Here is a 62,189-nt window from a genome sequence, read left to right on the forward strand (position 1 = left end):
TAATGCAAAATTTGCAATTGCGTTTGGATTATGTCACAATGCATGCATCCATATATGGAAAACGCAATACAAATACAATTTGCAATTTCTTTTGAATATTGTCCAGAATATCCTTCTATATTTAATGTTAATTCTATTAAAATTAAAGCTGATGTTTAGGTAAATGTATAATAGTCCACCTGATAGTAAAAGGAAATGTATAAAACTGCACATAATAAATTTGGATTTTAATTACAAAATATATGTTTGTTATGATGCATAAATCTTTTTGAAAGATTTGAAAATATGCAGACAATTATGCACGTACAACAACAAAATAGTTCTAATTGTCTTAACATATTATAACTTGCATAAAATTGGTTTCTATAAATATCAGTGGCTATGTTTGACTCATTTTGTATCAGGGGTCCCTGGCCCATGTGTCTATCACCTAGGGGTCCTTGACCTGAAAAGCATTGAAGACCTCTGAAGTAGGTAATTTAACAGTATGAAAATGTATTTTGACCAAACAAATATACAAATGTACAGATGTTAATCTTAATTTCCGTTGGAAAAACTCCTTTAGCAGCTTTACACACTCTTGGCATACAGAGAGTTCAGCTGAAATACATTGCAATGTCTCTTGTGAAACTTGCCAAAGATGTTCTTTGCTGGTTGGATATTTCTTCATAATCTCATGGTCCTATTTATCCAGTTCTTGTTTTAGGTCTGTAGAATGAGCAGTCCATTCAATGATAGATAACACAACTGACTGCTTTTTAAACAATGCTTACAGGGTTTGGACATATGCTTTGGGCCATCTTATTGTATGGTGAAATTGCTTTCAATTAGCTGTAGTCAAGTTGGAATTGCCTGGTGCTGAAGTTTGGAATGTTAGCATGTTGTTTTATTATTCCTTTCACATGCAACATGTAGAGTACCCTCTCTGATCCAAAGCAACCCCAAAACATTAAGTTTTTAACCTCCATGTTTGACTATGGGTTAGAGGCAGTCTCTCCAATTCTCTGTCTCTGTCTATCTTTCCACACATTTTTTCAGTCATTCTCCAATTCTAATTTAATGAATATAAACAAAAGTTAACATGCATGTGTCTCAAAAATGACAGGCACTGTATATTTACATAATTACACAGCAACTAAAAAGCAAATCTGACAAATTAATACATAGGATGAAACATGATGTACCTCATAAGACAATATTGCATTGTATATCTGCTTCAAGTGGTCATTCGGTGCAACCCAGATGAGGATGGGTTCCCTCTTGAGTCTGGTTCCTCTCAAGGTTTCTTCCTAATGCTATTTCGGGGAGTTTTTCCTTGCCACAGTTGCTCATCAGGGACAAACGTACTTACAAAGAACATATTTACTTTTAATCACCACATTATCTGTGTAAAGCTGCTTTGAGACAATGTTCATTGTTAAAAGCGCTATACAAATAAAAATTAATTGAATTGAATTGAATTGAAATGTAGAAATTGTGTTAAGGCTGTGCATGGCTCTAGTGGCAATAGTGGCATCTAGTGGCAATCGAACTACTGTTGTTTTTGCTATACAATGAAAAGATTTAGATAGGAGATCAAAAGTTGAATGAAACAATAGTTTTAAAAAAATGTTTAATTAAAAATAATCATATAAAAACAATTTCTTTATTTTTATTGATCAGAAATATTGGAATATGTGCATTCGAATCTACCTAGAACCTAGATCTTGGTTTTAACTGTAAAGTTAAACTGTAAAGTAGAAGCCAAACTAAGATACAACACAACGGTATATGGGGGTCAACAGAGTTATGTACCGTATCTACTATGATTGTTTGACTAATGACACGTTGTCCCCTTGCTATGTTAATGTGAGAGAAGTTCACTGTATGCAAAATGGATTTGTGCATGTCTTTTTTGTTTATTTCCAACTGAACAAGGGGGATTTCTTCATTCCCTGAGGGCTAGTCTTTGCTGCATTTTTTTCCTGAAGCATTGCTAGTTTTTTGGGGAGGAGCTTACTTATAGTTTGATGAACACTTGTTCCCAGTTACCTGGCTGTGAAAAAAAAAATCAACTTCCTGTTTGTCACTGAGGTAGTGTAGATAGAACATGCAGGTGCTGGTGGTGGAATAGGAACATAGAAAAAAAATAGATAAATGGATGCATAAAGGTTTTATATTGTTTATTATCTCTATCCAGCATGAAAAAAATACATGCATTGACTTTTTGTTGAAATCAAATTTATTGTGATTTAATCAAATGGTTCAGACTTTTCTCTGATTATTAGGATTCCTAAAAAAATGCTTCACTTCCTTTGTATCCCAGAAAGAGGATGTATAACCATGTTTATTGTAGCTTGACTTCCTGTTTTCAGATTCCTTCTGATACCATTTGCCTGAAGTCCATTCCTGTCCAAAAATGGTAGAATATTTATATTCCCATCACATTCACATGAATATGAAGTGATTTTAGAATCGCTAATGAAGCCTTATACACATATGTGTCATGTGGGAAAATCTTTTAATTTTCTTTTTACCTCAACTGAAATAACTTTCCTTTGGTTCATTTTACAACATTTAACAAGTAACAAGTTTTCCCAAAAAGTAAAAAAGGAGAACATTTCAATTAAAAAAATTGTTGGTTCTTGAGTCCTTTACTCCAAATGATTATTAGATTATTCCCGTTAGAAAGGCTTTACAAAGTAAATGTCCTACATATGTAACCTAATCTATTTTATGGAACAATATATTAGTTACACTGAATGAAATCATTGTATGTTTTTAATTGTTGTACAGTTTATGTACAGTGAGGGTAAATGAGTATTTGAACACCTGAACAATCATGTGTGTACATATAAAATTCCAGATTTATTTTTCCCTTTGCTGCTCTAAAAGCCTCCTCGCTTCTGGGAAGTCTTTCTATTTTATTTTGGAATGCCTCTATTTACAAGAGCATTCAGACACTGATGGTGGGTAAGAAGGCATGGTGGGTAGTCTGCTCTGTATATATTGCATATATGGTGTCTCATTTATGGTGTATTACTGCCTTGTATCTAGTGATCCAGGGATAGACTCTAGATCCTCAGTCACTGTGACCAGGTTAAAATGGTTACTGAAGATAACTAAATTGATGATTGATTGTAATATGCTAGGGTTAGGGTTAGTAGTGTAGAAGTGGTTGTAGTTTTCACATATTGCTTCAAGCATATTGACTGTATTTACCACCTAATTTGTTGAATTAAATTGGATGCAAATTGCAAGGGAAAACAGAAAAAATACATCAATAAGTACCAATGACAATAAATAACTAAAACAAAAACAAAACCCAAGTATGGAGGATGAAACTATAATAAAATTCCAAATTGTATTTCATATATAGAAAAATGTCATTTAGTGTTAGTGCTGAAGTTGTACTATTACATATTGCATAAAAAGTGGATTGATCTCGGAGCAGAAATTATTTGAGAGATACTTTAAAAAACTGGTGGAAATCTTTTATAATAATGGATGCTGGAGTCTGCACTAAGGAATGTAAAAGAGTATGAGAAGTCTGAACTCATTCTGAGAGAATGGTTAGAATGTTAGTGACATTTAGACCCTATACATTGTCACCAGCTTTAACATGAATGTCTTTTACATTTAGATATACAAATTCCATTTTTTGTGAGCTGATTGTTTGTTGCAACCAACTTTTGCTTAATCCAAACCATACTTTGTGAAACTGCAACAGGAAGTCAGCCGGACAATGAGTAAGACTGCAGAGTAAACACCATGATTTTATCTCAACTAATTTGTGCCTCTCAGACCACATTTCCACACATATATTTGATATAGGTTGTATTATATAGCATTCATAGAGCTACTTTCTGTTTGTGGTCTTTCTTCAGAATTATTAGTAAAACAACTACAGTAATGTTTATACTGAGCTTGTTGTTTTCCCCCCAGGCCTGCTATTGAAGCACACAGCATGGGCCACGTCATCGGAAACAGAGGAAGGCGGCAATTGTTCCAAAATGAAACAAAAAAAGAATGATGACTTCATTTTCGAAGAGGTGTGTTCAACATTATTTTAAAATTAGGACACATTGCAAATTGGAACTAAGAAGAGGTATGTTTGGTCATAAAATAAATAAAAGTTGAGTGTGTGTCCTGTAATCTATACCTGTTTCTTTCTTTCTTTCTTTCTTTCTTTCTTTCTTTCTTTCTTTCTTTCTTTCTTTCTTTCTTTTTTACTAAAATACAATTATTATTCTGTTTTTTCTTTTCACATATTTTCATCATACATTATCGCATGGGCAGTACTTTTCTTTGCTGCATTTTGAAATAAATGTGTTTTGTTAATTATGAAGAAAGGAAATAGGCTGAAAATCAGGACAGTTAAGCTGTCCATGATGTGCATTGTGTAGACAGCAGGAAAGCGGCTTTAGGAAGTGGGCTGAATACAATATGCTTGGGAAGTGGGCCTCCATGTTCTAGACATATATCAAGATGAGAGGACATTTAAACACTTATTACACATTTTATGTATTGACTGCATACACTTTTATTAGGTCATATGTTTTATTCTGCCATCTCTTGTATGTCATTGTAATCACGTCCTACTAATCTCACCAACCACATTGATATATTATTTGTAACTCGATGTGCTATGTAAATTGTGTTTGGTGTCATGTAACATTGGCTATTGTGTCTAATGTGATGATAAGTGTACGTAGGTAGACAGACAGAAACACAATTGCTGTTTTAGTCACACACAGACAGAGCGGGAAGCATGTATGGCAGAGATATTTACATACAGTCAGCCAGGCTTCCTGCCTTTGTCAAGCAGAGTACATTTTTTAGACCCATTGATGTAAGATCCACTCTTTCCTGTGTATAAGATAGGGGGAGGTGAAGCGTGCGTGAGCGTATGTGTGTGCGCGTGTGTGTTTAATAGAACCGAGACGGGAGAAAATATTTAAAATATATCAAATATATGGTACATTTATTTAGCCCAAGTGCTTTATAGTTTGTAGAGTGTGACGATAGAGACAATCCTGGCAAAATGATTCAAATAAATTGAGTTTTGTTTAAAGGTTATTTATAATTAAAAAAAAAACGTTCACATCTTAATATATTATTTTTTTAAGTTTTACGAAATCAAAGAAACGCCAATGATGCTAAAAGAGATCAACAACATGAAGCAACTGATCTGAGAATAAATCTCTGTCTGAGCTGTGCGTGTGTGTGTGTGTGTGTGTGCGCGTGCGTGCGTGTGAGCCCGCGCGCGCGCTTACCGCATATCTCAGTGTCGGTGTTTGTTCATTGTCTTAAGGGCGAGAGTTCAGAAATTTTACTGCTGACTATTTTTCGGAAAAGCGGATATTTGAAGGACTCCAGCCTCAAAGGGGAACGTAAAGATTTAGCCAACCTAGACGCTATATATTGTAAACACAGATAAACACTAAATATGGGCCTTAAGTGCTGCTGACAAAGTTGATCATCTTTCTGCTACTTCTACTAATTCGCAGGTATGATTGACTTCACACATTTGACATCACAATCTAAGGTAAATATTTTCATATATTAGTTTTACTTGGAACTATTACGAGACTCTACTAATTAAATGTACAATAGCTACATGCATAATTTCTTTTGAGACCATAAAATATTACACAGATAAATGGCAACCATGGAGTACGATGAGTGTAATTTGTGTGCGTAAAGTTTAGAGAGGCACAAGCCCAAGCCACTATAGTTCACTGGGCACCGTGGCAATTAAACAATATAAATGTTCATGTAAAAGAATAAGAATGAAAGAAGACCTGTGAAGACAAACTGTGCTAAAGTATTAGTATTTTAATTTTGATAAGTATTTTTAAATTTACATTTCACTGTCATCACAGCGAGCACATGTAAATTGAATGAAAAGAAAAGCTTTAGAAATATAAAAAGCTACAGTGTGTTAATTATATATAAAGCATGCATATGCATACTTATTAACATTCATAAAGAAAACGTTCGAATGTAGAATATGACAACAATAAGCCTCCTTGATACCTCCGTGAGAGTGTGTTATTAGCATGGCTAGAAGTTGTGAGGGGGCTGTATTTTTATTTTTATTTTTTTATTTTTAATCATGATAACCTCCTTCATTTGAATCTATACCTATTTGGACCAATGTAAGTTCAACACTTGGAATAAACTTCAGACCTCAAATCTTCTTATTTCTTGTGAAAAAAAAAAAAAAAAAAGGAAAAAAAAAACAGCAATAGACTAAGCACCAGAGCAATAGACTGCTTTTCAGTCAAGTGTCTAATAATTTTTAAATGTGTAAAAAAGGAGGTTCTATATAAAAATAGCTGTAATTACTGAATGATTATTGCAATTTATTTGTTGAAACCATTTTAGTGGTATACAAAAGCAAAATTCTGACACTGACCAAATATTTGTGAAATCTTTTTTTTCATACTGCTGAAAAACTGTTGATTTATTGATATGATATGATATTATTTAATTTGATAAACTAACTAAAACAAGCTTTTTGCAATGATTAGGTGTTAAAGTTTCAGTAATGTTTATTAATGTCTTTTACTCAGATGTATTCTCTAATATCTAATCTTATCTTATATCTTATCTCTTAGATAATCAGGTGGACCAAAGATGACTTGTCTTACAATTGAAAGCTGACATTACACCTTGCAATGTGAGAGGATGGATGACATAGAAAGCTCTGTGCCTGACAGTAATGTTTCCAATGGATATGTCAACAAAGTCTTCACTGTGTCTCTGGACATGGAGAGTGAAACAGGGATTGTGCAAATTCGCAAATCCAAGGATCTTAAGGAGTCATTGGATCTGGCTTCCTTTCAGAATCCAGTCCGAGAGAAACAGGAACTGAACCGGGCATCAAAAACCACAGGCATTTGGAGGATTCTCCACCACCGGAGAACGACATCTGACCATGAGGGACGACCTCACTCTATGATACTTCCAGGGGAAGCATCTCCCTCCAAGCTGCCATTTACTGACAAAGTAAGGGGTTTCAAAAAGTTGAAATCCCCTTCTGTCTTTAGGGGCAAATCTGGCAAGCTTGCCAGTAGCAAGTTACACAGTGCACGCAAGACTGAGACAAATGAAGACACCAGAAATGCTTCTGCTTTGTTAACCTGCCAAAGAAACCTACTCAGGAATAAAGGCAAGAGGCACTCATATGCAGGTTACACTACTGAGTTTGATTGCTCTTTTGAGGATATAGACTTTACTACTACATTTGAGAATGAGCATCACTTACCCAAAAACACATGCACAAAGAAAGCTCAGTCAAACTGCAACTTATTTGTGACAGTCCATGAAGAACACTCTGTGAAAGATAGCCCCAAGGTACCTCTCGGAGGAAGACGGTCAAAAGGAGGTGATGTTTGGAATTACTTGAAAAGAATTTCCTTCATAGGAAAGGGAGGTTCAACTTTGCTGGAGAAGAGCTTTGACTCCATGCAGACTCTGGACAAAACAATTGACTCAGACTATGGATCTGTTGATGTAGAGTGCATTAAAGACTCAATGCCTGTACCTAAACAGACAGGTCCCGATGTCAAAAGTAGCCACTTTAGGGGGCTGTTTAGATTCTTTAATAGCATGGCTGAGACTGCTCGAAAATGGAGGAACTCATCCAGACCCTACTCACCTCCTGATGGTGAATGTCCCAGCAATGGTTCCACAAGAACACAGCAGAATCAAGAATTTCTTTACACTAAGGCTAATGCACTAAAGAGAGAGGATGAGGCTTTAACTAAGCCTGCTATTACCCTCGATGAATGTGAGGTGATCTCACCTACTGAAGATTTAAACAGGTCCCCACATGTGGTTCTGAAATCCTGGAAAGCATGGGCGGATTCATCAAGCATAAATGGATTCTCTGATGGGACAGAATCGCAACACACCTCTGCTCACACCTCTTTAGCCACTATTGAGAACCACCAGAGAAGCGATGGACCAGATGGAAGTTCTCTTTCTGAGCCTGAGCTTCAGTTTGATCTTCATGAACAAAGTGAATCTGAGTCTTCTGGCATTTCAGATAAAACTAAAGTTGAAAAAAGTGATATTTGCAATGATATCATTCCACACTGTCCAGATGAAATATTTAAGGTAAGACGTATAATGTAATGTTAATTTTGGCTTATGTTTTTCTGTTTCTGCTTTGTTTTCCTGCTTTACATGTTTGTTAGACTGTTGTGTTCTATTAAAATAGTTTCCACGATTAATCATTCAATCTGTCATGTTATAACTGTGTGCTTTTCATCCCATGACTAACCAGTTTCAAGTTGCATAACATTTTTTTTTCCCTTTAAAATAACATATTTTATAAAGAAAAAATTATAGTTATTGCCCATCACATGAAGCAGTTTAGTGGAACACAAAAACAGCAGTCAAGAAGCACCCTTTAATCTCCCTGGTACATCAAGTTATCCATCAGGGAAATATGCTATTTGCTTATTAAATAGCATACAAAGTTTATTTACGTTGTATGATCTTAACGTGTGTGCAAAGTTGCCTGAATTATACCTTTGGATCTCAATTTTTTTCTCATAAACTCATATCCTTGAAACTAGGTTTTAGCAGGTGACTGTTGTGTGAGTGAGGGAAGTCCAAGAAGCTTCCAAACCTGTAGAACAATGAGATTGACCCTTATGAAAAAGCCTTGGCACTGGCCTGCTTCAGGCTCTGTGATCAGGCCAAGCTTTCAATGTCCCATCATAAAGGAGGAGGTTGTCAACTCTGGATCGGAGGAGCACTGTGCAACAGTGCTTCGGCCACCAGTTCCATGGATGCCTAATCCTCTCAGGAGATTCTGCTCTGTCATAAATGGATATGCACCCATCCAGTTTGACAGAGTGCCAACGCAGCGAGTAAGCCATAGATTTATTCAGATAGTGATTGATTATTTTATAAAAAGCTAATGTTGGCTGGTTAATAAACCATTTACTGCTAGGTAGAATGTCTTAACTAATGTGTAAAAATTTTTTCTGTTAAAGAAATACCATATCTAAAAAACAAAAACAAAAAAACATCTGATTTCTGTGGAATACTTCAGTTGTTGGTAAAGTAATTAATCTTTAAATTATATAGCTGATTGAAGATAATGAACCTTTTCTATACAATAAATAGGGTAATACAGTAATATATAGTTTGTAATACTGGTGAACAAAAAAATGCACATAGAGCACATTAAAACATAGAATTTTATTAAAATATAACACTGCTTTTTATTTGTGTGCTCTTGCTGGACATTTTACTAATTCTCATTTAAGTCATTCTCTCATTTTTCACTTTACTACTTTACCTGAAAATGCATAAGAATCACAGGGTGCTTTCCCATATTTTAGTCTGTTGGTTTATTCTGCACCAGAGTGCATACAACTATAAAAAATATAAAAATACATGTAGCCATCCATCATACATTGTATGGAATCAGAGGTGCAGATCATGAAAGTAGAACAGTGTCAAACTGGCTGTTTAGATTTATACTTGCCTAAGTATGCTGTATCAAATGTTTTAACACAAGTATGTGAAAGCACCCATAATAGATTCTCCAGGTTGACATAGTTAGCCATGCTAAGTAGCTTGATATTCCTGTCTCCAGGTTAGTGTCTAATTAGATTTAGTGAATTTCAGGCTCTTTCTCGCCCTCCTGGCATTTCACCTCAAGACCCTCCTTTTAAAGTGGTCCTGCAGAGGTGCCATTCATTTCCTCTTCCACAGAATGGCACATCTGGATCAAGGGTAGCCAGCTTGCCACTTGACCGATCAGGTACAGTGTTACACTTAATACCAATTGTGCAACAAATGTTTTAACAGACACACAATATACAGGTAATACCCAACTTACAATGGAGATTGCAAGCCTACCAGGTAGCCTAGCCTACCCAGGAGTCATGGTGGTCAGTGTGGGGTAATATAATGTTATTTGTTAATGACTGAACAAGTTACAGTGCATAATTTAGCAAAACATTGTCATCGTAAGATCGGAAAACCATCGTAACTCGGGGACTACCTGTATAATTATATATATAGTGTTATGTTTTATATTTTTTATTCTTCAAAATAGCCACCTTCTTTTTTGATGACAGCTTTGCACACTCTTGTCATTCTCCCAGTCAGCCTCACGAGCTGGTCACCTGAAATCGTCTTCCAACAATGTGGTCCAACTTATCCTAAACCAGCTAAGTTGGATTTAGATTGGTGATTGTGTAGGCCAAGTCATCTGATGCATCACTCAGCTTCTTGGACAAATAACTCTTTCTTAATCTAGAGATGTGTTTCATTATTGTCCTGTTGAAAAACAAATGATGGTACCACTAAGTACAAACCAGATGGAATGGCATCTCGCTACAAAAAGCTGTGGTAGCCATGCTGGTTAAGCGTTTCCTCACTTTTAACTTAGTGACCAACAGTGGTACCAGAAATGTACCACCACACCAACACATTTTATCCTCCATGCTTCACAGGATCCCAAAGTTCACCCTCTCTACGGTTAACAAAGACACAACAGTTAGAACCAAAAATTTCAAATTTGGACTTAGACCACAGGACAGTTTTACAATAATCTGATGTCAGTACCTTGTGTTTCTTGGCCCAAGTAATTCTCTTCTGCTTGTTATTCTTTTGAACAAATGGTTTCTATGCCATAATTCTACAATGAAGCCCGGACCTCTGCCACCTGAACTCAGAGAAGCATTATGTGGGCTCTAATCTGAGGTTCTGCAAATTAATGGTTTCTCAGACTGGTTTGAAAAAACTTTCATCGCAGTGTTTGATGATTTTCAAAACTGCACTTGGGATACATTTAAAGTTCTTGAGATTGACTGTTATTCATTTACAATTAATTGTCTTTTCTCTTTACTTAACTGACTGTTTCTTGCCATCATATTGGTTTGTACAGTACAGTAGTTGTAGTAGCTATTAACTCTGAACTCACCCTTTCCTCTGCACAAGAAACTGACAGTCTAAAACACATTAAGAGGTAAGAAAATGTCACAAATTAACTCTTCACAAGGTCCACCTGTGAATTGAAGCCGGTGAGAGAATGTCATGAGTTTGCCAATCTGTCATCAAATCTAAATGTAACTAGTTTTGACAATCTAAAATATAAAACATATACTGGGTGGTTGTTTAAAAGTTTTTGTTTACTACATAATTTCATGCATTTTCTATATTTTAAGAAAAAAAAACACACTGAAGGAGAAGGGTTGTCCAAACTTTTGACTTGTACTGTATGTATTGTTTTTATTATATGTATTATCTATATTCATGTATTACAGCAGCACTGAAAGTAAAAAATATACTAAAAGCAATTTAGATTATGGATAAAAGACAACTTATAACTATATATATATATATATATATATATATATATATATATATATATATATATATATACATACACATACATACATACAGTGGTGTGAAAAAGTGTTTGCCCCTTCCTGATTTCTTATTTTTTTGCATGTTTGTCACACTTTAATGTTTTAGATCATCAAACTAATTTAAATATTAGTAAAAGATAACACAAGTGAACACAACATGCAGTTTTTAAATAAAGGTTTTTATTATTGAGGGAAAACAAAATCCAAAATTTTTCTAGCCACACCCAGGCCTGATTACTGCCACACCTGTTCACAATAAAAAAAAAATCTTAAATAGGACCTGCCTGACAAAGTGAAGTAGACCAAAAGATCCTCAACAGCTAGACATGCTGAGATCCAAAGAAATTCAGAAACAAATGAGAAAGAAAGTAATTGAGATCTATCAGTCTGGAAAAGGTTATAAAGCCATTTCTAAATATTTGGGACTCCAGAGAACCACAGTGAGAGCCATTATTCACAAATGGCAAAAACATGGAACTGTTAAGAACCTTCCAGGAGTGGCCGACCGACCAAAATTATCCCAGGAGCACAGCGAGAGGTCACAAAAGACCCCACAACATCAATGATACAAACACACCAGCAAGTTCACCTCTGAATGGCTAAAAAAACAAAATGAAGACTTCAGAGTGGCCTAGTCAAAGTCCTGACCCGAATCTTATTGAGATGCTGTGGCATAACCTTAAAAAGGTGGTTCATGCTCGAAAACCCTCAAATTTGGCTGAATTACAACAAGCCTCTCCTCATGATGTCTAGCTTTTCTTGAAAATGTATTGTTAAGAATGTCTGAGACCAAATAAATTTATCTTCCTCCATAGGCATAAAAAAGTCTAACTTAGATGTATTAATGTATGCAGAGCGCTACACACTTGTGTTGTGCCAGTCGAACTTGGCTGTAACAGTTTCCCTCTGACCAACCAATCAGAGGACGGAAAAATGCTAATGCTATTCTGGGCCAGCTAATTTTTAAGGACACTATGGTCAATACGCCAGCAGTACTGACTTTGCAGGCCCTGGGCAGATTAGATTGACATGGCAGCACTTAGAGGCTGAAATCTGATTGGACAGAAAAAATCTAACATCCACATACACGTAATGGAAGCAGTGCAGCCAAGAGAAACGTTACGAAATAAGGAGAATAGACTGTTAGAAATAAATTAATACAATTTCATGGAACAAATACTAGAATTTAGGTTGTATATGTAGGTTAGTGCTTCTGATAGTGTTTAGGCCAGCAGAGAAGGCTTTGCTGGCCCTGACCACCCGCCACCGATATATACATACATACATACATACACATACACATACATACATACATACAGTGGTGTGAAAAGTGTTTGCCCTTCCTGATTTCTTATTTTTTGCATGTTTGTCACACTTTAATGTTTTAGATCATCAAACTAATTTAAATATTAGTAAAAGATAACACAAGTGAACACAACATGCAGTTTTTAAATAAAGGTTTTTATTATTGAGGGAAAACAAAATCCAAAATTTTTCTAGCCACACCCAGGCCTGATTACTGCCACACCTGTTCACAATAAAAAAAAAATCTTAAATAGGACCTGCCTGACAAAGTGAAGTAGACCAAAAGATCCTCAACAGCTAGACATGCTGAGATCCAAAGAAATTCAGAAACAAATGAGAAAGAAAGTAATTGAGATCTATCAGTCTGGAAAAGGTTATAAAGCCATTTCTAAATATTTGGGACTCCAGAGAACCACAGTGAGAGCCATTATTCACAAATGGCAAAAACATGGAACTGTTAAGAACCTTCCCAGGAGTGGCCGACCGACCAAAATTATCCCAGGAGCACAGCGAGAGGTCACAAAAGACCCCACAACATCAATGATACAAACACACCAGCAAGTTCACCTCTGAATGGCTAAAAAAACAAAATGAAGACTTCAGAGTGGCCTAGTCAAAGTCCTGACCCGAATCTTATTGAGATGCTGTGGCATAACCTTAAAAAGGTGGTTCATGCTCGAAAACCCTCAAATTTGGCTGAATTACAACAAGCCTCTCCTCATGATGTCTAGCTTTTCTTGAAAATGTATTGTTAAGAATGTCTGAGACCAAATAAATTTATCTTCCTCCATAGGCATAAAAAAGTCTAACTTAGATGTATTAATGTATGCAGCGCTACACACTTGTGTTGTGCCAGTCGAACTTGGCTGTAACAGTTTCCCTCTGACCAACCAATCAGAGGACGGAAAAATGCTAATGCTATTCTGGGCCAGCTAATTTTTAAGGACACTATGGTCAATACGCCAGCAGTACTGACTTTGCAGGCCCTGGGCAGATTAGATTGACATGGCAGCACTTAGAGGCTGAAATCTGATTGGACAGAAAAAATCTAACATCCACATACACGTAATGGAAGCAGTGCAGCCAAGAGAAACGTTACGAAATAAGGAGAATAGACTGTTAGAAATAAATTAATACAATTTCATGGAACAAATACTAGAATTTAGGTTGTATATGTAGGTTAGTGCTTCTGATAGTGTTTAGGCCAGCAGAGAAGGCTTTGCTGGCCCTGACCACCCGCCACCGATATATACATACATACATACATACGCACACATAGACACACACACACACACACACACACATTATACCCCTCACATTTCAGCAACCATTTTATTATATCTTTTCAAGGGACAATACTATAGGAAAGATACTTGGATATACTTAAGAGTAGTCAGTTGTCAGTGTGCAGCTTGAATAGCAGTATTGATTTACTATCATCTAAAAATAACAATTCACCATGTTGGTGCTTAGAGTACAATTCTAACAGTATTAGTACATTCACTACAATGTATAGTAATGAACAAGTCTGTTCCACAGCTGAGTCTGAAAGACAGTCAACTACTGTACAGAGCAGCAATGAAAACACAGGCCGGAGAAAATTGCTCAGACCTGGTTCTGGACCTCTGCAAGTAAATGTGGTAAGTAATGCATTATAGGAAATCAGAAACTGGATTGTGAAGTTGATTTTATCTTATTCTCAGTTCCCTAAATCAAATATTCAGTTCTCAGTCACACTAGCTCTATCTCACAATCTCACACTATTTCATCTGTCTAATACACTTTAAATTATTTTTAATAGGAATGGAAAAGACAAGTATTGGTGAGGCAGACATAATCCTCAAACTTTTCATAGATGACATCTGTTTTTCTATTGTATTATTTAAACTGAACTGAGGGATCTAGTGTGAAGTCTGGCGAATAAATGCAAAATCTGTGCTGTTAACACAAATTAGACTTTCCAAGAAGCTAAAACTCCTAGAATAGTTTCAATTACAATGATTATGCAGTTTACTGTACATGGCATGTCATTTGCATTTCATTCTGCACTCCTATTGATTAAACTTAATAATCACTTTTATTTTTTATAGTTATTTTTGTGAATCTATTACTTTTTAATGTGCTGATGTAAGGTGTGTGTGTGTGTGTGTGTGTGTGTGTGTGTGTGTGTGTGTGTGTGTGTGAGTGTGTGTCATTACATACATTTTTACACTAGCAAACAGCATGTGTTCTCAGTTTTGGGACATTTTAGCTTAAGATGCAAAATACTGAGTAGCATTAATATAAATGGTTAAATTTGGCATCAACGCATCAGTACAGCATCAGTGTGCATGCTGTTGGTTCATGGTTATGAGTCAGTGAAAGTGGCTGTGTAACTTATGTGAATGCTCAGGTGTGGTAGGTTCTGTTCCCTATTTTGGTGGAGGACATTTGCTATGCCGTTGTTTGTGGATGCTCTTCAATGTTACCCTGCTGGCGTGTTTGTGTCAAGTGGGTGACAGGGGTAAAAAGTTTATCTTAATTTAGAAAAGTGATAAATTGATAAGATCTTCTAGCAATTACTGATAGTATGAAATCTAATGAAATTGCTTTGTTTATTCCCTAGAAATGTGAAAGTTTGAGTACATTACAGTCTATATTATAACTTTATGATAACGTTTTTACCCCAGAGACTGTATTTGTGCATTTTCCTTTTTTTCCCATTCCTAAATGCAAATTTTTCCATCTTTTCCAGTTGATGAAAATCATTTAAAGACAGCAATTTTCAAGTCATGTGACAAATCTTTACTTTGATTTACATTTGGGCTTTGACTTATTTTTTTAAACCATTCAGTTTTATGTTTTGCTTTGTGTTTGGGATCATTGTCCTATTGGGGCATATTCTGGCTGACTGGAACTGGGTCTTCCCAGTTTTGCTTTGGTTTTGTTTTGCTCTATCCTTGTTGTGCTGGAAGGTAACAAGAGTTTCAGTTCACCAGTACTTTCTGTGCTGGGAGGAGTGTTGGGCTATATTTGGTCTATGCCAAAAACAATGTGTTGCTAGATTAAATGGTTTGAAATTATTTTTAGACTGTCTCTCACCTTATAGCACAGGTGTCCAAAGTCTGGACCCAGGGCCAACATTCAAGACCCTTATTGCCATTTTGTATACACAAAAAAAAGATCTTACTTTTATTTATTTTTATTTTTACTGCTCATTTGAATGGTCGCATCAATTATTATTTCATGTCACACATGTAAGGGGAATTTCCAGTGCAGCTTAAAAGGCTAATTTAAAAGACATATATTATAAGGATATAGATGTTGCAGGAATCTTATGGCTACAGTTAGCTAAGAAGATCTATTAATTTAGGTTCTGAGAGTTTGATAAATTGTGCACAATGACATGTATTTAATTGTGCAATAAATGCATTTGGGTTGATATTTATACATGAAAGTGAGCTCTCAGAAATGTTTCCAAATTTGTGGACTGCTCTGTAAATATTTCTTACTCATCCAGTGATGGTAGCTGAAGCAGAGAGGAGCTTTTCAAAGCTTTAACTAATCGATGGCGGAGACGTTGGGTCATGGAGTTTTTCACCCAGGGCATCATTCAAGCTAGAAGCGCAATAGCCGTTCAACATTAGTTCAACAGCAAGCAGGAGATTTTGAGAGTAATAAATGATAGAAGGAACTCCTGAATCTAACTCTGTTGTTAAACCCGTTGAATTATTTGTGCAGTTGTTGAAAATGTTTTGGGGTCATGATAATTAATTGGATATCAATCAGTGTTTAAATTATTAATATAATTGTATTAATAGTTTTATATAAACTGAGTTAATTAGGCAAAGAGTCTTGTGATAATGATAATAGGACATTATACTAATAATAAATCATAGTACTTGGATACTTAAGTATATTTGAAGGCAAATACTTTTGTACTTTTGCTCAAGTGAAAGTTTAAAGGGAGCACATTTACTGGAGTAATATTTTACTTGCTATATCTCTACTTTTACTCAAGTACATGCTTTGTGTACTTTGTCCACCACTGCTATTCATGTGTAAAATGATAGTAGTTTTTGTGCTACAAAGGGCTCCATTTTGCATTCCAGAACGAAAATACGTAATTAAAATTGCAGCTATAATAAGAAGTGCAATGCACACTCATTTGTAATAATTTTAGTTCTTTCCAGCTTGGTGGCTGACTCCTTTTAGCAGGAAGCAGGAAGTGAGTGTGGCTCACGAAAGGACAGAGGCTGAACAAAAGAAGCGGTTTCTACAGAGGGGAAGTGGGTGAGGTGGTGGTTCTTAGCCATTAGCAAATTATGTAGTACAAATAGTGATTTGCTAATAGAGAGCAGAACTTTTATAATCAGCTCATATGAGAGACCTCAAGAGTAATTAATGGTTGATAAAGAAAGCTTAATGAGTAAAATAAAATAAAAAAATTCATGAAAAAAAATAAGTCAAAGGTATGAAGTGATACTTCAGTGATACCTAGTATCACTAGGTTTGTTCTATTTTGCCTGGTAGATATAAAGATATACCTTAACCGAGAAAGGACTAGTCACTGTTGGATTTCTGTGGTCTGATCCTTAATAGAGACAAATCAGTGCATAACTTCGGTAATTACTGGCCCTGTGGAAGATGCTTCAAAATGCCCAGGTAACCACACAGACTTTTTTTTAACAGTACATCTTGAAGTTTGGCTCAAAAGAGGATCTACTGTAAGTTGTGGGAGCTACCTTTTCAGTCATGCCTCTTGCCAATACAGAATATATGTACTTGTACTTGAGGATGTTATAAAGAGGCTTATATCTCTTTATGTCTAGTTAGTGATATTGCTATATTTTTTCTATAGTGGCTATTTTCTACATTATCTTGTATTCTCACTGAGTTATTTTTGGACATGCTTTGCTATGTGATATTATGGCCCACAGTCAGGAGCAAGATCACAGGCAGCTGCCTGTAGGTAAAATAGGCTGCTGTAGAATTTTGATTCTTCCAGCACTTTTTTTCCAGCATATTGCCAATACGTTCCACACATTATGCAAGTACTCACTAGATAGTAAATCTTTTAGATTTAGAGCTAATTTGGGGGTAATACCTTATTTGTTGAGATTAATAATCGGCATCCATCAAATGCTTACAGTCTGGTCTGTCATATTAACTGAAATGTGAGACTAACTGAAATGCGAGCCCAATTTGGTTATGGTTCCCTGAGGGTGACGGGTGATGTCACAAGTAGGAAGCTATAAAAGCACATGCTGTGGAAACGGTGCTAGCTTCAAAAGTGAAGGAACCTAGGATGTCTATGGCCAGTAAGGTTCATCATGTGATTGATTGTGCGGAGGGGGTTGCCCTTTCGGGAGAACCCTCTGTCCCTGAGCCACCACTGTAGGGGTCGCATGTATAGAAGGCCAAATGGCACCACATTGGATGCAGCTGCCATCAGACGCAGCAGTCTTTAAAACTGCTTCACAGTGAGTAGCTGGCCCTCCCTCACGCTCTTGACAGCGGTGAGGATAGACTCGACTCATGCAGGAGACAGCTGCACCCGCATAATGGTCGAATCCTACGTCTAGATAGGTGGTTCTCTGTACCAGAAAAAGTACACTTTTTTGGCGTTCAGTCTTAACCCCAATTCCTTCATATGGGTTAGAATGACATTTTGATGCCAGGATGCCAAGTGCTCTGATAGAGCCAATATCAACCAATCATCAATAGAGTTCATTATGCGGATGCCCCAGAGTCTCAGCAGAGCCACACCCTTTGTGAAGTTTGTTGAGAGTGCAAGGCTGAATGGAAGGACCCGATATTGGTAAGCTTCAGCCCCAAAAGCAAACTTTAGGAACTTTCTGTGTGAAGGAAGGATGAATACGTGAAAATACGCGTCCTTCAGATCTATTGTCACAAACTGGTCCTTGGACCTGATTTGGAACACAACCTGTTTAAGGGTGAGCATCTTGAACCTGAGTCTCATTAGAGAGCAGTTCAGCTGATGTAGTTCTAAAATGGGACACAGCCCTCATGCTTCTTGCCCCACCGCGGTGGAGACCCCAAAAACTCCTGGCCTGTTAGGATCTCTTGGTCGAAGCCCTCTTATTAAAGATGATGGTCTTCAGAATTGTCAGTACCTCGGGCCTCGTCCTGGAGTGCAGAGGGTCCCTAGTTTCTGGGGAGTGCAATTGGTGACACTCAATCTCTGAATTTCACTATGGAGCTGGGGTTGGGGCTCCGCCCGCCGAGCAGCCCCATGAGAGCGGCGAGAGAGGAACCGCTGAAACGCCGTCGACTGTTTCTTGGCCTTTTTTAGACTTTTTAGACAACTGTATTCATGGCTTTACAGGGCACCACTGGGGCGTCCAGCAGAAAGGCTCTATCCAGAGGCAAACAAACTTAGCATGTTAGTTGAATATGAAACACTGCAACATTTCAGTGTTTTCAACATATGCCCTTCATAATGTTATTCTTCATTCATTTTAGGTCATCAATATATTAAAACATACCTTAGATTGTACCCATCAACTTTAAATGGGTACATGTTAAATGTAAATTTTTTAATGTGTTTTTTATTTTACAAGAGACATTGTGCAGAAGTTGAAAGCATTTCAGTCCATGCCAGGTGGTGTCCCTCTGTCTCTGTCACCTAGCCCACCAGATTTAAGGTAGTCCTCAGAGGCTTGCTGGGTAGGAGCCTTAAGGGACTCACCTGGGAGAGATAGCCAGCCAGCATCTTTTCAACCCAGGGCATCGTTCCATAACTGCACTCTTTCAGCCCTACTTCATTATCAAATAAAAAAATGTTGTTCCTGAAGAGGTGGGCCAAATAAGGGCTGTTCCATGACCTGGTCACCTCAGTGTGCAGGGGACGTAACTCAGGGGACGTAATTTCTCCTTATCAGTTGGACAAGCAATATCCAGCTTCGCAACAGCATGAGTCACTACCTCCAGCAGCTCCTTGAACTGAACTGTCTGTGGGGGCATGTCCTCTATGAGATCACTAGTGTCCATCCCCTCCCCTTCATCTGAGGAAGAGAGGTGGAGTGGATTGCTCTCCTTACGGGGGAAGAAACGGCCGAGAGGTGTGCTTCTGAACCTTGAGAGAAAATGCTGGATCTGGCAGGTCTCCTGTCTCCAAACTCTCTGCCAGATCCAAATACGACCCCATGACCTCAGTTGCTGCTTCACCTTTCTCGAAGAGCACGCTCCTGGAACAGCGCGTCCTCTTGGACACACAGTCGCAATATGGGCAGCCAGCTACCTCGCGAGCCATCCGACCAAGCTCCACTTCCAGACAAGCCACACATAAAGAGTCTGAAAGACTGCTTGCCTTTATAATTAATTATTTTCATTTATTCCATACGAAACCGTTCCCAAAGCGTAGTTGATGCAGCTTGAGTTCCTGAAAGGGAAGCACATTTAAGTATAGCACTTTACAATTCCACCCTCTCTTCCATGTTAAAGAGTGATTGTCTTGGCTAGTGTCTGTTAGTGTTGAAAAACACAATCCAGGCCTGCTATTTAGACATTAATTACACTAGAATTGAGCATGTATTTTCAAGTATGCTATTCATTTCAGTTTTTTCAATTCAGTTCAAGTCAATTTTATTTTTATAGTAATTTTAACAATATTGTCATCTTTACATAAACAACTAAATAAAAACATATAAACATTTTATATTTATAAACGAGGCCCTGCAGCTTTTAACAGGGGTTAAGGCTCTGGGATACTCATTAGAAGTTTGGGGATTCAAATGCTGCTTTTGTTCTGAGATTTACATACACAAGGGAAAATAAAATCTAAAGGAGAATTACTATTATTTTGACCTAACAAGATGTTTATAGCAGCTCAAATAAACACTTTTTACAAGCAGGAAATTATTACAGAAGTCATGACACATCAAAATGAAGGTTTCACAAGCCAGTACACGGATAAATGGGGAGGGTTGAGTTAGGAAGGGCATTCACCATAAAATGTGCCAAATCAATTATGCGGATCACAGACCAGATATCCATAATGGATTGGTCAAGGCCCGGGTCACCAAACGATTGTTAGCCAACAGAGTACCAGTGGAAATCGGGCTATTGTTGGCCAGAGACAGCAGGGAAAGAAGAAATGTAGGACAGTGGAGGTTAGGGTGGGCAATTTAAATGTTGCCACTATTCAATTAAACTAATTTTCATTTGTATAGAGCTCAGAGCTTTTGACAATATGCATTGTCTCAAAGCAGCTTTACAGAGATATTGTGGTAAGAAAGAATTAATAAGATTGTTTTTTATAAGTGTAAGTTCGTCACTAATGACCAAGCCGGTGACCACTGTGGCAGGGAAAAACTGAGAGATGGCATAAAGAAGAAACCTTGAGAGGAACCAGACTCAAGAGGGAACCCATCTTCATCTGGGTGGCACCGAATATCTATTTATTACAGCTAAATGAGGTGTGCAGTAATGGTGATCAAAATGAGCAAACTGTACTCCTGAGTGTAGCAGACTGTTGACATTAAATACAGTCCAAATCCATCCTCAAAGCTCCTGTGTAACTTTGTAATTTCATAGATCCCCAAACAAAATTTTAGAAGGTGAAAGGATGCCTGAGGAATGGAGAAGGAGTGTTCTGGTACCGACTTTTAAAAATAAGGGAGATGTACAGACCTGCAGTAGCTACAGGGGAATACATTTGATCAGTCACACCATGAAGTTATTAGAAAGAGTAGTGGAAGCTAAGCTGAGAGGAGAGTTGACCGTCTGTGAGCTACAGTTTCATGCTGAGGAGGAGCAATATGAAATGCAATATTTGCTTTGATAATGTTGATGAAGAAGTATAGAGAAGGTCAGAAGTTGCATTTTGTTTTTGTGGATCTAGAGAAAGCATACGACAGGGTGCCAAAAGAGGAGTTGTGATATTGCATGAAAAAGTCAGGTGTGTCAGAGAAGTATTTGAGGGTGGTGCAGGACATGTATGAGGACTGTGTGACAGCAATGACGTGTGCAGTAGGAACGACAGACTGGTTCAAAGTGGAGGTGGGATTGCATGAAGGATCGGTTTTGAGCCCTTTCCTGTTTGCAGTGGAGATGAACAGGTTTACGGACAAGACCAGACAGGAGTCTCCATGGACTATGATGTTTGCAGATGATATTGAGGTTTATGGCAAAAGTAGGGAGCAGGTTAAGATGAGCCTGGAGAGGTGGAGGTATGTGCTGGAAAGAAGGGGAATGAAAGTCAGTAGGAATAAGACAGAGTACATGTGTGAATGAGAGGGAGGACAGTGGAGTTTGAAACAGGCAGATGTTAAGGACAGGGTGGTATGGAGATGGATGATCCGCTGTGTTGATCCCTAACGGGGGAAACCATAAGAAGAAGAAGATGGCTACAGCCAAACAGCACATCAGAATCCACCCCATTTATCCAAGAAAAAGATTCTGGGCGTATCATGGGAAAAAATTCTAGACAGTTAAATGATAGAAAAAGACCAGGAAATCTAGTTTTGGTTATAGCTTTAGATTCATATTCTTGAATCATGGAAGTGGAACTTTTCTTATTTTTCTTATTTTCTTATTTTCTGCTATTGTAGCACATCAACATCAACGTGCTATGGCCAGCAGCCATATCACCCTGTAGCCCAAGACAGCTTGCCCACTGAAGCTAAGCAGGGTTGAGCCTGGCCAGTACTTGGATGGGAGACCACCTGGGAAAAACCAGGTTGCTGCTGGTAGAGGTGTTAGTGAGACCAGCAGGGGGTGCTCACCCTGTGGTCTCTGTGGGTCCTAACACCCCAGTATAGTGACGGGGACACTATACTGTAAAAAAAAATAAATAAAAAAAAGCACCGTCCTTCGGATGAGACGTTAAACCGAGGTCCTGACTCTCTGTGGTCATTAAAAAATCCCAGGATGTCTTTCGAAAACGAGTAGGGGTGTGCCCCGGCATCCTGGCCAAACTTGCCCGCTGGCCTACTAATCATCCCCTCATATTAATTGGCTATATCACTCTATCTCCTCTCCACTAATATGCTGGTGTGTGGTGGGCGTTCTGGCGCAATATGGCTGCCATCGCATCATCCAGGTGGATGCTGCACATTGGTGGTGGTTGAGGAGAATCCCCCCTTTCATATGTAAAGCGCTTTGAGTGCTGCAGAAAAGCGCTATATAAATGTAACGAATTATTATTATTATTACATGTATACTGAGATACTTTGGTTGTAAAGAGTAATATTTTTAGTGGAATCCAGTTCTGCCAAATTTTTTCCAATCTTTCTTATCAAGAAGCCATTTCCACCAACTAAACGCTATGTTGTTGTTGTTGTTGTTGTTGTTGTTTAGCACCAGTCTGTACATTAACAAGTCATAGAGGTATTTTTTCTTCAATCTAATGTTTCCTGAATTACCTGAAGATTATTTGCCTGTATGTGACTTGATATGCTGATTAGATAATTTAATATGCAAAGTGCATGTATTTATATATGCATGTATGCACATGTACTGTAGTTATTTATAAATGTATGTGTTACAAAAAATGGTTTATGCTGCAATTAGGTGATAATTGCTGAAGTAGGGAAATTATTCACTTATTTATTTATGTTTGTATTGTTTATATTTATTTTAAAAATAACTTCATACACTAGTTAATTAATTAAATTCCGTGACATCAAAATTGCAAACCTCACATGCCTCCCATCATTGCACATAGGGCATAAACAAACTGTGTTAATGATCAGCTGCCTTATCACTATGGGCGTGCTGAAGAAATCAGCTTTTCAATGCTGAACCTGTTCGTCTCTCACTTGCGTGTTTATAATTTTATCATGCAGAGTGAAGCCACTCTCTCGGTTTCTCCTCGCTGTGCATTCACACCGATGAAGCGCGGCGGTTTTGGGTCTCGTTCAATTTAATGCCATTCTTTTCTAAAGGAGTCAGCGCTCGCCAGAACGACACACACGAACAAGGATGATGACGGTGAGAATGTCTCTTATGCTCGTCCGCCTTTGAGCTAAGGCCGCCGGGGCGGCTTTTTTCTAACGCATTTTTACTGCTCTGTGAGCGCAATGATGTATGCATGGACTGTCAGTCGGTCTCTTTGGGGATAATATACCCTCGTGCGTTCCACCGTGACCTTGGAGATGTCTTCTTAATGTTTCTGCCGAGTTCATAATAACGACGTCGTTCCTTTCCTTTTGCTAGACGTTTACCACAAGAGCTTCATCGCAAGAAAAATGTGAAGGGCGCTGGTACATCTATGATGCACCCATTTGGGCCGTTGCTTGGTGTTTTGTCGCTAATGTCGTTTGATCAAAGCATTACAAATGTGTTTATAATATATTGTTTCTGTTTTCCCGTACTTGCTCTCGTGTCGCGGGCATGTGCGCTTTAATTACTTCTGTGATTATATCGTTTCCACTTACTGCAAATAAACAACGTTTTAACGTTTATGCTATTGTGTAAAATCAGACCAGAGCTGTAAATAGACTGGGAAATTAATTTTAAGCAGATGCTCTAGAAAACATTTGCAGTATTTGCCAAATACGCGGATAATATTTTTTTAGACATCAGTTTTGTCAGAGGAGGTTGTTTGACTATTCAGAATCATGTAAAAATGGTTTAAAGGTTTAAGTGCAAAAAGAAAAAATCCACAAAATTACATTCAGAAGATACTATCAATTTCCAAAACGTTTCATATATATTTTTGAATATTGCATTTGTATAGTTAACAGAACATATTTAAATAACCTGTTACAGACAGATCAGACTTGTGATCCATAGGTTTTATAAATAAGATGTTAAGCCTTTTCCTCAACATTAATAGCAATTTGTTGAAAAGACATTATGGTATCCAATAGAATGAGTGCTAACTACAACATATGCAACATATTTGGGAAAACTATGGTATTACATTTAATCTTGTGGTGACATTTAAACATTAAGGAATTTTTGAATGTCAAATATTTATTTAACTTGGACAAACACAAGAAAATGTTATAACCCTGGTGAAGCAATGTATGATCCACAGGGAGGAGGATTTTTTTTGTTTTAAATGTAGTGTTTTACTAAAGCTGTGCTTAGAGTATGTTGTGTTGCAAAGTACATAGGCTGCTAAATAAAACAAATGTCTTTTTATTCAGGAAAAACGATGAATGCATCATAAATGTCTGAATCTGGAAACTAATACATACTTTTCTGAACATTTCTATATATCAACTATCAACATGCTACGATATTAAATTCTGTTTTTTCTTGTAATATAAAACCTTTATACAGTCAATCAAAAATAAAAGTATGATTTGTGTATAAAAGTTTAATTTACATGGTCTTATAAATATATAAATGGTAACACAAACTTAGGCATGGATTGCCCTGCTTATACAATAGATAAATGCCATCACTGACAAGTTAAATATGTGATTAATCTTTGCAGTGCAAAACTGACTGATTAAACATTTTGCTTTAGATTGTTTTTTTAATATAAGGATCTAGAATTATTTCTGTTGTAAACCATACACAGAAATAAAGTACTGCTATAAAAATGACATTTAAATTTGTTTTAATAAATAATTATCAGAATTACACAGAGTGGATATGTATTAATATCAGTCATCTCCAGTTTATAAGATTCATTTGGTGTTTTTGCCAGGATATCAGAGTTTGTTTTATTTACCATATAAGTTACATGACACTCAAAAATCAGCCATTTATTCTAGTAAAGCTATAAGGAAATGTTTCCAGCAGCTGCCTCACTCTTTAATTCAATGTATGTATATATATATGTATGTATTGGTGAATGTATTTTAACATTGTTACAGTTGTTTCTAAAGCAGCATATTAGTTTGGCGTGACAGTAAAACTGACGTGAACTACCTGTATTTTACACAGTGGTTTTCAGCATAATGGGGAGGAGTTGCATGCACGCACACACACACACACACACACACACACACACACACACACACACACACACACACAAACATACATATATATATATATATATATATATATATATATATATATATATATATATATATATATATATATACAGTGCCCTCCACAATTATTGGCACCCCTGTTTAAGATGTGGTCGTGGACTTCTAAAAATTCTCCTTTTTTTTAAAACAACATAGAACCCAAATGCAAAAAAAAGAGAAAAATCCAACCTTTCATTTAAGTACATAACTTTGGTGGTAAAAAATTATACATTTAGAAAAAAAAAAACTTGAAATCATGTGTCCCACAATTATTGGCACCTAACAATTCCTCTGAAAATTTAATTGTTTTTTTTTTATATATTTTTCTGTAGTTGCTAAGGTTGGTCAGGGTATCTAGGGACTTTTAATTAGTAATTCATGATTTCCTGTTTCCTGGGGTATAAATATGACGTGACACAGAGGCCTAATTCTCTTACCCATTTGTCAACATGGCAAAGACAAGAGAACACACCATTCAAGTAAGGCAGATGTGTGTCGACCTTCATAAGTCAGGCAATGGCTACAAGAAAATAGCCACTCGCCTTAACTTGCCGGTATCTACAGTCAGAGGAATCATTAAGAAGTTTAAAACAACTGGAACAGTGACAAACAAGGCTGGAAGAGGTCCCAAGTTTATCTTGCCACAACGCACAGTGAGGAGGATGGTAAGAGAAGTAAAAAAATTTCCCAAGCTCACCGTCACAGAATTGCATCAAAGAGTGGCATCTTGGGGTCACAGAGTCTCCAAAACAACCATCAGACGCTCTCTACATGCCAACAAGCTGTTTGGGAGGCATGCAAGGAAAAAGCCTTTTCTCACTAACACTCACAAACGTAAACGTCTGGAGTTTGCTAAGCGGTACTGGGACTTCAACTGGGATCGTGTGCTTTGGTCAGATGAGACTAAGATTGAGCTTTTTGGCAACAAACACTCTAAGTGGGTCTGGCGTAAAACAAAAGATGAGTATGCCGAAAAGCACCTCATGCCCACCGTGAAGTATGGTGGAGGATCTGTGATGCTGTGGGCCTGTTTCTCTTCCAAAGGCCCTGGGAACCTTGTTAGGGTGCATGGCATTATGAACGCTTTGAAGTACCAGGATATTTTAAATAAAAACCTGATGGCCTCTGCCAGAAAGCTGAAGATGGGTCGTCATTGGGTCTTTCAGCAGGATAATGATCCAAAACATGTGGCAAAATCTACACAAAAGTGGTTCAGCAGTCACAAACTCAAGGTCCTCCCATGGCCATCTCAGTCCCCAGACCTCAACCCAATCGAAAACCTGTGGGGCGAGCTAAAGAGAAGAGTGCATAAGAGAGGACCCAGGACACTAGATGATCTAGAAAGATTGTGCAAAGAAGAATGGTCAAAATCCTCTCTCTGTGTTCTCCAATCTTGTGAAATGTTATAGGAGGAGATTAAGTGCTGTCTTGTTGGCAAAAGGAGGTTGTACAAAGTATTAACATCAGGGTGCCAATAATTGTGGCACACATGATTTCAAGTTTTTTTTTTTCTAAATGTGTGATTTTTTACCACCAAAGTAATGTACTTAAATAAAGGTTGGATTTTCTCTTTTTGCATTTGGGTTCTATGTTGTTTTAAAAAAAAGGAGAAATTTTTTGAAGTCCACGACCACATCTTAAACAGGGGTGCCAATAATTGTGGAGGTCACTGTATATGTATATATATATATATATATATATATATATATATATATATATATATATATATATATATATACACAGGAAAATAAGTATTTGAACACCCTGCTATTTTGCAAGTTCTCCCACTTAGAAATCATTGGGTCTGAAATTGTCATCGTAGGTGCATGTCCACTGTGAGAGACATAATCTAAAAAAAAAAAAATCCAGAAATCACAATATATGATTTTTAAACTATTTATTTGTATGATACAGCTGCAAATAAGTATTTGAACACCTGAGAAGTGGGGTGGGGGTGGTAGCATCATGCTTTGGGGGTGGTTTTCTGCACATGGGACAGGGCGACTTCACTGTATTAAGGAGAGGATGACCAGGGCCATGTATTGCGAGATTTTGGGGAACAACCTCCTTCCCTCAGAGCATTGAAGATAGGTCGAGCCTGGGTCTTCCAACATGACAATGACCCGAAGCACACAGCCAGGATAACCAAGGAGTGGCTCTGTAAGAAGCATATCGAGGTTCTGGCATGGCCTAGCCAGTCTCCAGACCTAAACCCAATAGAGAATCTTTGGAGGGAGCTCAAACTCCGTGTTTCTCAGCGACAGGCCATAAACCTGACTGATCTAGAGAAGATCTGTGTGGAGGAGTGGGCCAAAATCCCTCCTGCAGTGTGTGCAAACCTACAGGAAAAACTACAGGAAACGTTTGACCTCTGTAATTGCAAACAAAGGCTACTGTACCAAATATTAACATTGACTTTCTCAGGTGTTAAAATACTTATTTGCAGCTGTATCATACAAATAAATAGTTAAAAAATCATACATTGTGATTTCTGGATTTTTTTCTGGATTTTTTTTTGGACATGCACCTACGATGACAATTTCAGACCCCTCCATGATTTCTAAGTGGGAGAACTTGCAAAGTAGCAGGGTGTTCAAATACTTATTTTCCTCACTGTATGTATATATATATATATATATATATAATATATATATATATATACATACATACATACATACAGTGAGGAAAATAAGTATTTGAGATACATATATATATATATATATATATATATATATATATATATATATATATATATATATATAATATATATATATATATGTGTGTGTGTGTGTGTGTGTGTGTGTGTGTGTGTGTGTGTGTGTGTGTGTGTGCCTCATCCCTTTATGCTGAAAACCACTGCGTAAAATACAAGTAGTTTATACAATCAATTAAATGAGTGAGGCAGCTGCTGGAAATGTTTCCTTATAGCTTTACTAGACTAAATGGCTGATTTTTGAGTGTCATGTAACTTATATATATAAAACAGTGACTCACAAAAATAGTGCACCCCTCTTGTTTCAGCAATGATTTTAGTTTCTCTTCTCAAAGGACAATACTATGGAAATGAAAAATATATATTTTAGAGTAGTCAATGTGAAGCTTACATTGCAGAACAGATTACCCGTCCTCTGAAAAAGACTCAACATACAGCCATTATGAACACCCTAAGGTAACATGTCAAAACTGTCCAAAGTGTCAATATTTTGTGTAAGCACCATTGTTATCTAGTACAGCCTTAATCCTCCTGGGCATGGAATTCATCAGAGCTGAACAGGTTGTTGCCTCTTCGTGACATTGTTGGCCACTCTATCACCTTTACCTTCAGCTTCTTCAGCAAGGCAGTTGTCATTCTGGTGGTGTGTTTGGGGTTGTTTTTATGTTGGATAACTGCCATTCGGCCCAGTTTCTAAAAGGAGGTGGTCATGTTCTGCTTTAGAATGTCACAGTGCATGTTGGAATTCAAGTTTCCATTTAGTAAACCGTAGCTCCCCAGTACCAGCAGTACTCATGCAGCCCCAGACCATGATGCTACCACCACCATCATTTATCATTTTATAAAGATTATCTTATCTTTATCTTAGACCTGGTTCTAGTAATTTATACTCTTAGACAGGTTGTCTTCCCTAGTAATCAACCCTAGTAATTTGAAGACAAGTAGCTCTACATACTTGGAACAAGGAATAAAAAAAAGGGTGCAATAAATTTACATTATGTTTTTATACATCTTTAAATAACTACACTATTTGGACACAAGTATTAGAATACCTGACATTTCCAGCCATTTCTTGTTCTTCTCCAGACTGTTACCACAAAGTTGGTACAGAACTAGGAGGCCCAGATCAGCAAGAAAATTACTCCAACTAATGCATAAAACGACGTTTGCATGAGTTGGCGTGAAAGGTCTTAAGCAGTCTGCTGTAGGGCTTTCTACTCAACCCTATTGAACACTTAACTTAACTAAATGCATCCCAACTGCATTGAATTAATTTTATACTTGAGGGGTCCTTGCTTACAAAAAGGTTTGTTCATTTCATATTCATCAAACTTTTCTGTGACCTTTATGGATGTGGGCATTGCCATGCTAGAAATGACCATTCTTATCAAGATTGAAATGTTTATTCATGCAGTGCAGTAACACCTTTATGGTCTCTCTTTTGGTTTACAGTCAGTTCAGTGTTTGTGTGTATGTTCTTTCATGTCAGCTTGGGTTTCCTTTATTTTTTTCTGGTTTTCTACCACCTCAAAAAAAATATAAGCATTTAAAAGTGTGATATGTGTTTGTTGTCATCTCTCTCGCATGTACTTGTCAAACATATGGTAGCTCAGTGGTTAAGGCATTGGGCTTTGGATTAGAAGATCACAGGTTCAAATCCCACCACCACCAAGCTGCCACTGCTGGGCCCTTGAGCAAAGCCCTAAAACCATCCCCTGCTCAGTTGTAAGTCGCTCTGGATAAGGGCGTCTGCCAAATGCCGCAAATGTAAATGTAAACATATGCTAAATCATAAGTGCCTGGTTTTTGTACCACTGAACTAAGATTTGTGTTTATAAAGCTGTTATTTACTACATTTTTACTATAATATATTTTTCTGTCTATTTGGATGGATTATTTTTACCTGAAGAATGGTTCAGGTTGATAGAATTTTAATTTTGTAGCAATTTTAACAATGAGCCCGGTCCCATAGCAGCTTTAAAGAATTTAGTAGATTGCAAAAGGTAAATTTTTGTGTCATACATTGGGTCCCTATACATTATAATCTCTAACGAACAATCCATTTGCGAAAACAATCCATTTGCAGGGAATAATTCCCAGAGATATGAAGTAAAAAACTTGAGAGAAACATGACTTGAAAGCTACTTGGCTATCTACTGATTGTTTAGGTTATCTAATGATGGACACTTGAATTCAAAACTGTTTAACTGTCACTTTAAGCTATTGTAAGAACTGTTCCATATCCATAGTGACCGAGACGGTGTGGCTCATGTGATCAATGTGGGACAGAAGATAACACAGACAGGGGAGAGGGAGAGGGAGGTCTGGGATATTAAGATGGCCTGCCACTCCACTGTCAACAAACCTTAGTAAACACATGAGCACATGATGACAGCATCCAAACATCTTGCTTTATCTCACACTCTATAACCATGACCCCTCCATATCTGCTCCTTTACCTAAGAAAAAACTATTCACAAAGGCTAAACAAATATGTTTTCCACCTAGAATTTAACACTGAGACTGTGTCTGAGTCCCGATCCTAAATTGGAAGGTTGCTCTATGACTTGGGGCTTTGTAAGAGAAAGCTCTGTCCTTTGCTGTAGTCTTCACTATTCACAGTTACAACAAATAGCTTGCACCTTTTGATTGAAATAGGCATGGTGGATTGTAATAGACCAAAAGATTGCTCAGGTACTGTGGTGCAATTTATATGTCAGTAGTAGTTTTATACATTAAAAGCAAGATATGATTTAGGAGTCAGTGTAGAGTGGATAATGATTGCCGATACCCTGTAAATTACACCAATGCATGAACATCATGGTTATTGAATGTGTCCTTTTGAGCACAATCTCATCCTATTCAACGATATAAATCAATTTAGTCACGGTTCCTATTGAACATTTATTTGGCCATATCAGATGTCCTGCTTTTTTTGCCAAATAATGTACCAGCTTTTAAAAACACTTATTTAAACCTTAATCTAAAACCAGTTTTAGTTAGACATGCTTGGTTTTATATATCATAGGGCATGTTTATTTGAATCATGTAGGTTAGCTTTCTGGGAGAATCTGTACTTTTTGTACTTTGTGTATTTTGCTAATTTATTCTCTCTTTTCATTTAACCTGTCAGATATTTGTATATGGAACATAGAGGTAGCAAAATTCAATTTAATATGTAATATGCAAAATGGCAATGTATTTCTGTATTTGAATTGACATTTTCAATGACCATATTTACTAAGTTTAGCATTTCCAACAGTATTTTTAATATGTAAATTAAATCAATTTAAATTAACACTTTATAGGTTGCAAAATTAAAATTAAAATTGTATTACACAAATTGATTTGATATGTGTAACATGTCCAATCAGAAATGCTAGCAAAATTATAATTTAAATGTTATTTCACTTAAACACACTTAAAAACACGCAGGGTTAGGACACTTTGGACTGCATTTACATCATAACACCATGTGATATTTGTAGCACAATTCAGTGTGTATTTTAAAATAGCAAAATGGTGATTTAAATGTAATTTCTATTGCATATGCTGCATTGACAATTAAGACGTTTGAAAAATGCATTTTCATTTAATACCCAGCAACAAATGTATTTAAGTGTATTTGAAAATGTATTCAGAGCTGACCATGTCCACCCTCCATCATGGCGCAGTCCGTTCCACAGCATATATATATGTATATGCTGGCATCATATGTTGCATATGATGCCAGCAAGATTTGCAAGGTAAACTCAGGAGATTGCTCCATCTTTGTCATCTCATTGCTTGAATATCTAGGTCAGTGGTTTTTGCACTGGCAAACTTGAATGGTGGTTCATATTTTCTGTATGACTTTTTTTTTTAACGATTTTTGTGAAGCTTTTTTTTAAGCTATTCTTGTGATTTGAATGTTGTTGTGTACTGAAAGAGTTTCAACAACCTGTCCCCTTATGAATACAGTGTATAACAATGCTTGCATTCATGACATTAGTTTGAAACCATTTAAGACACAGCCATAGTTGTAAAAGTGTCAATTTTAAGTATTTTGAGATCCTATTTACAAGTGATGGGGACTGAGATTGCATGAAAAAGTGCAACATTTTCAGAAGAAGCTCTTTTTTTCTTTATTCCTTTCCTCAGCAATGGTCATGTAGTGTGTTTAGAATAAGAAGACGGTCGAAGTATAGGATCCTAACAGAAATTAAATTAAAAAGGTGGTGCTTCCTCACTGTGATACGATGAGAAGCTCAGCAATTCAGGAGAGACTTGGAGTAGAGCCACTACTTCTCTGAATTTAGAGTAAAGGCTATAGTACAAACATTATTTAATTAAAAAAGCAGCAGTATTCTCAGATAACACACTCAGAGGCATATCTTATCAGCCAATCATGTAGCAGCAGCACAGTGCATCATTCAGATACCAGTCAAGAGCTTCAGTTAAAGTTCGCAACAAATTTTACAATGAAGAAAAAGTGTTTTCTCTGCGACTGATCATGGTATGGATTCTGGTACCAGATACGCTGGTTTGAGTAACGAAACTAATCTATAACAGTGTGTCTAAACTTCAGAAAATAGCAGAGACAGTCAATATCACAACACTAAGCAAAGTGCTTCTTTACCTGGCAAGGTGCATATAATATTGAAAGTTTACTACAAGATGACTACTTCAAGATAAATAATTTCACATCTTCAACAGGCTTTAAGCATGCTTTGTTCACTACTTAGTACCAAAGTGTACTCAAAATCTTTTTTTAGATGTATAAAATAATTTTATAGGAAATCTTAATGTCACTTGTGATTATGAAACAAACACACTAATGTGTTAGTACATGAGTATTGCAATGAGTATTTGAATTGTTTCTTTTTAGCTGATCAGTGGAGGGTCCATCATCAGCGCTGAAGCAGTATGGGACCATGTGGCTATGGCTGACCGTGAACTGGCTTTTAAGGCAGGGGATGTCATTAAGGTCCTAGATGCCTCCAACAAGGATTGGTGGTGGGGGCAGATAGATGATGAGGAGGGCTGGTTCCCAGCCAGCTTTGTGAGGGTAAGACTGGCATGTAAGAATCAGTTTATTTCTTGAATGTCACTTATAATTCATACTAATCCTTTTGTTGTGTCCTCTGTGACAGTGATGCAATACAATGTTTCTTTATAAAGAAAAAAATATATTGTTGTACATATGTAGGTGATAAGAGTGAAAGGCTTTCAGTTCCTCAACCATTTTTGAATGCATCAGTTTGCAAAATATATATCTGTATACATATATGCAGTTGGGTCTATAGGTATTTGGACTGTGGGTCAATTTTAGTACTTTTTCCTTTTTACAGCAACACAATGGATATGAAATAAAGCAACCAGGAAAAGATTAGTGTACATGAATTCAAGGATTTTACCAAAAATATTGATTTGCCAGTTTAGGAATTACAGGTTTTTTTAGACAGTGTCCACCAGTAGGTGGAGAAAACTAATTATAAATGTATGGATTGTTTTTAACAAAATATATAATATTTAATCTTATATTTACGAAATGCTATTGAGTTCTTTGTTATTTTTAAAATTGTCACTTAACAAAAGTGCATTTAGCAGGTGCCTTTAAACAGAGGCTCTGTGATGAGATACAGTCTTAGTTAAAAGTTGGATCCCTCTGTGTAATGCATGTTGCAGCTGTATCAAATTGCATTTTGTGCCATATTTGTCCTAATATACATTTTTACTTTATCTTTGCAAAGAGATCAAAACTTTTTAATTGACAGTACAGTATTTTCCACCATTAATCATAACCCAGACTCACAGTACTAGTAAGCTGATGAAAAGTTAAGTTTTGCTTTGAAAGACAAAAACAAAAGGTGAAGACTGAAGAGGCTCCCAATTCAATTTCATTTCACTTACCCATTTTTATTCTTAGAACAAAATGTATTTTTGTCATTCTTTCCCCAAGGTTGAACCTCACCTTCCTCAACCCCAAACAAAACAGGTTTTCTATATCAACCCAATAGCCACTCGAAGGTTCCAAATCACAACAGCCAAGGTGCGTTTTTATCAAATTTCCTCAAGTGCCAAGAGTTTGTCAAACACATCATGAGCATCAAACCAAGCCAGATTAGTATCATGCTTTTTAGTGTGCATCATAAGAAAGCTTGTAGGCTCTATTTCAAATAGACTTCACTATTGTTAAACATTTGTAATGTGCCTATTTTGGATGCATCATTTTATATAAGAATGACTTGGAGGCTTTTTCTTTAGTGTTTGTTTGCATTTCCATTTCATTTGTGTGTTTGCATTGTATCTTTGGAATTTGTGGTGCTTTTAGCCAATTCTGAGCTCTATGTTTAGTGGATGTTTTCTTCTTTTACTGAAACAAGTCGGAATGACTTGGTTAAAACAAAGTTTCAGCAGTTACTGCTGTGTGTGATTGCTAAATTTCCAAATTCATAAGAAAATACTATATCTTACCCAAATTTTTCAGGTGTTCAAAAATATTGGAACATGTTACTAACAGTTATTTCTTGTTAGCCAGGGAAACAATAGCAGTTAACAGCAGAAACATTGTGAGACAGTAAAAAAAAAAATTGAAAACAATTATTTGATACATAAACAAGCTCCAGAGGGCAGGCATCAATGTATCATAATGCGACACTGTGAAGAAGACTTCAGGAGCAGAGTAGGCTATATTACAATATGCAAATCATTAGTCACAGAAAGAATCACAGGTCCCATTGGAATTCACAAAGAAATACAGATACAAGCCACAACAGTTCTGGAATTAAGATTGCCTCTACCGAGTGATAGAAAACTGCATCTAAATCTCCATAGGATCCAAAATATGCAATTTAATCAGTCTGCAATGGTCTCAATATTATTTTGTTGACAAAACAGCCCATGATGGTAGTAGCAGAATAAATTCAGAAGCATTCTGTCTGCCGATTTACAAAGAAATTAATCTAATTAGGAGGAGCAGCAATACAATAACACAAAACACACTGGCAATACAAGTAAGGAACTTAACAAGTAAAAAGTGTAACGTTAGGGCTGTTTTAGATCTGTTTACCAACTGAGAATTCCTTTCCTGTCTTGAAGAAGGCTGAAAGTATAAACCCCTCAACCAACAACAGCAACATTTTATTGATATACAGTAATTGGGTCACTACAAGGAACAGATAGCTAACAAATGAGATTTATTGTAATTTACTTTATTTTCTTACACTTTGCTTACTTAAAGATTTGGTGGTCTGTTAACAATGGTGGTATGGTCTAAGCTGTTTAACAGATGCAAATGTCAGTTAATATGTGCAAGGACATGTATTTTTCTATGAAAAGTTTTTGTTTAATTCTGAAAACTATTAATTGGATAGTGTTTTCGTGCATCTCCTCCTGACCTAAGGCCAATGGCTATGAGGAGGATTTCACTTGCAGAAGCTGCCCCGGAGGATTGTCAGGGGCCTGATACTGTCCCTGAGTAAATTATAGGATTATCTTAGTGTTGAAACACAAGAAAATGAAAGCTGAAGTCATATTCATTCATATTCATCTATTGATCTTAAACCCAAATCATATTCATTCATATTTATCTACTGATCTCAAACCACTTTGTCATAATGCTGCATTCACAATTATTAGGCAAGTCACTATGAATTATTATGGGTCTCCAAACACCAGGCCGTGGATCAGTACCAGGCTGTGGATCATTTGGTATTGGGCCACACAGGAAGAATAAAAACAATTGAACAATGTTTTGGTTTCATTACCATTTTATTGACTTTTGTGGTCTGCAGAGTGTTTTATTATTCATTTTCATTATGCATAATTCTAAAAATAAGGAATTCATATATGTATATAGTAATATAATATGCACATTATTGCACGTGACAGTATACAAACCGCAACCAACCACCTTTCCGGATTCCTGCTGACCAAGGTACTGCCTCAACATTTCAGCCGGTCTGGACTTTGACTGAACCATTGCAACACCTTGATTCTGTTCTTATTTAGTCATTCTGGTGTAGATTTGCTGGTGTGCATGGTATCATTGTAATGTTGCATAACCTGTCTGACAGACGACCTCACATTTAACTTTAGAATACCTTGTTATACAGAGGAGTTATACACAGCCAACTTAATGACTGCAAATTGTACTTGTCCAGTGATTGAAAAACAAGCCCAGTAATGGGCCCTCTGCTGGCCTAAACACTATCAAAATTACTGACTTAGGTTTTAATATACAGTTGAACCCACTTATTTCGACCTCGGTTAACTCACCAACCCTATTAAGTCGACGTTTTTTAAGTGAAACCACCAAATTCTCGCTTTGTCTTAGCAAATTTTTAATCAGTTATGTCGATTTTTTTATGTCGCTGAACCCTAATATCTCGAGCACAAAGGGGGGCAAATTTGCCACTTAACGTCGGTTATGTCAGGAATCCCCCTGCCATGCCCCCTTCGGTGGCGGCATTCCCCGAAGCACCCTGCTTCTTCTCCCGTGCGGGCGAGCTTGTCGCAGTCATGCTGATCACACACACCTGACTCTCATTCACTCACTCATCCCATCTCCTAGTTAAGCCCCTCACCTCCACACACTCGCGGTCCGTTATTGTTTGTGCATGATCGTATGTGTTGGTTCATGTCGGTCTGTGTAATCGCGTATACGTATCTCGCTACGTACCCTTCTTCTCGGACTCCGCATTCTCTCAATGGCACCCCGGATTACCCCGATCCTGCTGTTTTCCATGTTCACGCTGTCTGCACCACGTTTATCCGTTGCTGCCCAGCGCTGCACTTTCCATAGCGGGGATCCGTGGATTCTCTACACGAACTGTCTCTGCTTTCACATAACTTCGTGGACCTCGCTCCTGGAGCGCACCACTGCATATTACTGCTTCGCTACAAGTATTGGTGGATTATTTCCTAAGTATTCTCAATAAACTTTGTTTGCGTTTACTTCGGCTTCCGCCTCCTTATCCGCATTACAGTTTATCTCGATCCGCATGACCAATCAATCAAATCGCGGCACCGCTGTTGTGTAAAAAAACCTCCAAAAACACGTGCATGCACATTCTCATTTAATAACGCACATCATGTACATAAAGAAATTTCAAGCATGTTAATATATTGCCGCCATATTTGTTTTTGTTTATCTCGATCGTCGGTTATCTCAACGCTTTTTGGCGTTCCCTAGGCCGGGACATACCCGGGTTCCACTGTATTTGTTTTATAAATATATATTAAATTATTCCCAGTAGTACAATCTCTTCATTTAATAGCTTTTTTCTTTCGCCGCTTCCAGTAGTTTATGTTAGAATTTCTATCCAATCATATTTTAGGCTTCATGTGTTGCCAGGGTCAAAGAGATTTACCATAAGGCAATAAATCTGCTTTAACATTTAATTTTAACTGGTCTAAAATTCTTTAACCAATCAGATTTTGAGTCAACACCGGGGCCATCTAACAGGCATACAATAAGGTCGGCCTTTTTTAAGGCTTTTGATTGGATTGTCAGAGAGTGTACTAGTCAGAGCTAGTAAACTGCATCTGTAGCAAACTTGCCAAGCTAATACAGTGGAACCTCGGGTTACAAATTTAATTCGTTACGGTACTTTATTCGTAACCTGAAAAGTTTGTATCCCGATACAAATTTCCCCATAATAATGAACAGAAACTTCGGTAATTCGTTCTGGACAACCAAAAATATTACTTAAATAAAAATAAAGCCAATATTCACTAATATTATTTACTTTTAACATGTTATATTAAAATCATACCACATAAAAACATACAAAAGAGGAAAAGATCTTTACCGGTACTTTCCTTTGAGAAGACTCGCTGCAGGAGACGACGTCAGAGAAGGGGAGGAGGGAGAGTTATTGTTTGAAGGAGAATCTTATTATATTATATTATTTATATATTATTATATATTATATTATAGAATATTAAAGACAGTGTTATTAACACGACGCTGAGACAATTGTTGCATTAGAGGAAAATGAGAGCTGTTTCTTTAAGGCTACTATCAGTTGGTATTGAAGTCCAGAGTGAAATTCATTATGGGTATTGTACTTCGGAAAAGACTGTAACCCTGCTAATCTATCTTCATAAAAACAAGTAAAGTGGTTATGCATCGGCTAATGTTGTCCATCTCATCATTCCACGAGCATCAACTAACGAGTTGTTATGCTGCCGCCGGGAAAAGTTCAAGCGGATAAGTAACACGATGCTCTCGCTAGGGACACAGGACGCTAACTGATGTGACGAGCTGCGTGGATAGAGCAAAAACAACCAACTTGCCTGCGATTTTTTGGTGCGTGACGTTCGTATCCCGATATATTGTTCGTAACCATGGGTGATGAACTGCGATTCGTAACCTGAATTATACGTATGCCGGGGCGTTCGTAACCTGAGGTTCCACTGTATATATTTGTGTTAACTTAATAGCTGTTTTTTTTTTATTCCACAATATATGGCAGAGAAATGATTTCGTCACAAATATATTTTCAAGGCCATTTTCAAGATCGACTTTTCAAGAAAAGCACGACATAATGAGGAAAACAGTTCGAAACCCAATACAAGAACCATTTTACTTTTGCATTTTCTTTCCAGTATAATCTGCACAAATTGTTTTTATTTTCTTTATTATATTATCGGTTTCTATAGCTGTGACATCATAACAATTGCATTAAGAAGTGGATTGATTCAGGTAGGATAACAATGAAGGCCTATTTGAGAAATTGCATGACTTTTAAACTGTTTAAAAATAGCATTATAATTCTTCCCAGGATTATAGCAACAACAATTATTTCTCTTAGATACATGCTGATGTTGTTCCTTTTTCACATTGGACGAACCTGAATGCACCAAACAAGTACTGCTAAAATTCAGTGGTCACTGTTGCTGATGATCAATAAACCCATATGGAAATCTGATATCTAGCAATATATGCAAAGCACATATATTGCATACATTTTCATGTTTGGATTTCACAGATATAGAAATATGTCAGATACTTGTGATACATATATTTCAAAATATTACACAAATATATTGTATATATGTAACGTATTTTCCCAAATACACACATATATACATATAGAATACATGTTCATATATGGGTAAAGGATGTTTACCCTTGTATTTTTTCTATACTCTCTCTCTCTCTCACACACACACACACACACACACACACACACACACACATTTGACAGGGAACCACCACGCCCCCCCCTCGACACTCACAGCGCCTCGCCTTCATACTAATCACCTTCACCTGTCTCCAATCTACACCCTCCCTTTTCGCACTCACTCACTCACTGCCCGATCTACGGTTCATTCTGGCGATCATGCCTGGACTACCTGTGTTTCGGAATATACACGTTTTCTGGTACATGCTGCTTCCTAGCTTCAGTTTGTTTCCCAAGGCTAATAAACGTCCTATTCGTATTCTGGTTCCCGACTCTTGATTAAAGCGTGACAAATTTAGTGATTGTCCCAAACTGGCGCCAAAAAAGCAAAAATGTGGAATGATGTAACACCGAAGAGTTTGCTGAAATAGTAAAAATAGATAATAGTTACACTTTTTTTTTTTTTTTATGAAGTTACAACTCAACATGAAAATGCATGTTTCACCTCATGTACACCATTTGTTTTAACATGAAATCAAACCTTTAAATGTAGATAACATATATATACAGTTGCCTAAGTGTATTCGTGCAACATTTTGGCATATTTGCAAAGAATATTTCTAACAAAGTAAAATGCTAGATTCTGCTAAATACAAATCATACACATGTAATTTGCTCAAATATGCATAAAGTCGATCTTACAATGATTCAAGTTACAAATATTTGCTAACAGATTTCTTTTAATGAGAAATTCTATAATCGTTTACATTTAAAGAACATTCATGTTTGTTTGAGAGATGACACGTGTACATCGAGATGACGAAGCTGGTTAAAAAAATAAAAACACTGTAAAATCTGTAAAACATGATGCATGTAGTCAGTAGACAGTACATTTTAAAAAGATAAAAGTTACTCTATATATAATATATATATATATTTAATACAATTTAATAGAAATTATAGAAGAAATAGTTAATTTCGCCCATTATTGCAACGACGGCCAAACTAAGATATTTATTAAATCTATGTAATTTGATTAGGTTGGATTTTGATTCATTACATTTATGTTATAAAAGAGTCATTTGGAATAATAATTGTTATTATTTATAGCATTTGAAATATATCTTATTTGAATTTTTTTTCTATTTAAAAAAGAGCCTGAATAATTTCATTCCCCATATACATTTATGCATTTGGCAGATCTACATCCAACAGCAGAGATGCGCTAAGATAAGCACAAGACTGACCTATTAAATCACTCTCTGAGTTTATCAGTATTAAATAGACCCATGAGGAAATTTAACATTCACATAGTAACTATTCCATAACTCAACATCTCATATATTATGTTGTACTTTAATGTATCATAAATGGTAACTGCTAAGGACCAGATATTTGTATTATGCCCTGCTATGTAAAACCATAGAGTTCCAAGAGGGTATATTTTGATTTTTACATAAATTTAAATTGATTACCTCTTTATATAGAGTGTGCATAATTATAAGGTACTTTCTCTTTATGCATAAAAATGGCCCACAAAATAGATTAAAAACAAAAAATGAGTAAAATGTTGCAAGTGTTGCATGTAATGCACATTTTATAGTTTGCATTACGCTGCATTCCTTTTATAGATAAGGGATGCAGCGTAATGCAGACTAAGGAACGTGCCATAAATTAGCCAAGAAGCACGATTAATGATAAACTAGCCCTTTTTCAGGTTGATGAGACTGAGCATTGAACTCCAAAACTAATGTCACTTTCTAGAAGACTTCTTCAAGCAGTGGTATAGAAAATAGCCAGCAACGTCATATACATCAAGGTTATTAATTGTTCAATAGTAAGGCTAAAGAATAAACAAGCAAGCAAAAAAATCTATTTAAAATTAAGTTTTGTATTAGTTTTACACACATCGTTGCCTATAATTGTACATAGTAATACATTCTAATTATTCTATTTCTAATTATTAGCATGTTAAAAAACTTTTTTCCTCTGTTAAAATCTCTGTGCTGTGCAATAAACATCTTACCATTGTTTTTGTCACAAGTAAATTGTATACAATTTGCCTAATAATTGTACATGTAGTGTTGTGTATAACAAAAACAATATAATTGGGTTTGCCCTTCTACTATTTTCAGATTGGGACTCCATACTCTTTTAAGCATAATGCATTGAGGGGTGTCTTATGCAAAACTAATAAAGTAATACTTTAAGCATAATTTATTCCTCTAGCTGTGGGTGAACCAGGAAGATCGAGCCATAGAAGCAGCTGAGGGCAGCAGTGATGTCCAGAATGGGCACCTGGATGCAGGCAGTGACTGTCTTTGCCTAGGTCAACCTCTCCAGAACAGAGACCAGATGAGGGCTAACGTCATCAACGAGATTATGAGCACAGAACGACACTACATCAAACACCTGAAAGATATATGTGAGGTACAGCTGATCTATCATGTGTTCTCTCTTACTTCAAAATCTAATTAATCAGTTATATTTGCTTTAAAAAGGCATACAAATATTTTTGTTAACTGGATAAGCATGACAAAAAGGTTTGAAAGACAGATGTTATTCCAAATGTAGCTCTGTCAAGGATGCTTTTAGAAATATTTGCATATATGTTTATACATAGATTTATTTTGTTTAGATATATTTGCCAGGGTGAGACATTGTGTTTTGTTGCTGTGCACAGTCTTGCATGTGACATGAACCTGTCTTCTACGACCTCACCTTAGTAGCAGAGTCGGGCTGTTCCTCACCCAGTTGTATCTCACCCAGCTGTTTCTGTTTCAGTTAATGACTGTGTTTTAACCTACATATGCATTTTTGCTCCTCAGCACTTGCATGTTATAATTGATTAATAATACACCTGACTCTGATTGTACAAAATCCAATACTTTGTACAATTCTACAAAGTGTGCAAATGTAAGAATTAAAAGCCAAAAGGTGCACACAGCAAATATTGATTAGATTTTTTAAATGTACTTTCCATTTTGGTAATTGATGAAAATAATTTAACACTCAAATTTTTAAACCATTCTCACTTTAGAGCATTTTTTCACAACTGCCTAGACAACTTTTACATGTGTGTGTATGTATGTATGTATATACAGTATATATAACTTGAAAAGTATTATTGTAACAGTTAAAACTGAACAGATGAAAATGTGTGATTAAGCTGAGATAAATCACAAATTAACTCAAGACAATCATGTGATTAATCACAATTAAATGTTTTAATCGGTTGACAGGCTTAATATATATATATATATATATATGTGTGTGTGTGTGTGTGTGTGTGTGTGTGTGTGTGTGTGTGTGTGTATGTGTGTGTGTGTGTGTATATATATAATAGGTTTCTTTTTAAAAGTAATAACATATAACGATCTAATAAATCATGCCACTGTTTTATTTAGACAGCTGCAATTTTTCTTGCACTTCATATAGCCTGACATGTTCATTCAAATGTGAATTTGCTTACATATAAATAACATTATACAGTTAATGCATGCATGTCATTTTCTTCTTTTTCTGTAAATGTAAATAGATTTTATTTTATGTAGTCTACATATGACCGACACTAATTGTGTTTTTAGGGTTATCTGCGGCAGTGCAGAAAGAGGATTGACATGTTCAATGATGACCAGGTAAAAGTTATTTTTGGAAACATTGAAGACATCTATAGATTTCAAATGGGATTTGTTCGGGATTTGGAAAAGCAGTATAACACAGAGGAACCCCATCTGAGTGAAATAGGTCCATGCTTCCTGGAACATGTAAGCATTTTAATGCACTCCTTGTCAAATTATTAATTATATTTCAGTAATTCAGTATAACATTTTAAAAAGTTTTATAATTAGCTTTTAGCCAGCCACTGCACATACTGTTCTTTCAAAACAATGTGATGATGGTAGTTAACTACCACAATTTTTTTTTTACTTTTCTAAACCTTTAAAAATAAAGACAATAACAAAACAAGTAATGAAAAGGATTTTATAGATCGTTATCAATATTCATAAATTAACAGATGAACACTCAACATCTAGTTTATAAGGAACACTTGCACCTTTATACAGCAGATAAACAGGTGCACCTAATAAAGTTTATTAGAAAGCACGGAGACTTGACTATACAGATAAGAATCAAAATTATATGGATGGCATGTATGAAGTTCTGATTTCTGCACACTTTTGGCTTATAGCAAGATGGGTTCTGGATCTACTCTGAGTACTGTAACAACCATCTGGATGCATGCATGGAGCTATCTAAGCTGATGAAGGATGGACGCTACCAGCATTTCTTTGAAGCATGCCGTCTCCTGCAGCAGATGATTGACATTGCAATCGATGGCTTTCTGCTGACCCCAGTGCAGAAAATCTGTAAATACCCACTACAACTGGCTGAGCTGCTCAAATACACAGCGCAGGAGCACAGGTAACACAAATCATTTAAGGCCACTTTGGATATCAAGATTATATTTCTACTCAGAAATATACTAATACACATTTATGACATTTAAAAACGAGATCACTCAAACCAGTTCAAGAAAGTTGTAAAGTGTAAAGTTAACTATCTCTCAACATTTGAACAAATTTTACCTTAGCCGTCAATAGCTACAAATCACAGAAATCACAGACACCCTCACAATAATGTTCACCTTACTACCGATTGCACTCACCTGGACACTATAACTCATGCAGTTTTGATAACTTACACTGGACATTAATCTCACACAGCATATGCTTCTCTGTTCCTTTGATTCAGTTATCACCAAACCAAGATATTCTGATATCTATTATGGTTCATGGTATGAGGGTTAATACCTGCCAGCTGACAGAATACTGTGCCACATCAAGGCTAATTTGGCATCCCTGCTTGGCTAAAGGCTAACCCTAGCTGTCTGGCTGTACCATCTCTTCTCCAGTGCTAGTAGTTGCTACAGTGACACTTAATTGTATTTCCTCAGCTTACTACTAAAGTTTACTACCCAGCATAAATCAAGGACTTCTGTGTATTAATTTTTTATTGAAACATGGCTCAGCTTCAGCATTTCGAATAGCTAGGCTAAATCAATTCAAGTCAAGAGGCTTTAATTTTCATTTCTACTACACAGTACACAGTAAAAATGAGACAATGTTCCTCCGGAACCCTGATGCTTTGGACGATATGCAAACTGCATGGGGTCCAGAGAGGGTGGAAGCTGGGTCTTATTTTCAGTTATATGTATTTAAATGCAAAATTGTTCATGTAAACTGTGGCCCTGAACCATTGTAGTTGACTGTTTAATATTAGTACAGTCTAAATTCAATCTTAAAATTGAGTTGCTCAGTAACTTCATGGATCTTTAGGCTGTTTATGTGGAACCATGTTTCATAGATGTTTAAACACACTGTACAGCATGATCAGGGTGCAGGCAGGAACTCCGGCGAGACTAGCTGCTTAGACTTGAACACTGAGACTGTGTCTGAGTCTCGAAAAGTAATTAGAAGGCTGTAGGGCTTTGTAAGAGAAAAAAAAAAAAACTCTGCCCCTTGTTGTAGTCTTGAGAATTTTGAGGTACCAGCAAATAGCCTGCAACTTTTAATCAAAGTAGGCATGGTGAATCATAATGGAAAAGAAGTTCACTCAGATACTGCACTGTGTATTTAGTGCTTTATATTTCAGTAATATTTTATAATCAATGCAAGATTTAATTGGGAGTCAGTTAAAATGTGATCATATTTTCTGGTTCTCGTAAGGACTCTTGCTGCTGTAGTTTAACTGTCTAATGTCCTTTACAAATTCCTCAACATTGTCTCTTATCTGACTTTGCTGAAATGTATCACCAGCATAGCAATGGAAGCTAATACCATGTTTCCAAATAATTTCACCCAGAGGCAGTGGGTATATATAAAGCAGGGGGGGAAATAGGCAGATGGAAAACTTACCATTTAAATCTACAAACTGAAAATGATCAGTCAAATAAGATCTAAGCTAGGAGAAAGCTGTTACCATTATTCCAACAACATTTTCTAGCCGAGCAAGGAGGATATTATGTTCAGAGGTGTTAAAAGCTGCATTAAGATCAGAAGCCAGTAGAAGGTCATTTACCACTTGAACCAGTGCTGACTCTGTGCTATGATGAGGCCTAAATCCTGACTAATACATTTCATGGATGAATTCTAATGTAGGTCTGACCATGTGCTGCAACCTTTTTTAGAATCTTGAAGATAAAGTGGGTTTTTGATAAGGGTCAAGGTCAGGTTTTTTAATTAGGGGGTTGATAACCACCAGAAATATTTAGGTACATAACCAGTGCTAATGGACAAATTATTATTTTTTTAACAGGTTTAATACTTATGTATGGTGGTCGAGAAGTGCCAAACACATGAACAAATTGGAAAACAAATTAACAAATTAGAAAACACTAACAAATCCGAAAACAAAATAACATGCAAAAACAAAATAACAAATCCGAAAACAAATGAACAAATCCGAAAACAAATTAAAAAATCCAAAAACAAATTAACAAATCCAAAAACAAAATAACAAATCCGAAAACACATTAACAAATACAAAAACCCAATGACAATTCAGACAACTGGAAAAGGTAGGTATAGTTTGTGAATGGAACACTTACCGATCATTGGACGAGACACCTGTCATTCAAGATACAACAGTCTTTTTTTTTATTTTTCAATTTTGATTTATGTTTTTATTAAGCAATTAGCCATATACAAACAACATAGCTATAACAAGTACAATTTACATTAAAATAAACAGAACAGGTGCATGAAAATACAAATATATACACATATTTAGGGGAAAGAGGGAAGAAAATGTATAAATAAATAATAATTTAAATAAATTTAATTTCTTCTTCTTCTGGACTTCTGAGGCTTTAGACCTTTTTATCCCTAATTTTAATTTGGGTTCAGCTCTCCTAACTGATGTGACATCGCTCCAGGTCTTGTCAATTCTCCCACTGAAAACCCTGAAGACTGTGGTGACATCACCCAACTCCCGCCTCTGCTTTTTGTGTGTGTGAGAGTGGGAACCTCTCCAGGCAGTGGGTGCACACTCCAAATACTGACTAGGACTTAATATAATAACTGAGGCAACCTTGCAAATGAGCGATTAAAAAAGTGATAGATTTTTTTTTTTGTGGCCTTAAGTTTTTGAGGTCCTAAGTTTTTATCCACTCATGAATAAAAAGGAACAACTAATTTGGCAAAATGTAGTTGAGTAAAAAGTAAAATATTTTATCCTAAAATGTAGTGAATTTAAAGTGCAAGTCTACCCAAACAGAAATACTTACGTAAAGTACAGATACGTGAAAAAGCTAATTCATTACAGTAACAAATTAAGGGCTGTTCCAGAGGAACTTTCGGGACTGTAACCTTCATGGCTGAACGAAGTGGTTTCTTGGTTTACCGCATGGACAGAACGGGGAAGAGTCAGGGAAGTCAAGGGGGGGTGGAGTGTGTCTAAGGTAAACAACCGCTGATTCGACAGCATAAGAATTGTATCTCTCACGCTCCTGCACAACAAATCTGAACTCCTAACCATCAAATGTCACCCTTACTACCTCAGCACAATCATGCCCACCATTTGGGAAATCAGACCATGCCACCATCTTCCTTATGCCTGTATACAAACAAAGGCTGGAGCAGGAAGCTCCATTTCAGATCGAGGTTGCACACTGGACAAACCAATCGGTGGCCGCTCTGCAGGATGGTTTAGATGACGTAGACTGGCACATATTAAGGCACAGCTCTGATGACTTCAACATGTTTACGAAAGTGGTTGTGGGATTTATCGGAAAACTAGCGGATGACACGGTGCAGAAAACCATCATCAGAACGTTTTTACAACCAAAAGCTGTGGGTGGATAAACTATCTGCAATGCTTTGATATCCCATTCTGCTGCCTACAACATGGGGCTCATCAGCAGGAACATGGATGAGTACAGTGTGCGCATAGTGGTGAAGAAAGCAAAGCGGGGCTACGGGAGGAAACTGAAGTCACAGTTTCAACATCGTACCTCTGGGAGCCTGTGGCAGGGACTGAGAACCATCACAGACTAAAAAGCACCATCCTCCAGAATCGGGAATGCAGACGCTTCTCTGGCAGAGGAGTTAAATACTTTTCCTGTTCTGAAGAAACCCCACTACCGTCTTGTAGCCCTGACTTCAGTAGTGATGAAGTTTTTTTTATGGTCAGAGACATCATCACTGCCTCACTACCAGACAAAATGAACCGATTATAGTTTGCTTACTGCCAAAACCGCTCTATTAAGGATGCCATTACACATCTTCTCCACACAGCAATGAGTCACCTGGACTACAGTTAAGGGAACTATGTGAAAATGCTGTTTGTCGACTACAGTTCAGTGTTTAACACCATCATTCCCTTCACACACCTCTATGTTGGAAGTCCTGGGACTCACCCTGTGTCAATTGATCTCAAACTTCTTGAGAGACAGACCACAAACTGTACGAGTGGGCAAACACACCTCATCCCTCCTCACCCTTAGCATTGGAGCTACTCATTGCCACCCAAAACTCCTTTAACGGCTCGTTGCAGCATAATCATGTCAAACGTCTCTATGGTAGATTTGCCCAACTTGCTTTAACTTAATAACTTGCTTCCATGATGAAATTGCAGACATGACGCACTTGTTTAGTATAGCATCAGTTGAACAGCTACCAATGTACAGAGAATGATGTCTTTTGCACACTGACTCATGAAGGTTAGTGCTCCCTGTGACTGTGTGTGCAGCCTTGTGCTGCTATTGGTCGGTGTGTTACAAAACTAGTCTTGAAACCTTTTGATACCACCTCATAACATAACACAGCAGGACTAGCTTCATTTAATAAACAGACTGACAAACTTAGCCACTGTGCCGATCTCCCTTATTAACTTGAGTGAGCAGGAGTTCACAAAATCACATGGTGCTTTTATGGCAAGGAAGCTGCTTTGTGGCGGCTAGCACTATGTGCGGCATGTGCTGCGCTCTGCTGCGAATAGAGCAAGTGGGGATTGTTGACAGCTTTTAACCCATTCATCTCAAAATACAAAATAGAACAAAGAAAGTATAGGTAATTAAAATGGGGGATTTTCTGTACACTTGTAAAGTATTAGGTTAGAAGCAATATCTGAAGAACACATTATTAGAACCAACTATTGTAATAGTCTAGAAACTTTAAAGTTTCAGTATACAATACATATCTATCTTTCAGATTTTTAGCTCACAACAGTGGTCTTTTTTGTTTTATATTTTAGTTCAATGCAAGCTTTCCTAGTCAAGACAGGAAGCATAATGATAAATACATTATTATTATTTCTAAATTAAAGGATTTCTTATTATTTATTATGTGCTCAATTAGAAATTAAGTTATTTTTTTTTATTTAAATGTGTACATTCCTGAATACAGTTGTTCTCAGAAGCATAACATGGGTTAATCATGTACTAAATTACTCAATTACTCATTTAAAAATGAAAATGTTCTTAAAACTACACTTTCTTACATGGTGCAGTCAGCCAAGCTCTAGCAGTGCTTGGGTTTGAATTCATAATCACTGGTATTACTTGTTACTTGTTCCAGGTCAAGACTTTTTTGTCAAAGTCAGGAGGGTACAGCCAAATCTAAAAATACATAAATGTTGGTTATTTACCAAAATCAGTCAGTCACAAATATCTAGTATCACAAAGACAGCAAATCAGATGACCAAGGCTGATGTGACTGAACAAGCCACAGGGAAAGCCTTGGTCTGGCACACTGGAAAACCTGAAATTGACTAAATGCAACTATGCAATATACAAAAAGAGAATTAAACACACAAACACAAGAAACAAAGTTGGAGCCATAACATCAAACCATGCATAATAGTTTCCTACAAATCTGATTACCATAATTTCCGGACTATTAAGCGCACCAAAATATAAGCCGCACCCACTGAATTTGACAAAGATTTTTATTTTGAACATAAATAAGCCGCACCTGTCTATAAGCCGCACTTTACACAGGCTTTAATGAAAGACAGTGTCTGTTACATGGCTCGTATCTAAACAGTAGCCTACCAAGAAAGTCATTGTTCACTGTCTTCCTCTTCCTTTTACAACAATTTCTCTCGAGAGTTTGAGAGATTAAAGAGATCTTTTGGCATCGTCGTGCGTTTAAAAATCACCATCGGTGAAGCTTTTCTCCCAATGCCGTGCAGCTCAGAACACAGGTGAAGTGCATTTTTTCATGCCCGGATGTTTTCAGCGTGACGAATGATTCATATTTCCTGTTGACAGTCCGAGTGAGCGGCAGGTCAAACGTCAGAGGAACCTCATCCATATTTATGATGTGGTGCGGCCCGATTCAGTGGGAGCGGGATTTAATATAAAGAGTTTTATTGGTTCACCTGAACTTGTTCGGCAATTTAATTGGTCTAATGTTATGGGGCTCAGTTTTTTGGCTTGAAGCTTGTGAAACCGGGAAAAACACAGGAAAAATCCATAAATTAGTCGCTTTGTTGTTTAAGCCACGGGGTTCAAACCGTGGGAAAAAAGTAGCGGCTTATAGTCCGGAAAATACGGTAATTGTAATTAATCATTGCTCATGCAATTATAAATTGAATTGAGCTATATAATTTTTTTTTACAGATATGATTAGTATGCATTTTTTGTTTGCTTCATAAGTGCAAACATTTGCATTTATTCAGCTGTTTTATGTATCATATACAAACATAGCTCTAATATATTCATGATGATTATGAATAAAAAAAATTTGTCTGGTTTTATTTTCAGTGACTACCGATATGTGGCTGCAGCATTAGCTGTCATGAGAAATGTGACCCAGCAGATCAATGAGCGCAAGAGGAGACTGGAGAACATTGACAAGATTGCACAGTGGCAGGCCTCTGTTCTGGACTGGGAGGTTAGTTTGGACAGTCCGGATTATGTTCAGATTTGTACATTTAGAGGTCTTTTAAAGTCTCTGTAGTCATCAAGATCCCAGATGAAGCCTAACTTGCATATGTGGTGATAAACTGTCTGTTCAATTAAATTTTTGTTTTGAATGCAATTCATTTTATTGATAAAGAACATGGAAATTGGATTTTGAATTGAATTTGAAAATTAATTTAATATATTTCCATTACATTCACATCGCAAAATGTCAATGAAATGAATTAAGGTGCTTTTAAAATGTATATCTTTTAATTAGTTTTAGATAATCACAGCTAAATCATGACATTTACATGCAATTGCACAGTGCAAAGATTACACATGTCTGCTCAGTAGGTGTCTTAATGTGTTTATTGTGTTTATTGGAGATGAGGAGCATAAGGCAGTTCAGCTGTACCATGTTTTGTAACACAGCACATGTTGTGACAATCTGTCACAATTTTTTCTTGTTGGTATAGCAGCTCTCACCTGATGAATCCATGATTTTGCACATTAGTCGTTTTTAACCTAGGGCCAATTAAACACATAGTTACAAGGAAACGGAAGTGGTGACTGGCAATTCAATTCTGCAATTCAATTCTGCTCACACAATTTCACCTTATTGTTTGGGTCGAATGATCTTCTAAAAATGCCATTGTGACACAAATAATAATTCACTAGCCTTATAATATACTAAATAAAATAGACAGACTATAGAGAGGATGAAATAAAAGTATCTAATAAGAAACAGTCAATGTTTTATTGATGTAAAAAATGTACATACACTAGCAGCTGAAAAAATTGTATGGCCCCACTTCTCTAGCTTTAACACATCAGTTTCTTCCATATTAAAACAATCACAGACCTTAAAAGCCAGGATGTTGTTTTTGTCATCCAATGAAACATGTGTATTTCATAGATACTAAATTAAGTCAAGCCATTTAGATTCAATAGCTTTGAGAATATCATTGGTTAAATTCAGTGTTGTGCTAGTTACTAAGAAATAGTAACTATTTACAGTTACTAGTTACTTCATTTAAAAGTAACTCAATTACTTTGTAGATAACTTACAACAAAAAGTAATGCATTACTGTTAAAAGTAACTTTTTAGTTACTTTTTTAAAAAACGTTCTTTAATGTTCCCATTAATGCCCTTTTATGCGTTATGGTCTATACAAACACAAAACACAAAGTAATTTTTAACACTATTTTATTTAAGTCAGACCAGTAAAACTGAATATATCACAAGGATTTCTAGAATAAATAACAAAACAAGCTGAATAATATATTCAGAATCAAAAACTAAAGTGGCTTCTGCATCATAAAAGCTGTTGTGCTGAGCTCTTAAAAATGTTACTTTCACAGCTTAAGTATGAAAACTATCTACAATGTACAACATAACACCGGGTTAGCTTCTAGCTTCATCGAGGCATGTAGTTTCTGGAGGAGCTTCGATAGATTGGAGTTGCTGCTATCACAGTAGATACAACCTTCGAACCAGAAAGACAGAGCTTACATTTGCCTAAAAGGTTTTTGTCTTTATGCGCAACTAAAGTGAAATAATTAGCATATTTTTACTTTGTAAACCTCTTCTAGTGCGTCTTCTTCGTGTTTACAGTGGTTGGCATCCACCAATCCTACAATTGATTATCAGCATTTTCTAATGTAGCATTTTTATTCTTTACAAATTATTCAGTAATGGTTATCATAAGGAGATTAGAAAATACAGTTACACAGTGTAATTAGTTTTTTTTTTTAGGAAACCATAGAGAAATTTTAAAAGTAATATAAAAATATAATGGTTTAAGTCATTATTTTCAGAACAGGTGTTTTATGTGGGGAAAAAAAATTATTCACTCATAAACATCTTAATGATTGTGAACAGAGGTTTATGTTTATGGAATTGTAACTGGCCTTTCAAGAAGAATACAATAAATACAGTAAAGTTTTTCTCAGAAATATCAGCAGTTTGCTTGATACAGAATGTAATATAAAGCTTGGATAATCATTTTAACTATTATTTGTTTGGAAATCCTAACAGAAATATTATGTTTTTGCTCTTTGCACATCCTGTATGGAGCACATAAAAAATGTGCACACACCACTATGAACTTGTGAAAGATGCACTCCTTATGAAAAAACAATTCTTAAAACAGTTAATTAAAACTGATTTAATTTTACGAGATCCTAATTCAGATACATGTTGCTATTTCTTCTGACAAGCTTAAGGCAATAAACTGCATACGGTATATTATAAAAATACAGGGTAGATATTTGTGTTTATGAGCAAAAAAATATTTTGTATTTTCTTCTGATAATTTGGCATTTCCAAATTCTCCATATTTGAAGAACAAAATAAATCTTAGTTATACATTTGATTCTCTGTACAGGGTGATGACATATTGGACAGAAGCTCTGAACTGATCTACACAGGTGAGCTGTCCTGGATCTTCCAGCCTTATGGAAGGAGTCAGCACCGAGTCTTCTTTCTTTTTGATCACCAGCTGGTGTTGTGTAAAAAGGTACATGATGTATTTTCCTATTTATTATTTAAGAATAAATGGTGGTAAGATAGATTTTTGTATTTAACTAAGCTGAATATATCAACACCTTGTGGTTTTACAGTTAATTACTTTATTAGAAGTACCATACTAATTCTGCATAGTAATCTTATGTGACATGAAGCCAAGTTCCAAGTTAACCAAGTTGACATGAAGCCAAGTTCCAGGTTAACCAAGATTACCTCAAATAATTGCTGCAGATTTGTACCTGCACAGTCATGTTGCAAATATCCAGGTTTAATACCACATCCCAGTGGTAGAGTTATTATCAAGCTGTAAGTGGCCATAATAAAATATAATAGGCAATATAGGCAATTGTGACCATTTATTAGTGCATGTGGTCAGCAATAATATTCATTTACCCTAAGGAACTGTAACATCACTCAAGTTGATACACTAATAAGGGGCCCCATGAGTGACAGAAAACATTCCCCAAACACCACTCCCAGCCTTAACTGTTCACATAAGGGAAAATTCATGATGATGACGATGGTAATGCCAGATTCTGACCTGCATAATCAAGCATCAGACTATGTGATTGGCTGACAAAAGGACACTAACTGACAGATGTGGTCTGTTTTTGTAGTCCATCCACTTCAAGGCTTAACACATTTTTACTTCAATTAAATTAAATTCAAGTCATTTTTATTTGTATATCGCTGTTAACAATGGACATTGTCTCAAAGCAACTTTACCCAAATAATGCAGTAATAAAGAATGAATAAGAATATTCTTCATAATTGTAAATTTGTCCCTAATGAGCAAACTGGTGGTGACTGTGGAAAGGAAAAACTCCCTGAGATGGCATAAGGAACAAACCTTGAAAGGAACCAGACTCAAGAGGGAACCTTTTGGGTGGAACCAAATGTCCATTTCTTACAGTTAAACTTCTGAGATTCTGTTTTATATCTTCTTCACCACAGTAAAACTGAATAAAACACTTCATATCTAACCTTAACCTATATTCGTAAATTGTAAGAGAACTGCATAAGCAAAGCTTTTTTTGACTAATTCCACCTTGACATTCTCACAATGTACAGGATCTTATTCGACGTGACATCCTTTACTACAAAGGACGCATAAACATGGACAGGTATGAAGTGAAAGATGCAGTTGATGGACGGGATGATGACTTCAATGTTAGCGTCAAAAATGCATTTAAACTGCACAACAAGGACACTGAGGAGGTCCACATCTTCTTGGCTAAAAAACTGGAGGAAAAGATTCGCTGGCTTAGGGCATTTCATGAAGAGCGGAAAATGGTGTTGGAGGATGAAAAAATAGGTAAATCTGTATTTAATTAAACACTGGCTTCCAGAAAATGGAACTAATGGTTCTGGATTTAGAATACCGTATTTCTTGGACTATAAGCCGCTACGTTTTTCCAACGTTTTGAACCCGCGGCTTAAACAACGAAGCGGCTTATTTATTAATTTTTCCTGGGTTTTTCCCGGTTTCACAAACTTCAAGCCAAAAAACTGTGCGACATAACCAATGATTAGACCAATGAAATTTCCGAACGGAAACGAAAAAACGCACCTTACCTGTGTTCTGAGCTGCACAGCATCGGGAAAAAAAAAACTTTTTTTTTTAAACGCACGACGATGCCAAAAGATAAACTCCCGAGAGAAATAGTTGTGAAAGGAAGGAGGAACTTACAATAACTTACTTGGTCGGCTACTGTTTAGATACAAGCCGTTGTAACGTGTTGAGTCTGGGTGAAGGGAGAGCTCGCTAACTCCAGTTGCAACAGAAATCAAATAAGCACAGACAGGTTTCCAAAACTCGTGCTTTTTTATTTTTCTTGGCAACAACGTTACATGTTAGTCAAAGAAACTTAGAAATGAGCATCAGAAAATAATAAGGACATAATCCTCATCTTGCACACATGCAGTAATAGCGGAAAAATGCAGTGCCAGGCTATTCCCAAAATACCGCTATGCTCCTAAATGAAGCGCAACATACTTTACCCGTTACACCGTGTGTAACAGACACTGTCTTCGTTAAAGCATATATATATATATATATATATATATATATATATATATATATATATATATATATATATATATATAATGTGTGTGTGTGTGTGTGTGTGTCTATATATATATATATATATATATATATATATATATATATATATATATATATATATATATATATAAGGAATGCTCATTGTTGTGTGTTATTATTGAATTAAAATGTCTTCTGCAAAGATTGACATTTAAGAGAAACTTTTTTTGCACTTATCTTATTTTAGGCTTTGAAATTTCTGAATATCAGAAACGACAAGCTGCCATGACAGTGCGTAAGGTGACCAAACAGAAAGGTGAGGCACCAAAGCGTTACCAGGTGAATTAAATTCTTCCATTTTTTATTGCATGCTATCTTTTTATTGTTGTTTTTTGAACTTGCAGTTGCAAAGGCATGCAAATTTGCTAACATTTCTAACAAAGTCTAAGTATACTAAAAGTATCGTGTAACTGCTACTAACAAGACTGTTAAAGAATATTACTGTAGTATTGTCTGTAAATTTATTGTTGTTACAAGTGCTGTAGTTTTCATTATTATTTTGTATTCACTAATGCAGGGGTCTCCAAACCTTTGTACACCACAGACCAGTTGTGTTTTAAAAATGTGTTCGTAAAGGGGTTGTTTTTTTGTTCATATATATATATATATATATATATGAACAAAAATATATATATTTTTGTTCATATATATATATATATATATATATGAACAAAAACAACCCTTTACGAACACATTTTTAAACACAACTGGTCTGTGGTGTAATATATATATATATATATATATATATATATATATATATATATATATATTTGAACAAAAACAACCCCTTCACGAACGATATATATATATATTTCGATTCGATGACTTTATGTTAATTAAATGTTAAATCATTAAATTAACTGTTAATAATATATATATATATATATTTACACAGTGTGGAAAATAAGTATTTGAACACCCTGCTATTTTGCAAGTTCTCCCGCTTAGAAATCATGGAGGGGTCTGAAATTTTCATCGTAGGTCCATGTCCACTGTGAGAGACATAATCTAAAAAAAAAAAATCCAGAAATCACAATGTATGATTTTTAAACTATTTATTTGTATGATGCAGCTGCAAATAAGTATTTGAACACCTGAGAAGGTCAATGTTAATATTTAGTACAGTAGCCTTTGTTTGCAATTACAGAGGTCAAACGTTTCCTGTAGTTTTTTACCAGGTTTGCACACACTGCAGGAGGGATTTTGGCCCACTCCTCCACACAGATCTTCTCTAGATCAGTCAGGTTTCTTGCCTGTCGCTGAGAAACATGAAGTTTGAGCTCCCTCCAAAGATTCTCTATTGGGTTTAGGTCTGGAGACTGGCTAGGCCACGGCAGAACCTTGATATGCTTCTTACAGAGCCACTCCTTGGTTATCCTGGCTGTGTGCTTCGGGTCATTGTCATGTTGGAAGACCCAGGCTCGACCCATCTTCAATGCTCTGAGGGAAGGAGGTTGTTCCCCAAAATCTCGCAATACATGGCCCCGGTCATCCTCTCCTTAATACAGTGAAGTCGCCCTGTCCCATGTGCAGAAAAACCTTTAAAGCATTATGCTACCACCCCCATGCTACACAGTGGGGATGGTGTTCTTGGGATGGTACTCATCATTCTTCTTCCTCCAAACACGTTTAGTGGAATTATGACCCAAAAGTTCTATTTTGGTCTCATCTGACCACATGACTTTCTCCCATGACTCCTCTGGATCATCCAAATGGTCATTGGCAAATTTAAGACGTGCCTGGACATGTGCTGGTTTAAGCAGGGGAACCTTCCGTGCCATGCATGATTTCAAACCATGACGTCTTAGTGTATTACCAACAGTAACCTTGGAAACGGTGGTCCCAGCTCTTTTCAGGTCATTGACCAGCTCCTCCCGTGTAGTTCTGGGCTGATTTCTCACCTTCCTTAGGATCATTGAGACCCCACGAGGTGAGATCTTGCATGGAGCCCCAGTCCGAGGGAGATTGACAGTCATGTGTAGCTTCTTCCATTTTCCAGGTGCATCTAATTTAGGATAATATATTTTAAAGGCAGACTAACAGGTCTTTGAGGGTCAGAATTCTAGCTGATAGACAGGTGTTCAAATACTTATTTGCAGCTGTATCATACAAATAAATAGTTTAAAAATCATATGTTGTGATTTCTGGAAAAAATTTTTTTCCAGATTATGTCTCTCACAGTGGACATGCACCTACGATGACAATTTCAGACCCCTCCATGATTTCTAAGTGGAAGAACTTGCAAAATAGCAGGGTGTTCAAATACTTATTTTCCTCACTGTATATATATATATATATATATATATATATATATATATATATATATATATATATATATATATATATATATATATATTATTAACAGTTAATTTGATGATTTAACATTTAATTAACATAAAGGCATCGAATCAAAAAGATATTACTCTATTTATACCCTAACATCTAACATTTAGTCCCAATGAGGAGGGCTGGCTTTATTACACACATTGGGTTTGGAGCATGTAAACTGCAAAAAGTACAGACAAAACCATATTTATGATATGATTAATATTTTCGGTTTTTCGGTTAAAGGCTGCTTTTCCTGTTTTCTTGTCATTATCTGTCTCTCCATTATCAACATAATAATTTTTTTGTTGTTTTTTTAACTGCCTCCATTAAAGACACATTTGACCAATATTCTTTTAACACTCGTTAACAATTGGCTGAATATTTTGCAAGTCTAAAATAATGTTTTCTGAAATTGACGCATATGTAAATTTGGATCGGGGCTCTTAAAGGGCAAAACACACAATGCATAATACAGTGTAATATCTATAAGTTTTCACAACGTTCTTGCAACTCGGTAGCAATTCTCGCATGGCCTGTTACAGAGTTGTGACCTGGTGGATGGGGATCTCTGTACTAATGAATATATATGATGCTGGTCCTGCTGTAATGGTATTAAATATTTCAAGTAAACATCAATAAAAAGACAGATAGATTTCTTTATATACATACATTCTTATTGTCATATTTGCAATTGTTTTTGAAATCCATTGTACTTCACTGACATACGGTGAAGTATTTTCTTGAATTTGCAGATTCATTTATAGATATCATCTTGAGAAAGAGGGCCATATTATATGGACATGGTATGAAAATGATAAAGGTATATTTAAAAGCGTTTTCTGTAGAGTTAACTTTTCTCCAAGATGCCATGGCAACTGTTTTGAATACAGTTCTTAAATTTATAGAGCAAAAATGCTCACCAACACCAAAGCTCTTGTTGATTTAGCAAATGGCAGCAAAACCTTAATACCAGTAAACCTATTATAATGCGGTTATGAAATGATGACTTGACTGACATTTAAGATCAATCCCTGGAATGCACACATAATTGAGTACAAGGTCTTTTACCATCCTACAATTATTTTTTTTTTTAAGATGCCATGGCAACTTCTTACAAAAGTAGCCATATATATCAAATGTACAAATTAGTATTCATTTCAGAAGCAGCATAATTTGGAATATGTAGTATATATGTTTAGCTTGGCATTAAAACTTAAGAGTTATGGAATTTTCTTTAGATCTATCACTAGTTTCACCACATGTATGTATACATGTATTGTATGTTAAGAAAAACAGTGTGTATTAGTGGGACTGTAGCATTGGTGGTTTGATAGTGATCAAGTAATGTAAGTAATTGTTGTCCCCTTTTTTTTGTCTGCTCCTTCACTCTTCATCTTTGCTGGTCAGCTCTGAATCTGAACAGGTATGTTTCCCCTTCATCACCTTGCCTCCAGGAACCCATAGCCAAAGGACAGTTTGCATCTACCGATGACTTGGCACAGTCCAACCTATGTGAGATTCAACAACTTAGACAAACTCAATTACCATTCTGGCAAAATTTTGGAAGGTTAGCATTGTTGAAAAAATAGCAGAAATGTTCAAAAAGTGAAATTTAAAAACCAGATGTTGCACTGGATGGTCTCATCTGCTTTGACTGCAGCACAACAGTGAAAAATGATGCAAGCATTTTTAACCTTTTAAGACTGACTGACCCATTCATTCAATAGTAGCATAGTAGAACCTGCCTGTTTAATTAGTCATATATTATTATTACATTTTGCAGAAACTTGAGGCAACATTACCTGACTACCTTGTGCAAAATAACCAAAAATAAAAATAAAGAATCATTTAGCAATATACAGCAAAACACAAATTTTAATTTACTCTCAGTACTTTTAACATTTCTGGTTAAAGGTATGCAATTAAATGTGTTGTTGAGAAGAAATTAGGATGCATATATAAAAATGCCGATATTTGATACATAGTGACCTACGAGAGATTTGTGCATCAAATGATTGCATGAGCTGATGTTTTTTTAAAGGTAATTTCTCACCAGATAGAAATGGAATAAGTCATTTGTGAATTTCTTTTGTAATTTATAATCTCAAAACAGGTTGACGTCTTTGTGCAAAGACATATGTTCATACAGTACATGCTTTCAGTAAGGTAAATCTTTAGCCAAATCTTTAAACTAACCTCGCACAACATTTATGAGAAATTTAACCAGCAAAAGCAGTTCCATTGATTTAGTATAAATTAAGTCATACTGTGTTTTCTTAACAGGGTATTTATTTGCTGTAAATGAGGCTGATTGTTGTATCAGTTGAAAGCTGTAGTTATTAAAAGGGTTCCTTTGCAAAATATTGTAGTTTGTGTGAATGTTAAACAACGCTGTAAATTTAACCATCAAAAATGCTTTTATACATGTTATCTGAAGCACTTTACCTGAGGTTCGGTTATGGTGTCTTGGTAGCATTGTCACCGATCAATTATATAATTTTTATGGTGTTTTATCTTAAATTATAGTAACACATGTAACTGTGGGTGTATAAACCTGAATAACTGTGAGGGACAGTAAAAGCCTGGATACTTTCTTGTGTATGTGCACATACATACTGAAACATTTCACCAAACTCAGCTCACAGATGGATCTGTTGTTTAAAGGAATTGCTCTACTGCTAATTGTAAGACAGGTAAAAATTTACTAATGTTTGACACATCCAGTAGAAGTCAGTTGATATTTCGCTAGATGTCATCAGTTCATATTTATTCAGCACTTGGGAACTGTGGCATCAGGAAGTAATGCTTTATTTGGTGAATCTATCAGCAATACCATACCTCTGCTCCTTCATACAAGTACAGTAATCCCCCGCTTTACCGCGGTTCTAATCTCGCACCCCTGGTTTATCGTGGAATTACATTTGCAACATAAGTAATTTGTTGCGCTGATTTTCCCAGTATCTCGTGGATAGCACGATTGACTAAAAAACTTATAGGGAATTGTTTTTATGAAGTCTTATGTTGAAATAATAAAATGTATTAATAAAAATATAATTATTATTTATAAAATGAAGTAAATTGTTAATAAAGTACAGTGCTGTATACATAAAATAGCATTTTTGGGGTGGCGTCCATATGTGCACTACAGTAGTCCCCTTTTTATCGCGGTGGTTACGTTCCATAACCGCCTGCGGAAAACGAAAACCGTGATAAAAGGGGGATTACTGTAGTGCACTATGGAGTACATGGTGACCTTTGTCCAAATACCGTAGCATTGTTCAGTCGAACTTGGGCTGTAGCCAAACTGATTTTGGACCTATCAAAATCACCTTTAAGCCCAGGTTCAGGGATTGACCCATACTCAATTAGAATTGCTGATGAGGATGTCTTGGGCTAAATAAGGTGGTTCAACATCTATTATTAATAACATAGAAAAATAACTTTAAGTAGCTGTAAACACAAATTATATTTGCTGCTTTAGCAAGCAACAAAGAACACAACAAACGTAATTGAACTATGAGTAGGACTTAGCTGAAGAACATTCGTTTCAGAGTTGCATCCATTTCAGCTGGGCAACGTTGTTAAACTATATGGAATGCAGTACAGACTATATTATGGGCTTCTTCAGATTATCAGTGGATGCTTGACAGTTGATGATTAGCAAGCTTTTTTTTTACTTCAGGGCTTAAATCTGCTAGACTCAGATTCAAGGTCTAAATCTGTTAGCACCTTATTGGTATTGCTGCAAAGATCTTACAGGGTATGTCCATCTGGGACATTTTATCCTTGTGGCAAGGTGATGAGCACCTAGCTTTCAAAGTCCAAAGAATTTGCGGCACCACTCTTTAAGGGGGAAAAAAGACAATATAAGATGGTGGGAGACAACCTAACTTTTTGGGACTACCTAACTTAACAGACGCAGCTATAAACAGAGGAAAAATATCTGACTTGACATAACTACAAGCCTCTACCCAGATAGCTCCGTATGATGCTATTTTTCTAGGAAAATGGAAACAAAAAAGGATGCATAATACATCAATTTTTGACTTTGCTGATTTAAAAGTTTCTGCTGGTACATGCACATGCACAAGAGATGATTTTTACTGCCACTCTTTATGTTCTGAGATGGTGGCACAAATGAAAATTGTAAATTTTATATATTTTCATATGTCTCAATATAGACTGAAGAATTGCCCCTCTCTAAAAACTCAGTTTGTGGGGTATTTTTTGGTTATTTAATGTATATTATTTTGTTTCAGAATGGAATAAAGTATGTTCCTCATTTTCTGTTTCATTTTGGTTAGGTTCAATGTGTATGTAAAAGTTTTATGGGTTTTTCCTTTTTTACTATGTGTAATACATGAACTAACAGAACTCTTCCCTTTCATTGTAAATATTAATTAAAATTGCAATATAATGTACAGATGCAAAATGTATTGAATTAAGTATAGGCAGGTTAAGGATAATTTGATCATCAATTATTATAAATGTTTCTATACATATTTGCCAAGAATATTTTGTGACCCTATGTAATTATGAACATGAACTGAAATATGAATTATGAACACAATTATGACTATGAACATGGACTGAATCTGTCATCTAATGTGTTTTGTGGGCAGCGTTGAGGCCCAAAGAAGTTGCTAGAATATCCCTAGGATCTTATTCTATTACCTTTAGTTTTTTAGAGTTAAATGAAATGCACAATGTAGAAATGTATTCTTTTTGAAGTGATCATTTATTATTTTGTACAACACTGACAAGCATAGATACAAAGTGATAACCTAAAATATAACATAGAAATAATTTTGATGTCTATAGAGCACTATTTTGTTTTATCTTATTTTTCATATTGATAATTATATTGAAATGG

General features: G+C 36.2%; 1 protein-coding gene across 10 annotated transcripts; it reads left to right on the top strand.

The window, feature by feature from the left end:
• The first annotated feature begins 3,928 nt into the window (after positions 1 to 3,928).
• On the top strand, positions 3,929 to 59,173 carry arhgef9b (Cdc42 guanine nucleotide exchange factor (GEF) 9b). 10 transcript variants are annotated; one of them, XM_046849496.1, is made up of 16 exons: positions 3,929 to 4,031; positions 5,490 to 5,527; positions 6,603 to 8,106; positions 8,571 to 8,867; positions 9,634 to 9,769; positions 14,229 to 14,329; positions 33,205 to 33,384; positions 34,279 to 34,368; positions 41,678 to 41,878; positions 43,036 to 43,215; positions 43,641 to 43,873; positions 50,217 to 50,346; positions 52,745 to 52,876; positions 53,956 to 54,199; positions 55,176 to 55,244; positions 58,724 to 59,173. In XM_046849496.1, the coding sequence occupies exons 3-16, from the start codon at positions 6,673 to 6,675 to the stop codon at positions 58,903 to 58,905; spliced, it is 3,609 nt and encodes a 1,202-aa protein (XP_046705452.1). In that variant the 5' UTR covers positions 3,929 to 4,031; positions 5,490 to 5,527; positions 6,603 to 6,672; the 3' UTR covers positions 58,906 to 59,173. The 10 variants fall into 10 exon arrangements, with proteins under 10 accessions (XP_046705452.1, XP_046705453.1, XP_046705455.1 ...); XM_046849497.1 differs by lacking the exon at positions 3,929 to 4,031 and adding an exon at positions 4,037 to 4,087; XM_046849499.1 differs by lacking the exons at positions 3,929 to 4,031; positions 5,490 to 5,527 and adding exons at positions 5,125 to 5,489; positions 58,069 to 58,136 and having other exon boundaries at positions 58,724 to 58,859.
• Positions 59,174 to 62,189: the final 3,016 nt, after the last annotated feature.

The sequence above is a fragment of the Silurus meridionalis genome, chromosome 5 (assembly GCF_014805685.1).
Source record: "Silurus meridionalis isolate SWU-2019-XX chromosome 5, ASM1480568v1, whole genome shotgun sequence".
In the NCBI taxonomy this organism is placed as follows: Eukaryota; Metazoa; Chordata; class Actinopteri; order Siluriformes; family Siluridae; genus Silurus; species Silurus meridionalis.

Bases quoted from the DNA above. Each gene is read 5' to 3' on its own strand.
- arhgef9b (XM_046849496.1), top strand. From the start codon at position 6,673: ATGGATGACATAGAAAGCTCTGTGCCTGACAGTAATGTTTCCAATGGA. The intron at 8,868-9,633 runs GTAAGCCATAGA...AGTGAATTTCAG, and splicing joins ACAGAGTGCCAACGCAGCGA to GCTCTTTCTCGCCCTCCTGG. The intron at 34,369-41,677 runs GTGCGTTTTTAT...TTATTCCTCTAG, and splicing joins TCCAAATCACAACAGCCAAG to CTGTGGGTGAACCAGGAAGA.